Source organism: Pempheris klunzingeri, chromosome 15 (assembly GCF_042242105.1).
Source record: "Pempheris klunzingeri isolate RE-2024b chromosome 15, fPemKlu1.hap1, whole genome shotgun sequence".
NCBI classification, from domain to species: Eukaryota; Metazoa; Chordata; class Actinopteri; order Acropomatiformes; family Pempheridae; genus Pempheris; species Pempheris klunzingeri.
In genome coordinates, this window is record NC_092026.1 from 12,996,467 (window position 1) to 13,068,555 (window position 72,089).

The following is a 72,089-nucleotide window of genomic DNA, read 5'->3' on the forward strand; positions in this document are numbered from 1 at the left end:
TAGTTATGCACTATAACAGGCGCACGCAGCAACCATCGTACATACATGTGACTAGAACGTCACTCTGTGCTGATTACTGCTTGTTTTTTTTCCTGAGCTTGCTCTCTTATCAGGGAAAAAACATTGCATAGCTGCTCACAGGAATATGCTATCCCTTATCAGCCGCACACCGCCACCTTAAAGAGGCCGTCCCATTGGCTGAACCTTTTGTGTCCTGTCAGCTGACTGGATGAGCACATCACACATCCTGCAAAGAACAGCCCCAGAAGAAAGATGGCAAAGTTTATGACAGTGTTGCACAATCGCCAGGGGCGTAAGATAGTGGTGTACTGGTATTTACCCCTGGGAGCATTACTCCAACGTGATGAGGAGGGATATATTTGAGATTGGATATGGAATGGCAGGAAGGCATTATCATCATTATCTGAGGGAGGAAAAAACTGGTAACAGTGGGGTATCCTGTGGTGGGTGAAGTAAGAGCTGGTGCTCCACTACCAGTGATGAAAAGACAGAGGTCCTGGGGGGACGGGGAGTACCTTGGAAGCAACACAGAGGACAACACAGACAACAGTGAACAGGATGAGTCCTCGTCTCTGAGGTCATCTTGGTCCCTGGTGAGTCAACGCTGATGGGTCTCTTAGTCGGTCACAGCTTGGGCCTGATGCTAGAGGGCCTACTACACCGTTAGTCATCCTGTATTGTTTGGTTTGGCAAGTTGCTTGGTTTATTGTATTATTATAGTAGCCAAGCCCAGTGGTTTCCTACCTGACCACAGTGAATCAGATGAATGATGCCAGTTTGCATTCAAGAACTGTAAAGGAAGACTGTGAAGGAAGAGGGCAGGACACTGGTCATAGTATTTGTGTTTGAGATGGTCAGAAATACTCAGGCTGGGTCATGAGGCCTCCGTCACCCATCTAATCTGGTAGTCATTTCTTATCCAAAATAACAAACCTGTCTTGGCAATATAGCTACTTGTTGTGTGTACTTCTACTTCAGAATTGACAGAAAGAAGGAATATGTGATGGGTAGCAGCAGGTGAAGCATGTTTGTCACACATATATATATATATATATAAAGATAACTGAATAATGGCACCTTTCCAGACAGCTCCTGTGTAAGGGCAATCTTTGTTTTTAATGTAGATTATTATAAATTCTATAACACGATTAATACATAATGACCTTTATAGATGTTTGGGGTTTTGTTTTTATGACAGACGTCTGCACTTTGTCAGTCCAGTAGAGGGGAACTGTCAAAATTAAAGTGAAAGTTTATTTCATAATGCTTATGAAATGACAGTATTTAGTTTCTTTTGATACAGAAAATCTAGCTAAAGACACAAACACTGAATTGTCCACACGCCATGTGGACATTTTACAGTTTACAATGGCACAGGGAAATTATTTATGCTACTTTTTATGCTTTGGGGTTTACTGGCACCTCTGAAATGAAAAACTGAATCTCTGTATTAGAGTTTTCATGTACTAGGTTGATGCCTGTTGAGCCACTTAGTGAAAAATGTTCCTCTATTGAAAGTCTTTGACGGTTCAGGCAGCACCTTTTCTCTTGGAGCACACTTGTATGCATAACTGATAATTTTAAGAAAAGGTTTTGATCAAAATATTGATGCAGTATAGGTTTGGTTTAACCTTGCATTAGAATACAACCATCAAGACAGTCAAGGGAATCGCTTTGTTACATAAATGAAATAGTCCAACTTTTCAATACATTTCTATACACAAGTTTAGGACTTATTTCCACCATACAAGCAAACCTTAAAATATTTTAAAGAACAATTTTCCAGTGTTGCAGTAACTTTTTTTCATTATACATTATTCTACTGGCTACTTGCTCATAGATTTCAGATTGTCACTGTAGTGACTGTCAACAAAGGGCCTTTGCTCAGGCTTAAGTCTGGGTATTTTTCCATCCACCTTGTTTACAAATGTTGGGTAAAGTTCTTGGAAAGAATTGAGGGCGTCCTGTTGTTGACAGAAGGTCCCACATCAAGTAAGCTAAATCTACAACCCTTTGTACGGTCAACTTGCTGTGATGGTTATTTGATTTAATGACAGTTGCCTGTCTGTGTTTGCTTAGAATCATGTAAATTATTTAGAGTAGTCCGCATGTATTTATATTTTGTTGCTATTTATTCACTTACTCTCGTACTCAGTTTCCCATGTTCCATGATGCCACCCTTTCACAATTGCCCCTATTCTCTGCCCTACCCCACCCTATCCCCTTACCCCCAGCCCCCTCTGCTGTCATGGCTAGAATCTGAACAGAAGGTCAGTGTGAGATAGGAGCATTTCAGGTTACATAAACCCAATGAAGTCAGCAGGCGAATGTGTTTACAAGCCCCACTGAACAAGATCCTGACCCGAGCAAACAAAAATCATGGTTAATAGTTATATGCCCTCTGTCACAGTGACTGCAAACAATCCAGTTCAGTGATTAAACCACATTATGACTGGAAGATAGGTTCAACCAGCCTAGGCATGTGTGTAATTTTCCCTCTGATTTAGTAGCTTCAACAGATCGCTTGTAAAACAATTTACAGTCTTACAAACTGCCTCCCCCAAGTGACGGAAAAAGCGCTTTGGGAAAATGCGAGCGTGAGTCAATCCAAGCCCATACTGTTATAGCATTATTGCAGAACTATGGCTTTTAGTACCGTATTTAATGTACTTTGCAAAGAGTTATGAATGTAAACAGGAAGTCAGCTGCTTCCATAGCAGCAAGGCAGTGGGAACTCTGTGTGAGGTTGTCTTTTCTCATTGTTTGAGCCCAGCCGCCAGCCCCCGTCTCTGATGCTGCTCATGTGGGACAGCGGCCAGTGACGGGCTAACAGTGGCAGTCTGTATGCAGGTCAGGAGATAACAGATACCACAGGGCAGGCAGGCAGAGAGGCAGCCGAGAGATGAAAGCAAAAGTCAAATCGGAAGAGGGTAGTTTAAAAGAAGAGACAACAGCGGGAACTCAAGTGGGAAAACTATTAGATATCACGACTGGTGCGGGCCAGTCACCTCCTCTGGACTCCTGCTGAACAATACACCCTCATCCTGTCTCTCCCTTGACTCAGCTGATATTTTATTCTTTTGTCCCCTGCAGGCGGACACCATGAACTACGTGGGCCAGCTGGCAGGTCAGGTGCTGGTCACCGTCAAAGAACTGTATAAGGGTATTAATCAGGCCACGTTGTCGGGCTGCATTGATGTTGTGGTTGTCCGCCAGAGAGATGGTACCTACCAGTGCTCACCATTCCACGTGCGCTTTGGGAAGCTGGGTGTACTGCGCTCCAAAGAGAAAGTGGTAAGTTGTTTTTCCATTATAATTTTTTTCTCTTAATGACCCGTTGAAGTCATATTGAGCTCAAAATCAAGAAAGCCTTTGAATGTACATGTACATTCATGCATCTTTCTAAATGCACATTTGAGAGAATAAGAATGTTTTGTTTCCCTCCGAAGAAGTTGGCATTATTCCTCAGTGTATACTTCAGTTAATACTTTGAATTGCCTTACAGTTTAATCGTCAGACAACTTAAACATTAGTACATACAGTAGTTGTTGCCTCTATGGCATGAGGATGTATCCAAACAAAGTCAGATTACTTTCAAGTTTTCAAAAAGAACCATATTTTCTGATTACAAGCTCCTAATTTAAAGGCTATACACTTCAACTGCACAAGTGTTTTTACTTATTTACCTGACTAAGTCAACTGTCAAGACCGTGTAGGTATCTGCAAAGTGTGCTTGATTGACATCTCCCAAAAACATACAGCCATATTAGCCGTCATTTCAACAAAAATATAAAATTTAGATATTGAAGAAAATGAAGTGAGACTGTTGCTGCAGTTTTTCATCCAATAGTGTAAAATTGTACTAAATGGGGTGGTGGCACATTTTCATTTCATTTTCATTTTATCATCATCTGTGTGCCTCACTGAATATAAGTTGCCCGATATAGCAGTCGGCCACATTTGAATGTCTAGTGTTTCAGCCAGAGTTAATAGCTACAATGGAGCGTCTTTGAATCATTTGGGGAATTGTTTTGTTTGTTGAACAGAGATGGGATGTTCTGGGCTTTTCTCCCTCATTGATACCAGTTGTTACTATAGCCTATATTCTTGCCTGGAGGTGAGATCCAATTAAACATGGTTCAGGAACAATGGTGCTATTTGTAGCTCTCACCTCTCTCCTAAGAAAACAGCATTTTTGTAGCACCTTTGCGCTGGCCTGATTGATGGGAAGTGAGAGCAAGTTAAGCCTGTTTCTGTAGCAGTTTTGATGTGGTAACTAAACGTAGAGCTAAATGTCATGGATTGTAAAAATAGCCATTCTGCTTGAAGGATTATATTAGAGAACTGCTTTAACAGAATTAACATGACCTTTCTTGTGTGTGAATTTAAGGTTACTTGAGTTCATCAGCTTATGTAAGATTCAGAGTGTTCCTTGGGATTCAGTTAGTAATTAGTAATGGCTAAAATTAGATGGAGATTATAATTTAATGTGTTTTCCCACCACACCACTCTCAATGGTGAACTTCTCTTAAACTTCTATTCTTATGACAGGAACAGTGTGCTCTGACTTAGATAAAGCTTATTTTCTTGCTTGTGGACCAGAGCGGGTGATGATTTGTGGGGGACTGACACTGTCTCACCACCTACCCAGAATGCTGATGGGCTTGGAGGGAGCACTGAATGAGTGGTTCCTATGGCAACAGCTCTACAACTTGAATATGTGGGAGGGAGGAAATGTGAAGAAGAAGAAGGCCTCAACAAAAAGGGCTGTTGTGTAACAAACAGTTCTGCATGTATCCCTGAGATCACTTCTCAGATCCTTGAGGGCTGCTACTAAAAATATATAATTTTTGGAAGTTACTGGACCAAATAAGTGAGGTGATATTTGCGCCTTACATGCAGATATTAATATAATTTGAGAGTGGGGATTAAACCCATGTTGCCAGCCAAATACTTATGAAATTTTGGCTGCAGATGGACCGTCTGTCCCCATACATTAGTCACTTTGGTTGGAAACCAAATAGTTTTTAAAGTACTGTTTGATTTTAAAAAAATGATGATTTTGGGATAATGACTAAACTCAGCTATGCATAAATAGTTCTTTTCCTTTGTTTTCTGATGAGATGTAAGAAGGAGCCTCAAAAGGCGTACTTGCTAATGCTGTCAGAGAAAGACAACCCAATACTCTGACTTAATTTTGAGCGTTGGCAGGCAGGCATTTTGTCCAGTAATTCCAGTAATCCGGCATGGTGTTGGCAAATCCACAATTCATCCACTCAAGTGACCCGTCACCGACTGTGAAAGAGGACCCTCATTTATTCTGGCTCATTATTAATTGGGCATTGAAATTCCCAGCCATCACTCACCGTACATAAATTCCCCTTAGCAACCCTGAGGGGATGAAATTAAATCTTGAGGCTGCTGAGAAACCACACCGGCAGTAAAGAATATCAGCCGAAGGAAAGATACAACATGACAGATCACAAGAGCAAAAACAACAAAGCAGATGATGTTGGGAGCCACTGGTTGAGAATTAATATTGATGATTTGGTTTCAGGTTGTAAGACTGGGCAGAGCACTTGTGAGTCAGATTCTGCCTCTCTCCCGTCTCTGCCAGACGTGACCTGATTTTTGCTTTTGTGGTGTCAAGTTTCTGAATGGCTCATGGTCCACTGGGGCTTTCCTGGCAAACATGAATGGCCCTGTTCTATTGGCAGACTTGACAGAATGAAAGCCCGGAGGACTCGTACAATTATTAGGTTTTTTTTTTATAAATCCTAGGAAGAAAGATGGGGCTGTAAGTAGCTACAGGCTGTCTTATGTGGCCTTACAAAATGTTGGAAGTATAATAAAACATGACCCAATTTGTTTTTAAATCAATTAAAAAGGCATCAGGTATACACTGTTTTCAGTGTCCTAATAAAAAGCACTTCGCAATTACTGTACCATTAAATTACTCTAATTTTCTTTCAAATTCTTGCAGATTGACATCGAAGTGAATGGAGAGCCGGTAGACCTGCACATGAAGCTTGGTGACAATGGAGAGGCGTTTTTTGTCCAGGAAGCTGAGCAGCAGAATGTAAGCATCCAGTTAACTACGCAGATTAAGGACACTCACTATTTAGAAAAATAAAATGAACTAACAATGCTGTTGTATGATAATAACACCAACTTTAATTTACATTTCTTTACTTTGTAATGCAAAGCAGATTGAGTTAAGTGAGATATTTAATGGACTGTAAATGTTTGTTATCCAACAACAGGATTTTTCCAAGCTTACAATTTGAAGCAGAGACTCAACTCTTTCAGAATGAGATTTGTTTGTGTTTCAGTCTTGCTGCCACTGTCATCATGCTTTGGTAGACTTGTTATTCAGTTAAATTTGAAGATGCCTTAAGAACTAATTTGAAAACAAAATCCACACTCATAAGGACAATCACACCAGATTCAGCATTGTTACACCTACTGTAATATTTTCATCCTGTAGCAGATTGTCCCCGCCCACCTGGCCACGTCCCCAATCCCCACTGAGAGTCACCTATTCTGGATCTCAGAAGTCGAGCACAGGGCACCAAAGGTTCTAGAGGATGACCCCGCTGACCCAGAGGACCCACCCGAGCCTCCTGCTCCGAGCACCGTGGCCACAAAAAAGAAGAAGAGACGGAGGAAGAAGCACAAAGGAGACCCTCGAAGAGAGGAGCTCACCCCGCCCATGTCAGTCACTACTGGTAATGCTACTGCTGCTAACACACCCGCTGCTATGACTGCTGCTATGTCCAGCACTGGGCAAAATGAAGAAATCTTTGAGATGGAGCTGAGCTCCGATGAGGAAGCTGCAGCACGTGTCTCAAGGTACGGTCAGAGTCGATGCTCACTGCTGTAACCGTTATCTGTTTAAATAGAAATTAGTTAATTTATCTGATTAATGTATCTGTTTCACCTTGGATTTAGGTCACCATCAGTGACCACAATGCGAGACATTGACCCCAAATTACCCGCAGCGAGACACAACCTTGATGGTTATCCACTGTCTGATGGGGACTGGCCGGCAGATGACAGGCATGTATCGACATCAACACAGAGCCATCAGCAAGAGTGTAGCAGAGACATTTAAATAGACTCTTATTGCCTCTTTGTATTTGTTTATCTATCCCTTTAGTCACGGCTTGTCTCAGGCCTTTTCCCCAAAGAGTGATTCTGAGCTGGTGGTCAGGCCCTCAGAGAGTTTGCTCAGAGCTGAGTCCCATATGCAGTGGACTTGGGGAGAGTTTCCAGAAACAACCAGGGTGAGCGCTTCTCTCCACTACCATTCTGAGGTACATCATTTTCAGTACACTCTCATCTCAGTATTTTTTCCTCAATATCTAGGTCACCAAAAAAGAGAAACCAGAACTCCTAAAAACAGTGACCATCACCCCATCAGAGAGCACCCACTTCCGTGTCATCCTCAGCTCTGAGGCCATGGAGAATGAGACTGAGAATGAGAAGGAAGAGTTTGCCTCCTCCTCAGTGTGCACTATTGTCAAGCCCGAGCCACGCACCCCTATCACAACTGTAACACCTGTGAGTCCTCTCGCATCTGTCAGCACGGTAACCTCTGTGAGTCCCGTAACCCTGACAGAGCCCCTGGATGTCCTGGCAACCTCCACCCCTTCAACCAGCCCACAGAGCGATTCACCCTCTAAAAAGAAAGGTACATTTTGTGGCTATCGATTGCCACTTTTTCAACCATCTGCTGGTATGCATTTATTATGACTGTACATTCACTGACAAATAATTCTGTTGTTGATTGAAGGTGTCCCAAAGAGGAGCCAGCATCAGGGGCCTGAGGATATCTACCTGGATGACCTGAATGTACTTGAACCTGATGTTGCTGCACGATATTTTCCTAAGAGGTTAGATTATGAAAGAGGCACCTAATTAATGTTGCTGATTAAAAATTGAAAGCTAAGTGTGGTCTATTTTAAAACTAAGCATAGCGGAAATAACACTAAAATCCTTGAAGACCAGTATCACGAAGTATTGTACTTTTTTGTTGCTCCAGTGAGTCTGAGGCGGCGACTAAGCACTGGATGGACTCAGAAATGCGCTCCGGCTCGCAGTCTCCACAGTCGGTGGGCAGTGCAGCAGCTGACAGCGGGACAGAGTGTCTTTCTGACTCAGCGAGTGACCTCCCTGACGTGACTCTGTCTCTTTGTGGAGGCCTCACAGAAAATGCTGAAATATCCAAAGGTACAACAGTATGTCACTCATAAAAAATGCAGCTGAAAGTGCACTTAGCACTTTTATGCAGGATAGAAAGTTGAGACATGCTGAATTCATTGTGTAACTTCAAAGTTTCCTTCCTGTGTCAACCACAATAGAGGGCATCCAGACGAGCTATATTATTATACAAAATTGAGCTTGGTATGTTTAATGGTAATGCTGCTTGTGCTCACATTTCCCTTTAAGGCCACTCTTGTCTTTTATTAGGCTTGAATCCCAACAGCACCATATAAGTAGTACCCCCTCAGCTGACATGGCTGATGGAAGAAAAAGTTCCTTGACCTTTCTGTGTGGCTTTAAGTAAAATGTTATGGCTCACCACCACTGACCTTTTCATCTGCCATCTTTAATTAATGTTCCTCTCCCATCTCTGTTTGCAGAAAGATTCATGGAGCATATCATCACCTATCATGAATTTGCTGAAAACCCAGCAATTATAGATAACCCCAACCTGGTAGTGAAGATAGGAAATAGGTAAGTAAGCTTTTTTATTTGACACTTGAAGAGATATATTTTAAGTACATGGTCAATATTAGTTCAGAGATAACTCATGTCTTTGTTCTCAGATATTATAATTGGACACTAGCTGCACCCTTGATTCTAAGTCTTCAAGCATTTCAGAAGAATTTACCAAAGGTTAGTGGGATTTATCTTCTAAAAATGTCTTATCTTCTATAAAAATCTTATGTTCTATGTACTGTTAGTACTTGTGTTCTACGTACTGTTAGTACTTATGGATTAGTTTGAGTTGGCAATTTAAACTTCCTTTTTCTTCTTGTTGAATCTAGGCTACAGAGGAGGCCTGGGTGAAGGAGAAAATGCCAAAGAAGTCAGGCCGCTGGTGGTTCTGGCGAAAAAGAGCGGATAGTACAATCAAGCAGGTAAGCACATGTTACCTAAAAAACAACTGAACTACTAACTACTAAAAATAACACTTGTGCTAAACTATCACTTTTGTTTTTAGTAAGGTCTTTTGTTTTGCCATCCTTATATCTTGGGGTATGTTCCCTTTATTCTTTCAGTCGGAGACCAAGCTCGAAACAAAGGAAGAGTCTCATCTGGAGGAGGAAGGATCCTCCGTATCTCAGGAGAAACTGCCCTTGCCGTAAGTGATACTAAGGGTTTAATAACCCAAATCCAGTGAGTTCTGTAACACGTTGAACTCTGCATAATCACATTATATTGTGAGAAAACAAAGTCCGCAAACAAAGTCTCCTTTTGGGTCTCCTTTATTAAGTGAAATTGAATTTCATGTGTTTAATCAGCATAAGGACTTGAACAGTTAAGAAGGTGCACAAAATAATTAAATGGGAACTGACTCCATTCCCTCTTATTAAGTCCCAAAACGTGTACAGCCAGTTTTGTTTTTCCATACGCATACATAGGTAGGTAATTAAACCCAAAGCCAATTTATTTTCAAGTAATTTATCAGTATAGAATATAAAGTCGATCATCTTTTTGTTTCCCTGTAGGCCTAAAGCAGGAGACTCATCCAGTGATGAAGAGGCCAAGGAGGTGAGCGCAGTATCCTGTCAGGAGAGACTACAGCCAGTGGACATTCAGCACCACTCCAGCCCACACACTTACCGGAAGTCACTACGCCTCTCCTCTGATCAGATAGTAAGTACATTTTCACACGTTTTCCCTCTCAAAACGGTAGAGGCCTGCTTCTTTAAAAGTATATCATCCTACCGACCAACAACTTGTACCTTGTTATTAAGTTGTGCTTTTATTTTTATTTTCAAATAAAAATGTGGCAGGTTTTCATAATAGATGATTGTTCAGGTTACAGGTTGGAGTGTTGAGTTAAATTATGTTTTTAAAGGGTTTATTTTGTAGATGCAGAGCTCCCTCTGCTGGCTTGGTATGAACTGCATGCTGTACGCCAGTCTGTAGGGGGCTCTAAAGACCTGCACATATTCACTGAACTGTGGCAAAACGAACCATACTGGAGACTGTTGGAACACATGTTGTAGTGAATGAAATTGCCTGTGCCTCAAGATGTTCTTCTGTTTTTCTTTTGTTACCAGGGAAGTCTGAAACTGAAGGAGGGACCAAACGATGTGACGTTCAGCATCACCACCCAATACCAGGGCACATGCCGCTGCGAGGGCACCATCTACCTGTGGAACTGGGACGACAAAGTCATTATCTCTGACATTGATGGCACCATCACCAAGTACGTGCCTCCAAGTCACTCATGTCAAGTTTCCCCTTTAAGCAGAGTAACTTCTGCTGAACTTCTTAGAGGCATTATTCTTTTTTTATGCTTTTGCATAGAACATGAATGTACTCATACATACTAAACAATATTTAGATTTGGCAAACTAGCTTTTATTGAAAGTGGGGGGAAATTGTTCTAATGTCTAACTATACTGAATGTGTACTATGTTTTTCATTTTGCTCATTCCCTTATATTCCATATATTATCACTTCCATAGATTATCAGCTGCTTGTGTATAGCTCATAATATATTCATAATACATACCAAATATTGATTAAGTGTGTATATGCAGGATAAAAAATACAGTTTCCCTTTTTATAAAATGTTTTTGTATAATGTCAATTCATGCAAATGAGCTTGTTTAGCATATGACACATGCCAGTCTTGGATCACAATCTGTAGGCATACATATTACAAGAAAGGAAGTAATTCATGCATTAGGAAGACAGCATTTATAGAGATGCGATATTACTTTAAATCTGTCATGTCTACAGTTTGTGCACATTCTGTAGGATAAGGCTCTTGATTTGATGACTAGTGTGATCACCACAGATGGTTACAGAACATTGTATAGGTTAGATTACATAGTGGCAGTTAAATGAAAAAAATAAAGGTAATAAATGAGTTTTATAATTCTTAATATTATATATTATTATTATTATTATTATTATTATATTCTTTTATAATTCTTTAAAAATGAATTAATTAAATAATTAAAAGTTATCTCACTAACTTTATTGCTATGGAAAATGGTTTTATGTATTTTAAGCTTTTAAATGAACTTAAAGCGAGCTCCATCTCTGTTGACACAAACCTGATGTCTGCTGCCTTCCTGACACCCACTCTGAGGTTCATAAGTGGTCAACATCAAACAGGCCCAGATTGACTGGAGCTTATTATCTCTGTGACCCCGTAGGCCAACCTGTGACATGTGGCTTTCTTTGAGTAACAGGGTGAAGAGCACAGGGTCTATAATGAGCCCATTTACATTTCAGTCTATAAGCACACACAGCCATAAACTGGGGTTGAGATACTGCCTCCCCTATGGGCTGGTAATCCTCATTAGAGGAGAACCATAATATTCTCATTTTATGATTAAATGGTAAAGTAGTTATGGTTAGTTATGATGACCTTCTTTGAGCAGTTTGTACTACAGATCTGCTTTGTTTTTTTTCTCGGACTTCCTCATGCTACTCTTTTTCAAGCCTGTTTCTCACTGACATCCTTGGTCGATATGTCTTTATGTCACTCATGTTTGTAAGTGTGTGTGTTTTAATGCTTTAGGTCAGATGTGTTTGGACAAATCCTGCCACAGTTGGGGAAGGACTGGACCCACCAGGGCATTGCCAAGCTCTACCACTCGGTAGCTGAGTAAGTGCACAACAACACTGATTAATCACAGAGGACGGATGAATGGTTGGTCAGTGGTTAGAACTGTCTGGGTTTGATTCCCTGTGGTCTCTTTGTGGAGTTGATATTTTCTCCCAGTGTTTGCGTGGGGTGCTTTTGAAGTGGATGACTCAGTAAGTTTAACTGTAATCAAGGCAGAATTTTTGTAGAAATTAAAAACACCATGAAACTCCATGTCACTATTCAACCGCTTTTGTCATGGTGGTTCCTTATGTGAATTTGAACACTTTAATCTTGATCTGGCTCTGTTGTTTTAGTCTTGCAAAGAATAGAAAATTGAATAATGTTGGAGGAAATGGGCTAAAGTGACCATTAGTAAGAGTAACAAATAGAATCCTCAGTAAACTTTTCTTTGAATTGGTGTAACATGGTGTACATGCTATGAAAGCAACCAGTGCCCTAATTATAGTGCTATTCTTAGTAGTTACTAATGATGGTCATGATGTTAAACTGTACTGGAACAACTGTTAATGAGCACTGCTCTCCCCATTGGTAGGAACGGCTACAAGTTCTTGTACTGCTCCGCGCGTGCTATTGGCATGGCGGACATGACAAGAGGCTACCTGCAGTGGGTCAACGATGGAGGCACCATTTTACCCCGAGGACCTCTCATGCTGTCTCCCAGCAGCCTCTTCTCTGCCTTCCACAGGTACAAAAATATACAATATACTGTATATGGCTATCAGTTTCACTGTCATAAAGCCAAATATTCCAAAATAATCACATACATTAAATCCTTCTTTTAACTAAATCCCAATTCTTGTTTCCCTTCAAACTAAAATTCTTTTAGTCTGCAAACTTAATTACACATTAAATACCCCCAGGTTTCTCTGACTCAAAATCCTCTACAAATCCTCTTACATTATAATTAGCGTTTAATATGCGAAGGTTGTTAAGGCTACAGAAAAACTCATGAATGTATAACTGAATAGGTGTTAACTTGCTTGTATTTTCTTGCTGTCTGTTTGTTTCATTTTCTTTTTCATCTTTATTTCTATCGGCTCTGAAAAGTTGTGAATGGTTTCTTTACAGGCAGGGAAAGCCTTTGTAGCTTGTCATTTGTCACCATAAAGAGTTCAAGCAAATGATTGAGTGATGCTTAAAACTTCCAATGCTTTTACATATTTGATAGATTTTATGCTCATTGCAGAATTTAGCTGTGAATTGATGCAAAAGTTGTTGTTAAACAATATTTAGTAGAAGATGCAATAGATTCATGGTTTGTATTTTATGGAGCTCAGCAACAGTTAATGTCCGCATATGCTAATGCTAAGTTAATTAAGGAACTGAAACACCACACATATTGTTAAAGCTGTAGCTTTGCATGGACATAAATGTCAGTGGCTCGTTTGTATCGCTATTGTTCCCATCTCCTATCCGTTGATTTACGTAGTGCATACAACACACACAACCACTAAAATGCAGGCCTTGTTATTCAGTATAGGCCCATCAGTTTCTATACATATCAATGTCATACACGTACTGTGGCAAAAGCCTTTGTCTTTTCTCCGCCAGCTCTGTCAAATTAGTTAAGTTGAACATTGAGACGCTGCTCTGCAGTATTTTAATCTTATTCATAACTGTTTTCATCAACTGTTTTTTAATTACTTTTAGGTCTTGTATGTCATGGTTAATCTATTACCATAGCAACCTACAGCAAATTAATTTTGTGTGACGCCATTAAGTTGTACATATTAGCATTATTTCTCCCTCTTGATTTCATTTGCATGTAACAGAAACATCCCGTCCAAATTGATTATTTCAAATTGATATTCATGTTTTTTTTAGGTGTTTTGCACACTGTATCTCATGCGCACATACTGAGTATAGTATAAACCAAAATCTTATCTTAAGAGGTTGGACAAAAGCAGACTAAGAGAAACTAAGCGTGTATTTTGCCAAGTTAACTCTAACTCAGACTTGAACCATTGTAAGGTCACGTATATGTGTGTCGCTCTAATCAAGCTGTCTGTCTGCTTCAGAGAGGTCATTGAGAAGAAACCGGAGATCTTCAAGATTGAATGCCTTACAGATATCAAGAACCTGTTCCAGCATAACAAGCAGCCATTCTACGCCGCCTTTGGGAATAGAACTAATGTGAGTTAATGGCTGTTTGAAGATGTCAGGCTCCCAGACATTAAAGCACTTGATTTACATGTCAGAGAGCCGTGTTTTCCAGAAGTCGATGCAGTCATGATCAACACGACACTTTGGCTATCAATTAGCAGACTATGAAATCAGTACTGGGCTGAACCTGAGCTGAGGTCACTGGTGGAGTTTGGTCCCATGTGACACCGTCTGTTGAAGGCAGCTCAAGCTGGGCACAGCGTCCCATCTTCAGCTGCATAAACACCAACACCCAGATGAGGCATTGGGTCAGCCATCAAATTTCTGTCTGTCGCTAATGCTCGCCAAAGAAAAGAAAAGGAAAAACTAACACACAAACACACACGGTCTTATACTTGCCCACCAAAACATTCAGTCTAGAAATATTGCCATTACGTGCGTTAGGTGGAACACAAACAGGAAATCTGTGATTAATGTTATTAATGTGATTATGTCAGTTTGTACCAGTGTGTATTATGTATGAGAGCTACTTTCTGAAAATTACATAATCAAGAGTGGTCTCAGATGACTTTTAAAGGCCCAGTGCCATTTTTAACCATATAAATTACAGTTTTATTCACATACTTTTATCTAAGAGGAAATATTAGAATTTTGTGTGTTTTTTTTAATTAATCATAATTCAAAGCCCTAAGTTGTATTATGCTATCAATTCTTAACTTCAGTTTGGTGGAACAAGTCCTCTGTTTTGATTTTCAGTTGCTGCTTTTTTCTTTACTTTTGGATCACAGATTGAGTCTTTATTCATTTTGTCTTCACACAGGATGTGTTTGCCTATAAGGAGGTAGGAGTTCCAGTATGTAGGATCTTCACAGTCAACCCCAAGGGAGAGCTGATCCAGGAGCAGACCAAGGGAAACAAGTCCTCGTAAGTACCTTAACTGACTGGTTCTGTTTGTTTCACTGTATTACAAGTGCAAAAAAATATGTGCACTCATTGTACTGTATAATATCTGATAAAATACCCACCAAGTGGAATATTTTAAGAGGTAAAATATGTGCTTGAAGCTGCACTACTCAATATTTTGGTGCGAACAATGGTTCAGTGGTTCAAAAATATGAAAGTTGTCGGTTGTAATGAGGAAGCCATTTATGGAGGTTTTTTTAGCGTCCTTCTGCTTATTGTTTTCGTTTTGAAGCCCCCATTGTTTGTTTTGGTTTACTCTCGCTGCAGCACCATGCCCAACACCAAACAGCAGACAACGTTAGCAACCAGCTCTTGCATATAGTGTGGCTGAAGAGCTGGATATCTCCTTCAGGAGTTGGTAGTGAACAAAATAGAGCTAAAAGGAGATTGAATAGTGGGCGGAAATTTGTCAGCTAGCCAGGAATACACAATTTCATCTTAATGCTAATGTTGCTCAGTATCTGGACTTTGGGAGGAGGCTGGTATTTGTACATCCACCAAAGACATGCAGGTTAGGTTAATTGGTGACTCGAAATTGACCGTGAGTGTGAGTATGAATGATTGTCTGTCTCTATGCGTCAGCCCTGGGATTGGCTGGTGACCAGTCCAGCGTGTACCCCGCCACTTGCCCAAATGCAGCTGGGATTGGCTCCAGCCCCCCTGTGCCCCTTAAGGATAAGCGATATGGAGGATGGATGGATGTGTACAGCTTGTTGTGCTGCCCTCAAGTGGCAAACTTGGCAAACAAGTGGCACACTTGAGGGCAGTGTAACAAACTTTAATTCCTGTACTTCCTGTATTTCGATGTCTCTGCATTTCATTTAGTTTTTCCTTGTGACCTTGTGATCTTTTTTTCCTCAGTTACGGCAGGCTTAGCGAGCTGGTGGAGCACGTGTTCCCTCTGTTGAGTAAAGAGCAGAACGAGGCCTTCGTCATGCCAGAGTACAGCTCTTTCTGCTACTGGAGGCAGCCTATACCTGTCATCAACCCTGACGAACTGCTCTGATCCACCACATGTGGATACCCAGGTATTCATATACATGCAATTGGACTGCGCATTTAAATGCATCTACAGGAGCCACATGGACTGAAATGCAAACTTTCCAGTAAAGTTCTCAGACATGCACACACACGAGTGTGACATAACAACAGGGTTATGACAATAAACACAAAAAAGCTAGTAAACTATAATTACCCAGTACAGATGAATGGAAGTTGTCTCCAGAACAGTAAATCCCCATGAATAGTCCCTGAAAATGCTCATCCCTTGGAGAGAAGAGATGAATCACCAATTAAATCATCATCTTTCCTCGTGCCTGTGAAGGCATCCTTACCCAGTGAGCACTTTTTAAGTCTCCATCACTATACAGGGAGAAAAATCTGAGACCCATCTTTTCTATCTCTGTAACGTCTAGCAAACACGATGGTCTGCACTTGCCTGGAAGCGACCGAGGCCCCACACGAGGCATTAGCCTTTAGCACTACGCTCTGAGCTGTGCAGAAGGAAAAGACATTGTTTTCTTGAATCAAATTTTTCTAATTTTCTGACACCCCTGAAGAAGCAAAAAGAAATCTTCAAAACGAAAAGGACCCACTGTTAATTAGAACAGGACAGGCAATTAACTCCGGCCACTAGTCATATGCTCATGATATTTTGCTGTGGCCTTTGTGCTGGAGGCTTTTTTCTGTTCTAAAACATAAACTAAAACAGTCATGGTGTCTGGCAGATAACCACTCCACCACTAATGAACCACACACAGTTGTAAGTTTCCAGAAGTCTGTGGTTATTTCAGATCACCTCTTTCTCCCCCGGACAGCTTATGACGTTCGTACCGAATGAGTCACGTTTGGTATTGTAAACATTCAAGGTCATAGTTAGATGTGACTTAAAAACAAAATGAAGCAGCTTCATGGTATATTGTCTCGCTGTTATTTTAATGTTTATTCTGTCATACAAGCTCTGGCGGATCAAGTGTGTTTTGTTAACAATTGAGTCATTATTTATGATAATTGATATGTTTAAGTTATTGATTTCTATCGTGATGCCTTTGCTTGTCTGAAAAAAAAATTAGCACCAATGCATTGTGGAAATACTTCAAATTGGTATTTTGTATGGTTGCTCACAGGTTAACATGCACTTAACAGTAACTGCTAGGCCTTGTGTGATCTTTTTTTTGTTTTTTTTTTGTGTTGTATCCCATTTTATCAACGACCTGTATTCTTTGTTTTACAGTGAAACTTTCAAGGTACATACACATTCCCTAGCAAACCTCAGAATCCGCAGCTTTAGTATTAAAATATTTGTGTAAATGTAAAAGATGACGCTTGAGTTGCAACAGTGGAAATAAGCAGATCTGGAGGGAGCTTAAAATGAAGGATTTCGGCTTGCGAGGTCCTCTGTAGGATGACTATGGGCCGATGTAAGAGTGTGTGTGTATGTGTGTGTGTATGTATACCTAATCACTGAGAGCTGCTGCTGTTGGGGTTCACCCTTTGCTTATGTTCCCTCAGTGGCTTTAGCAAGACTTATCCAGCGCACTTTGTCTAAGCTGCACCCAGAGACACAACTCAGAGCACCTCTCACCCACACGCACTTCACCGAAGGTCTTCACAGACAATAGACCAGAGTATGCAATTAATGCAGGTTGAGTTTTACCTCTTTGCTCTGTGAGTGACCCTCTGACACCACAGATAAATTAGCTTTTCTCAAACAACACAAGTAATTTTGTGAAAGAGGATTTGTATTTGTAATTTGCAGGGCAAAATGTGCTGATTGAAAACAAAATAATGTTTATTCTGGGTGCTGAACAGAGCCACCCTTTAGCGTGTGTGTGTGTGTGTGTGTGTGTGTGTGTGTGTGTGTGTGTGTGTGTGTGTGTGTGTGTGTGTGTGTGTGTGTGTGTGTGTGTGTGTGTGTGTGTGTGTGTGTGTGTGTGTGTGTGTGTGTGTGTGTGTGTGTGTGTGTGTGTGTGTGTGTGTGTGTGTGTGTGTGAGAGAAAAGACTGATACCATGCCTCTAATGAGCAGAGGAAGAGCCGTTGGGTCTTGTTTGGAGGTAAACAGGAAATACTCGGTTGTGTACAGGAAGCTTTTTGAAGCGCTAACTGGCATTATGTGTGTATATTTTAGGAAAACACAGATGTGCCACTCAACTGACATGGATCGATGCCTCCAGCACAAGTGTAACAGTAAAAAGCTAATATGTGCCAGTTAAGTTTAAAATCAGAACAGTTAACATATGATGGAGGAAAAAAAGCACAATTTAGGATGATGGCTTCATTCAGATTTGTCACTAGTACTCGTCATTATTTCGCTGAAGTGTTTCTGGATTCACTCTGTAGCTCAGACGTTTTTGTGATGAGTGCTTTGATTCGTTTGCTCGTTCTCTAAGGCGTTTGGTGAAGTCGAATAGATATATCTTATGATTAACAAAGGAATTCCATTCTTTCTATGAAAGTAAAGCATCTTGTGTGGAAGAATCACACTTCATCCTCTATGATCCTGGGATACGTGGTGTATAATATTTGTTCTCACTCAACTGCTGTGGAAAATGATCCAGTATATACGCTGATCATCACGTTCTTCTGTCTTCGATGCCTTTTGTTTTATTATTTCTTAAAAGTGTATGATCTTTGTGGGACTGTTTGTTTCATTCTGTTCGGAGGTTAATGCTTGCTATTTGATAATGTCTGACCAACAGAAGTACCTTAAGTGTATGCTGTGTTTGATTTGTATAGAAATGTATGTTTAAAGAACAAAATATGTCATAAGAAGAAAAATACAGGCCTAATGAAACTAACAAAGTGTGGCTTGTGGTCATATTTGTATGAAATAAAGTTTCTAACTGAATACATGTGAGTGTGCTACACTTTCCTTGTCTCCAGTCCGAGCCAAGAAGTTCACCAGTAACCACAGGCTGGTGGAGTAGTGTTTGCTTATTTTTTAAGTAACAATACATGAATGAGGTTATTGCAGTTTAAATCGCTTTGGTAAGTATGTTTCAGTTTGTTTTATTAAACAACACAAACATGAAAGATGTATAAAAACAGTAATTCAGTGGATCGATTAACTGTTAACAGAGATCAGTATTTCTCTTCTCTCTCTTTTTTTTTTTAAAGGTTAACAGGCTGAACCGGAGGCTAAATGCACCCTGCTTCTTACAGTTTGCTGGTGGAATATTTTCTTCGTCTCAGGAGTGAAGAGAGGGGAAATTTATTTTTCATCCACACCCTCTTTACGTAATGACCCAAATGAGGTTTTTGCCCTCTAACCCAGTCTTTCTCAGTGCAGTTTCCTCCGAAGCCAGCCAAGTCTGTAACATTAATAAAAGCTTGTAGTGTTGCAATCTCTTGTATGTTTATTAACCGTTCTCTCCTGCTACAGTGGAGATTGCACAGGAAGATGAAGAGAGCTCTTCCTCAAACAGGTGATTTATGTTGGTTTACGGCCTGATCAACAATATCATATTCTGCTCATATGTTAATCATACTGTATGTCGAGTCTCTGACATGGTTTTGTTAAAATAATTACATTTGATTGTTTTTAATTTATAAACACTTATATACACAAGGCATTCACAATAGGTACAAAAAGGCAGCTTGATAATCAAATATATTAGAAACAAATTCTGTTTCTTGTATTTAGGTATATTTGGCAAATGGCTTACAAATTGTAATGTAATGACTTTTTAACTGAATTTATAACTGAGGACCTTCACACAGTGGCACTATGTGGTAAATCAGCTGCATCACAGCAAATCAGTGATTTGGCTATGGCTTCTTCAACATTTCCTCTAGTCCAACTGGGAACAAACTAGTCCTTGTTACCACCCAGCTGAGCTCTGAGCTATCTTTTGGCCTTTGGTGTGTACAGGAAGATGGCGCTGAAGGTGGAGAGGATCTCCCTGGCCTCTGTGGTGGCCAGCTGGCCTCCGGTCTTCACCAGCCCCACGCGGTCTCCTTTCCTCAGGGGCAGGATGAGGCTGAAGGACACTGAGCCCCCGCAGCCGCAGTTACCGTCGGCTGAGCCCCCGTGTTGACCGGCCACAGGCCCCGCTGAGCTCTGCAGCCTCTGGACGCTGCGATTAGACACGGACAGGACGGCCTGAACACGGTCACCCTGCTTTGCAGTCAGCAGTCCAGAAACGAGGTATCGGCCATCGTGGGGCACAGTGAAGACCCCTGTAGAGATGAGAAAAGGAGAAATGTGGGTAAGCTGTGTATTGTGAAGTAGTTTGGTGGATAGAGTCATATGTTTACTAATGCTAATTAATCCTCTGTCCTGCTCTTCATAGCCTACATGAATAACTATCAGGTTAAATAGGATAGATTCGCAATTTTTCAAGTCTTCCTTAAATCAATGGTCCCATATGAACACTGAAACAGGTTTTTTCTTTATGTAATCATTCCTCCTGTTCATATCGGCCATTCAGAGATCACTTGCCAATGCCCCTCCAGTGTAAGAGATGGGGTACAAGATCCAAAGCCCTAATTCCCTAAAAAACATTCATTCAAAAGTTTATCTAAAGCTTTTATGAGGCTTCACATTAGAGAAGTGGATATCTTCCAGAGTTTCAGCACAGCCTGAACTAAAATCCATCTGAAGCTGCTGTCTGGGTGACATGTCCCTTAGCTCAAATCTCCAAAAATCCAGGCTCATTCACATTCACATCATGTTGATGACAAAACTTATGGCCTTTTCCATACATGAACTAATTTTCAGATATGAATGACACATTTCATGACAGGCACCAGTTAAGTGATGTGTAATTTTGTAATGTATAATAATAATTTTAGCTTAGAAGGTCATTGTGAAATGATCACAATCTGTTTTGTTTTTTTTACCATGTGGGGGCAGCACAACAAACTGTAAACACCACACTGAAACCCAATTGATTCATTTTAAGTCTCTGGCCACCTGGCAACTCAAATATTCACCCTCCTTTTAGTTCTAAGGAACATTTTAGTTGTTAAATGCTCCATTATGTTCACCAGTTGCTTGCTAACTTTGTCTGTGTGACAGTGAAACCTGTAGGCCGTAAAACCAAAATAGTGAGCTGAAAGATGCTAAGCGCCCCATAGAGCTGAGAGGAACTGCGAAGATGGGTGATAATTCTGTTACTATGAGCGACCCCTTTCACAGTAAACATTTGACCCATTGTTTGCATAAAAATATTGTCTTGAGCAGCTTTAAATTCTCTTTACATGATATGATAGAATCGGCTGTACAGTAAATGAAACCATTCCACAAAAGAACTGATCCAAGTTGAGCTTGGGGAACTACTAGAGGCAAAGAAATGAATTGAATTCAAGCTGGGTGAAAGTTAACAGGCTCATTGCCGCTGACTAACTAACTAATGTCTGCATTAGCGAAGACACATTTGTGGAACAAGAAACTGAAAGCAATAGAATTACATACTGGATACATAGTGCTAACTTCGATGTTTTGTATGACTGACATGAAATAAATCGTACCTAAGAGTACATGTACAGTAACATAGTGACACTGGAACAAATATCAAATCTTTGTTGTTGTTGTACCTGTGTGAGGGTTGTAGTGTCCACCATCATTGACTAGAACTCTGTTGAAGCGAATGGCGCCAAAGTCTCCAAAGAAGAGCTGCTGTGTGAGGCCAGCAGAGAAGGAGAAGGACTCTACAAAGGCACTGTTGTCGACTGACACTGGAACGAAAAGCATGCATATGTATTCTGTACATTTCTCGCTTTTTTATGTGACCAAAAAAATTTATAATTTCTACACAAATCCGCATATTTGAGCTGATGATTTGATGATACTAAGAGATGAGAAATGGTTTCATAATGGATTTTACCTGGTGATTCAACTGGAGTTTGATGAAACAGGTTCCAGGGCACCTTTGCTGCTAAGGGAGCTACAAGATGCAAAAAAATACAGTGTTAATTGTGTATTGATTGTGTATGCCTACAGTCACAGCTGGAAGCTGAAGAGTTGACACAGATGAAAACAGAATGAAGCAGATGTTTCATTCATGAGTTTCTAGTTGTATGTTTAAAATGAACACACACAGAATTAATTTGTTAAGCATTTGTGTACTTTAGTGTCACTAATTAGCTAAAAAGAAAAACCAGATCTTTGTTTCAGTGAATGTAGCCGATATCTACTTAGGTAATACCATTTTCGTAATCATCACCAAATGTTTTACAGGGTAAAACTTTGTGATAAGTGCCTGCAGACGAGCTAAAATCCTTCCACAGTCCGCCCACACCTCCTTAAACTAAACACATCCAGTTCCCACTCCCTCACGCTCTTGGGCTACAAATTATTCACAGCTTTTCCAAATTTCTACACTTATGTAGCAGAATGACAGAGCCTGCAGATGCATGCCATGTAACTTGATAATGAACTGCTACAATACCTCGGTGGCTGGTTGATTGAGGCTTGAAAGAAGCAGGCTGCAGAGGAGGATAGCCTGCAAAAGAACCAGATGACAAACACATCATGTTTTACCATCATCTGAGGACAAGGGTTAGCGAATGCTCTTGCCAGGCACAGTCTGTTTGGTTTCCCATCTGAACATTATGGCAAAACACTGTGGGGCAGTTTCCCAGAGAAGGTATAAATAAAACAGGTTATAATCTACACTGCATAATTTTGGTTTTACAAGTGCTTTTTAAAATTATTTGATTTGGATTTAGCTGTTTTTTGTTGGTTTTTTTAGGACAATAAGATCTATACGCATATTCAGTTATTTGAAGTTTCCTCAGGGCTTTAAAATTCATTTAAACCTGGAGGCATTTGTGCAGATGGAGTTCAAAATAAAACAAACAACCATAAAGCAGAAATAAAACAAACCAATCGCAAGAACTCACAGCCCTGTAAGGAAAAGATGATGTGAAAAACGTAACCTTCAGGGATGATGAGTAATTAAAAACCTGAAGGAAACTTTGCCACTGTATGCCAAAGCCTGCAGATTTGCTTGAATGTTCATTTTGATTCACACGTGGAAGGTACCGAATGGATTTAAAGGACATGTTTCTAAACAATTTTCTCTTCCTTTGCTCCCAAGAACTTGCCATGTGGAGGTGAAAACAAAGCCTTTGTTTTGTTTGATATTTCCCCTAAACATCCTATGTGTGGTAAAGTTGATTCAGTCCAGATCTGCCTCTGTGTTGGCCTCCATGTAAAGCCTTTTTAAGTACAACATTCCTATGCATGGGTGAGAAAAAACACAAAATACACGGAGAATCAAACCTTATGGGTTTTCCATGTATCAACAGAATAGGCTCAGTTCCAGATGTTGTCACTGCTGGATAGTTTAAATGACTATAACCAATGTGACTATGAACTGACCGCACTGTTGACAGGGAGGACATACGTACTGCATATTATGTCACACATGTGGTAATGCTGGCTCGGCCAAGCGCTCCATAATGCCAGACTTATGATACCGTGTCATAAAATTTCCTCCTCATCATGGAGGTGATGACAAATTTCAGTTTCATTCATACACATTAGAAGTAAACTGTGCATTAGCATCTGGGGTAGCGCTTTAGATTACAGCCGGCAAATTGAATTTATTTGGTTTTCATTCATTATCTACACCACACAAGCACAGGGAGAACTGAAACGACCAACGGGTTCAAACCTGGAGCCTTATTTAGCATATTTGGGATATCAATAAAATAGTTACTGGACACACTGAGGCAAATACTCAGAATACTCAGAAAACTAAGATTCTTTTCTTTTTTAATGAGTTATTGAGTACCCACTTGATATTTACATGGTGCAATAATGTTATTACTGGGTAACAAGTCATGAAAAATAAGTAAACAGGTATTGATGCTGCAATGAAATTAGTTATGGTATCATTTGTTTAATAACTGATACACATACAAAAATTACTTTGGGAAATGACATTGTTTTCAAATACAGAGTATGCTTTACTATGACTATAATGTACATTAATGCTGTTGCTGTTGAACACAACATTAGGCTAAGCATAGGAAGATGTGTATGTGTCTCTGTGGCTGTGACTTTAAAAATAGTTATGCTTATGTTTTTTAAATGATCATGAATAAATGCTGGGGAGCAGTTGAACTGCTTTGGGACCCAATGAAGGATTTATCTGACAATTAAAACAGATGTTTGAGAACAAGCAAGAACAGCTGTTTTTTTGCTGTCATTTTGGTCAGATTGCAGACAGAGATGACTGACTTTGACTCACAAACAAACTTCACTGTGGTTTCTATAAAGAATAGTACTATTTATTTACTGAGTGAATATTTTACTCAGTACTTTTGGCTCCTTTTCACGTGTTATGCAAACTAAGCCTGTTGGTCTCTGGTCAGTGTCCTGTAACTATGTATTTGGTCATTTAAAAAGTACTTACATTGCATTTTATGTCTACGTCCACAAATGTGTTACTCCATTATTCCGTGTACATCTCCCCTTGAACGCACCATTAGGTACCAAAACTATGTATTTCACTTGTGTTTTCTCTATAACTTAAAGCATTGTCAAATCAGATTTTCCTCCCTAAATCTGTGTGGTCTTGAGGGAAACTAAAATGAGACTTGATGATTGAGGTTTTTGGTGTTGGAAAAGATTTATATATATGTAATTATCTATGTTTTATCTCTGTATAGATAACACAGCACTTCTCACCTGGTGCTCCAGCAAATCCTTTGACGGGCATGCTGGACGAGTCCTCAGACCCTCTCCGGACAGTCACCCTGCGGATGTACCCCGGGGGTCCTGCCTCACCCGTCTCCACCACTGGCCTTATGGGGACCAGGGGGGGAGAGGGGTGGCCTGGTTGCCGTGGGCTGATCGGCTGGCTTGGTGAGCTTATCTTGATCGTGTGCGTGTTGGGATGCACTGGTTGGCTGGGATTGTACGGCTGCCTGGGGCTGGACGGCGGTGGTGGGATGATCAGAGGGATGTGGATTTGTTTGATTCTGGCTGTGGTCTGAGGCGAATCTGGCGAAAGAGCAGGCTTCTCTGGTCTTAAGGTCATTCCTTAGAAAGAAAAAGAAAAAGACAGTGGTAAATATATCAGTTTATTTTCTAACCCAATGATACGTGTTATCATCAAGTATAAAAACCTTCTGGTCACAACAAATTAATTTGAAAGTTATAGAAAATGCTTTTCCATAAGCCTTCAATTTACTTTTTTATTTATAAATCCCACTTCCTCTCTCACACGCAGACCATGTCCCTGCCTTCTCTAGTGAATTCTCCTTTAACGACATATATTCTGATGACAGGCCAAATTAGACCTGGCTTTCACAGCACCTCTGAGCTTTTTTTTTTTGACTGGTACCATTATTACCCTTCATAAAAACAAAGCAGGTGGTTGGTGTGAGTTTTAGTCAACGAGAACCACCTGAATGGAGACCAGCTGGCTGCTTGCCAGAGCCCCTGAGGGCACAGACATCAGCTGGGCCTCTGAGCTGAGCGTAGAAATGCTGTGAGCGTTCTGGGGACGAATAACAAAAATAATTACAGTACCTGCTTTGTGTCAGCCCCTTCCCTAAACCAGTCAGACAGATCATGTCATGTTGCATTTAAGATTTGCGGAAGGGGTGTCTATGTACGTTAAATGGCATGTTTGATGCTTCGTGTATCTGTGCCTGTTGTCTCATCTAAGCCTTGTGGGCGTAAATGGAATAAATGTAACAAGCCATTCAGCCAAAGACACTTACTGTACATCAAGGAAATTACCCCTTATTTCAAATGATTATACACATGGGCAAAAAAGGTCAAATCTAAGTGAGGAAGCTCTCAAAGAATACAAACAACAATGATTCCGCAGGGAGAATAAACACATGATGTATGATCTATATATGATCTAGTACAGTGTTTCCCATTCCCATGTTTTAGATGTTTCCCCGCTTCAGCACACCCATTGATTCAAATGAATGAGTCAATATCAGGCTTCTGCAGAGCTTGACAGCAAATTGATTGTTTGAATCAGGTCTCTTGGAGCATGGAGACATCTAAAACAGGCAGAGCAGTGGTCCTGTAGGACCAGGATTGATTGGGAAACACTCATCTGTTATATACAGAATTTTGAGATAACTGCGAACTCACATGGATGTTAATTCTTAACAAAGCCATCAATATCAAAAGCTTCAGTACATTAAGAGGTTGCGGTGGTGAAAAGTGCTGCAGCAGCAAACAGCGCTGATATGAAGGTATAGGCAGTGTGAAATTAAGAGGTGTCATGTTATAAAGGCCACTGTGTACATCTCTATGGCTCTGATTGGATGTTCCTGGTCTGCTGGTAGATACTCAGCTGTGGCAACAATAGGCCATACATGCTGAAGCATGAACAAAACAGCTGATAGCCGACCAGCTGATGCCTCGTCAGTGTTTTGCCTAAACCAGCAAAATACTCTATTTACAACAAGACTAATTCTACAGCCTTGCTAGTAGCTTTGTGAGGCTGGACACAGCAGTAATCTGAGCTAAATGCTAACGTGGCACCGTGCTCACAATGGCAATGTCAACATGACCAACAGCGTGGTTTAGTATGTAAGTTTGTGTCGGCAAAAGGTAAAGATGAAGAATACTGCTGACTGTAAATAACGCAGATTTCATTATGGCCAAAATTTGGCTATGCTTAGTTGACCCCAGGCACAATGTTACATACATTTTAGTGAGAAACACTCAACGTAAACATAACTGTGTTTTATTACAAGCAACTCCGCAGGAAACTTTGGCAAAATGATCTAAAATCAGGGTCCAAAATCTAGCTTTTTCTGGAGCTTTTAACCGTGAGTTTGCCTTGCAACTAATGTTGTTTCCTCTACCTTCATCTGCTGATGATGACCACAAAATTCAGCTGAAAGCTCTGGAACAAAGATAGTCAGTGGAGCTTAATTTGAGATCATTTTGTCAAGTTACTTTTTCCAAGGCCAATTATGACCATTCACGCTCAAATCCACAGTGCACCACTAAATTACTTTTTAGCACCCTGAAACTAAAATAATAATTATAATGGCTCTAATTTCTGCCACAGCAAATAATATTACAATGAATTAAAAGTTAATTCAGCCGTACATTCAGTCTTGCACTGAGGGAAGGGTGATCAATCTACCTGAAAGCCTTTGTATTACATTAGAGTCTGCCTGTTACTCTAGGTTATGAAAGTGATCAGCCACTCTGTTCTTATCAAATAAAACATTATCAACCATCAACAAAATTCCTCCTTCTTACTGCCAATGATGCCACAAGCCACTCAGAAACCACATGTATAATTAAAAACAAATTAAACCCAGCAATCATGTTGCACTGAGATAATCAGAAATCTCTCCTTCATTTCCTCCCTATGCCTCCTTCAGGACGCCGGTTGCCTGAGTGCATATTTCCCATGAGCTCTCAGCCTGTGTCTCACTAAGGGGGCAACCGCAAAGTCGACAAACAGAAAGGCGCACACCATGAGCATCACCAAAACCAGATGTTACTGCTTACATGCAGATTGAGACATTGCAGGGGGAGGGATGCTTTAGTCACTTCCACATATTCGGGTGACAGTGTGTGAGTGTTCACAAGTGTCTGTAAGCGTCAAGGAGTATTGGAGCAGACAAGCTGATCGCGCGATGGAAAATGGTGTCAAGGTTCACAGAGCAGGGTGTGGTGGTCACACGCACATACAATAATACATCACTCACACTCTGACGTCCGTTTTTCTTTATGCTTTTCTGGCTATGCACATGGACAACATTTCATCCTCCGCCCCATTTTCCTCCAGTGATATAACTGATGAGGTTCAAGTTCTGCACTGCATGGCATACCTCAGGGACTCCAATTGTATATCTGGGTCCATTCTCCTCTGAAGACTTCCAGATGGGCTCCCAGTTCAGGGATGGAAACACCTCACCTCGCAGCTTCAGAAATCTCTCTGGGGAAGCTGCTGCAGTCAAAGCACCCCTTCAAAGTTCTGGTGCTGACTAACTATATACAGTGTGTGTCTGTGGTGGTGTCGAATACAATTTTCCATTCTTTCGCAACAGCCAACCTTTGACTTCAAAAAGCCTTTGATATCTTGTTTTTTTTTTTTTTGTTTTCCTTCATCATGGCAGACAGTTAATCTTATGGCCTGTCTCTCCAATATAAAGTCAGAATGATCAATTGCAAAGCATTGATCCATAAAATCAAAGCCTTCATTTTATCCTTAATGCAACTGCTTTTCTTTTTTTCTCTGAAGGCCTCGCGTGTCGATAGATACTTACAGGACAGGGTGGAGGGAGAGGAGAAAAAGAAGTCCTCTGGCATTCTTGGAAGGACAAATTGGAAGAAAAAAACTGGGACAGAAGGAGAGAGCAATTCAGAGATAAGAGAGAGGGAAAGTAACGACAGGGAAGTGATTTGAGCTGGACTGGGATCACCTCCAAAATAAGGAGGAGTAGAAAGAAAAAACAGCTTGAGAATCGAATGAGAAAATTCAGAACAAGAAGGTTGATTAGTCACCATATGAATGAGGAACAGCATGCTCAAGCTCTTTGAAAACAAGCATTTTCCATATCTCTTCATTTCCCAATAACACTTTGCACCCCTTAAGACATAAAGCCTCTCGCTTAATTTTAAAATAACTTTCATACGTGGGTGCTCTAATTTTAAATGACGCAACAGAGTTATTGCTGCACAGCCTCAACTCCCTATCGGAAAGAAAACAGCCAGAAACAAACACACAATCTGTAGAGGCAGATCTCTGCTGCTGCAGCTGCTGTGGGCAAAGCACTGCCAACATTTTGCAACTGAAGTCACACAATTCTATTCAGGAGTCACACTGGGTGAGGGCAACGCTATTCCAGTTAATCTTTCAGTTATGTTATTACAACACCTCATCTGTTCGCAGCCTCCTTAGGGTTTTCATATGACCGAGTGGAGAATATGAGCTCAAACAGAGAGGAAATTTTTCAGTAGGCTCTCAACCACCAACATCACCACACCCACAGAGCTGGGATTTTACATGGAAACGTTTATCTCTATTAAGAGTATTTCTCTCGTTCCTGAGCTTGAGGAAAGCACTAAATCTTTGTGCTACCCCGGCCACACAGTCCGACTCCCTCTCTCGTGGGATTCACTATAAGCCTATGAGCACAAAGTGGGAGAATATCATCATAGTTGTCCTTAAAGGAAAAGATCAACATTTTGGAAAACAGGTTCATTCAGTTAGATGGTCAGACTGAAACCCATCTCATATTTGTACAGTAAATATGAAGCTACCACCAGCAGCCCGCTAACTTAGCTTAGCACAAAGACTGTAAGCAGGAGGACACGGCTGCCGTGGCTCGCTCCAAAGGTAACCAGATCCACCTGCAAACACCTCTTAACCTCACTAGTTAAAAAGGTGTAGCTCATACATCTATGCATCCATACATACATCCCATAAATATATGACAAACTAAAGGTAGTCTCTGTGTCTCATAACCCCCACCCCATCTTGACATTTTTTCTCACGTCATTCTTATACAGATTAGACAAGCATCAAAATAAAACCAGCTATTTTCTTGATTAGAGGTGCTGGAAGGCATATTTTGTGAGCCAATTAGTCAGGCTAGCTGTCTACGTCTGTTTCCATCCTTCATGCTAAGATAAGTTAGCTGCCACTGGCATCACACATAGAATAAAGAAATGTAAATGGTATCAATCTTCTCAGCTAAGTCTCAGTAAGAAAGCAAATAATCAAATTTCCCAAAATGTCAAACTTTCCCTTTAATTGTGCTCACTCAGATCAATAAATGCTTGAACCAGTAAACAGCTAATAGTCATTAAGTAGGAGCCCTGACAAACATGTTTCACAATCCTGCAGCACTTTTGTCTGATATAATGCTGGGCAGAGGTACAGTGTAATGTCATGTGTTCAGTAATGAAATCACATATCAAAGTTTGGAAATAACAGGCCATATTTGGCAAAGAGTGAAACGGAATCCAAAATGCTTTCACACTCTTCATCTAGCTACACCACAAGCGTTAATCTCCCAGATCCCTATCATACCATTGTTTTGGATCATGGTTTAAGAAAGGGAGGCACCAGTGATGGGGCCCCAGTCATGACATCACAGCTGAGGGTAGTCGAAGCATCTGGTCCTGGGTGTGGAGTCCTGCTTCTCCCTGCTCCATCAAGACTGGCTCCAGCAGTGAGTCAGGGCCCTTAATGAAGACCAGACTCCACACATTAGGCTGAGGTCACTCTACGGGAATCTCTGGAGGTTGGTATGTGTACATGTGTAGGGAGAAATAGAGGGAGGGAGGTGTATTGTCTATGAGCAGTGTGTGTGTGTGTGCATACTGAGAGACCGGGAACAGATACCGAGGTCTGCAGTTTTGTGGTATGGGTAAAAAAGCTATGTCATGGTGTGATGAGGAGGACCTCAACATGCTCATAAAGGGAGTGGGAAAAATGGAAAAGTCTGCTTGGGTGTTCTTACATTTACATAAAGGAGCACTGAGACACAAAACAGTGAGAGTAAATCATCAGAGTAGTTGGAGGGGCAGAGATTGGCATGTAATAACCTTTAAAGATTCTATTAACCTATCCTATTCCTTGTATAAAATCTGGGGAATTCTTAGGACAACATGAATCTAAGTCACAGGAAGTTTCCAATGTGGGCCTCTGCCTCAGTGCTGGGACATATTGAATGACATACTCAAGGCGATCAAGGGAGGCCCAGTGAACTCTTGTCCTCGCACTCCGGGAAATACCCTGTGGCACTTCATGGGATATGATCCTTCTCTCCAAGCCTCCATGTAAACCAAGCAGGCAGAATGCATTATATGGGGGATTATCGTCAGGAAAAGTTTGTGTTTACACAGATGTTAATCACACTTGATAAACTCATATGTTGGAGGTTAGAGAGGAAGCTGCTAAGGAGTGTGTTTAGTCAGTATTTTTGGCTGACTGCAGTAATGTGGGAATCCGTGGATTTTTAGGCAGTGAAATTGTGCCATGACCTCTGTCTCATTACTGTTGTACAATATATCTTTGAAAGGTTTGACGTTTCAGAAAAATTTGCTTATTTGCCTTTTTGCTGAGAGTTAAATGGGATTCAATATGAAGCTACATCCAGCACTCGGTTAGAAACCACCATCAACACCCCATTGAAAGCCATAAGGAGGCCCTTAATAATTCCTGTCATTTCCTTCTTAGGACATATCCACACATGGGCAATGATGCCATCAGACCATCACCAAACCAACCAACTCACCTGGCTCTTTGGCAGCGACGTCTCTCAAAACATGTTTGGCCATCGCAGACAGCTGTGTCTGGAACTTCTGCAGGGAATTCTGCAGTGCAAAGATATCTGTGCCGTGTTTTCCGCTGGTGACGTTCATCCTGTGCACGCAGTCCCGCAGACCACCAACATGTCTCTCCAGTCCATCCTTCAGCTCTTTGATATTGGCAGAAACCCCATCTAACCTTCCACACACCTTTTCAAGTCTGGTTACACGTCCATCCACAACAGAAAATCCATCAGAAACACCCTGTGTGTTCTGTTTACACTGACTCAATTCAGATGACACCTGTTTACTGAGAGTATCAAGCCTGTTCTTCAGCTCCTCCACCTGCTGCCTGGTGTTGTCGGCCCTGCCACTGGGCACTGCAACCACTGATGCCCAGTTGTCCCGTGCTTGACTCCCAGTGCCACTCTGCCCTGCATGGCAGCAAGTTGAGTTTATTCTGTGCATATCCTGGTTGTGTTTGCTTAAGGAGTCACTAAAACCAGTAACGGCGCCAGCCAGACCAAGCACATTATCTTGGAGATTGATCAGTCCCTTCTGGAAGTCCTCCATTGTCTGAGCCCGTCTCTCATTTCCGACTGACAATCCTTTAACAAAGTCTTCCAGTTGCCTAAGCTTGTCTGTGTGGACGCTGACATCTGTGTGAATGGCGTCCAAGTCATTCCTATACCGACTCAGGTCCTTCAAAATGCTTTCTAGACCTTTAGGAATGGATGATGAACTCGCTGCACCTACAGTCACTCCTGAGCCTGAACATCCTGCAGAGCACAACTCTCCGACAGCATTGACCTTGTCATCCAAACCTTGGAGGAGGTACTTATTGTTGTTGACTTGTGCCTGGATGGCATCCATGGAGTTGCTAAACATCCCAGGGAAGGAGCTGTTGCTCATTTCCACCAGCATGTTTGTAAATTGGTCCTCCATGGTGTTTAAACGCTCATCCAGAAGCTGCCTAAGTGCTGTGACTTCGTCAGCAATTGTACGGGTCAGCTTCTCTTCTATGTAGAAACAGTGAGTCTCTGCATTTTGCTCTGTGATATTAATACGTGCCTCCAGCTCTTCAATCAGTAGGCCAAAATCATTGTCTTCTGGAGGTGCAGATAGGAGAGCAAGCTCGTTGTCAATGCGGACATTCAGGATGCGGTGAGCCTCTGCAACACGATCAATCTCACGCCACAGGTCTTTGTGGTCGCCATGATCTTCTTCCCCTTTGGATGGATCTGTCTGCCTTTGTGTTCGTATGGGTCCATCTGCAGCAGCCATGTCCAGCCGTAGTGCACGCATCTCCTTTCTCAAATCAGCCTCCTTGGTATCCACCAGCTTGGTCAGGCTGACCAAACCTTGGTCACTCTTGTCTTCGCAGGTCTTCTGCATGGTTTGGATCTTGTCATTGCAGGAGCCTTGTAGCTTGGTCATCTGTTCCTCCACACTTTGGTCCAGCTCCTTCTTCAGCTTTTCAAATTTTCCATCAATGTAGGTCTGTATAACGTCAAACTCTGCTATGGCAGGAGCCTGAGATTGAGAGGCATCCATCAGGACACGGATCTGTCCCTCATGATTTGTCACGGTTCCTCTTAAATCTTCCAAAGCTTCATCCTTGCTTTTCAGTGCATTGTTGATATCATCCAACCGGCCCACTATTTTTTCTATAGCCTTGTCTCCACCACTCCCACCTCTGGTAGCCTGGTGACCATCCAGGACTGCTGGGCTTTCCTCTGTGCCTGCAGCTGTAGCACTGTCCGGCGGACGCATGTTGTTGAGAAGTGTCACCAGCATCTTCTTTGTGTCCTCCTGCAGATCTGTGCGAAGGTTGGCAGTTAACCCTGTCAAAGCGGACTGGAGATCCAAGACTGTCTGAGACAGGCGCTTCACTTCATCTTCCAGAAGATGCACCTTATCTGTCCCTGCGTGCCTCGTCTCATGATGCCCTGTCTCTCTCCGCTCTGGCCCTGTGATCAGAGAATACGGTAACTGGTTTTAATGACAACTACAAACAAATCATTATCTCCTCTTTAAGCAGAAAGCTACTAAGAAAGCTTGATTTACTGGTATTTAGTACTATTTACATACATGAACAGATATTTAGCATAAATCAGCAAAAACAACTAAAGTAGAACAGAAAATGATGTCTTACTTTGTGTGTGTCTGGTTGTATATCCAGGATTTGGTGGGAGGTAAGGCTGTATTCCCTGAACCGTCTGTCGGTCTGGAGGTGGTTTTAAATCTTTACAGTCCGGACCTTGGTGACCAGGACAGCATCTCCACTCCAACTCTGTGACTGTCTTGTAAGCAATCTTGTATGTGGGTCGAAAACGATTTTGGTATCTGTAAAAAAAAGAGCAGCGTAATCGAGATGTTTTTTAAAAACCTCAAGCGAACATGAACAGCAAATTTGGAACAACTCAGCTCTATTACACCATGTGCAAGTTTGTGTTGTGTTGTTTGTGTCTTTTGTGAAAACATATTTTGTTGACTCCTGCAATCACTAAAATCACTTTCGGACATCTTTGAGCTTCTCTACTGTTCACCATTACATGAGAATTTCAGCTTTGTGTCCAAGGGAAACAGTTTCAGAAACAATAGATGACATCACATCCCTGAAGGCAGAGGTCACGTCACGCAGAACATCTGGAAAGTTGATGACTGAAACAATCATCTTTGCACATTTCCTAACTGCCACCCTCATTGATAACACTGCTCTAACTTGACAAATAGAAGAATGGAAACTGAGAACCTGTGGGACAACAATGCTCAACATTATGGCTTTAATCAACTATGTAAACTCTCTCATTTCCAAATCTCATTTTAACACCAGATTATGTGAAGCCAACGCACCATGTCATATCTTAGAAATGGAAAAACCCAAGGTGTCTATTCTCAATGCCAGATCTTGCTTTACACAGAAATGTGGAAATGTGCTGCTGTGACTGAAAAATGATCCGTTTCCAGGGAACTTTTCCACAACACAGTGGCTCTTGCGCTTGTGTTTGTGTAAGTGGATCACAAAGCAAAACCACAGATAGCATGACCATGATTCAGACAGCAATATATTCAATTGCAAACAAACATCTTCCAGTACAGAATTAATGACAACTGTTACTCAACATTTACTGTTGTAGATCCTCCCGTTTACAACAACCAGTCACTCACAAGGGGATCAGATTGCTTTGTTTGTCTTAAAAGTTTTGTGTACTCACACAACCTTAAACCAAATTATGTATTTCATGCACATTATTGATTACCAAATAGAAATTAGATTAGGATATAGTGTGTTCTACAGCAGGCACATCTTAAAATATACACAAATTTGTACTGCATCTTTAAAGATTTGGATATCACATTTTTAAAGCATTTTTAACTGATGATCAAAAATCTTATGCGCTGCTCACAACTGTTTATCTGCCTGAACATTGATTCAGCCAGAAAGTGAAAGCAGCATCTGAATTCAACTTGGATGAGGTTCCTTTTCAGTACAGTTTCCAAATGAAGTGATAACAAGCGTCATCATAACATAATTATGATGACTCAACAATACATCAAGTTATGTTATATTGAGGACCATATATGTACCAATGACAAATCAACAGCTGTGGACCATCTGTAAATGCTTCTGTATGATAACACATATGTGAGCACTAGGTGAAACTGTTGTGCAGTGTTATAAAAAAGATATGTCGAGCTGTTCTGGGGGTGTAAATAATTTGACTTAATGAAAAATGAATGCATGGAGCCAAAGAAACACAAAGTTAGCAAAGTGGTAAAAAGCAAAAGTGAACTCTGGCCTGAATATAAATAAATACTGAAAATAAAGGCCAATATCTAACTAAATTCTGGCTGTTACATTAATCATCTTGGAAGGTCAGCAGTCTCCTATTGCCCACTTAGATACCTATGTACCCAAATCTGTTATACAAAGGTTATTTATCCGTGGTGTATGATGATTTTCATCTGTTGCTAGGTCTAATAACCTCAAGGTTGACCCCGAACACCACAAGCATGTTAAGAGAGTCACTAAATTTTAGACATTGTTCACAGTCTATTAGTATAATTTGGCTGTTTTTTTTTTTAGGATGGTATAATATGAGGCAAGTGTCATCATATGTATCTGGGAAGCTAATTAGATTAAATGATTATGCACTTTCCCAAAGTGAGGTGTGTCCACAGGTGATCACTGGATCACTGGCTGTTAATACCAATTCACAATTTGGAGGGCCAATCCAGGTAACCATTTTATTGCCCTCAAGCATTAAGGAGTTAGTTCTTGTCCTCATTAGTCTGTTCAGTGGGCTTTTTAAATTGCTAGACATGCTTTTGGTTCTGCCGAATGGTGTGAATATTTTCTGCCTGGAGGTCTCTCTTGGAGAAGTATTTTCTATCAGGGCTCCAGTCCATCTCATACATCTAATCATGCACCCTTAACCCCTTCCCCTCGCTCCCCGGATGCTCACGTCACTTGCGGCTGGCAGTCGGGCTGGTAGGCTGGGCAGGGGCCCACTATGGGCTCCTGGAAGCTCTCCACACTCCCCTGCACGGCGCAGCTCACGTTCTTGCGCACCACATAGGCACACCAGTTCCTGGGGATAGAGACGGGAATAAACAAGAGCTTCGGGATATACATGTATGCACCAAGAACAGTAAGAAATATTGCAAGAGAATACTGTTCAGAAGCAATGGGGTTAGTCTTTAGAGATTTGGATAATGAAAACATCACAATTAGACGATTATGCTTAACTGGGCTTTCACAGAAAGTTTCGTTTCAGTGGGATTTCCTCTGCTAGTCTATTTTAGTTTATCAGGCACGAGTTGCCTAATGGTCTCTGGCAGATGAGAGATTGGAGTAATCACTCACATTCCAGCGTTTATCAGGATCTTATCACCTTTGACGACACTGGCAAAGCTGAGCCAAATTTAGTCACAAGCTGATAAAAAGTGCGGAGAATATTAACAGGCTGCATATGACCATAAGAGGCTAAATCGCCGATCTGAGGTCATTCCGATCAATGAGAAGTTTGGGCGTCATCGCATTTTTATTGGCAAGCGCTCAAGAAAAGCGCACAGCTTCCACCTTTTGGAAAAGTGGGTTTAAGGAAATGCCGCTGTTCAACTGGTTGTTAAGCTTTCAGTAAAAGCAGAAAGGTCATATAGGTTCGCCACACATATATAAAACCCCGTTACTTACCTATTTCTGTGTCTGTGCACCACTCCATTGTATGCAGACCCATGGAACAAGTCGTAAGAGGAGGGAGACCCGTAAGTGAGCTGAAAGTTCAACAACAGTGTGAAAACTGTCCACCGCCAGTCCATCTCCCCATTCCTGCAGTTCATACTTAGCAGATGCCTTAAAATAAATATTCCTAAAACAGAAAAAGAGGGCTAGTCTGTTATTATCATGCGTGCTGTTCCTAGACACCACAGTCACATTGCCCCAGCGACTGATCCAACTCCAATAAGTCAAGTTTGGGGAAGTCCACACTCACTGCAGCTCCCTTGGAGTGACGTTTAGGGCCAATACACTCCTCCCAAATAGTCAGATGAGAGAGAGAAAAACTTCCCCCAACATTTACAGGCCAAGAGGTGTTTCTGTTTGTGGTCATGTTTTCCTTTAATTAAGTTATGCACGTTTTAGAAAACTTTAAACCATCAATTAAAATGTAGAGCCCTGGATTGGGATGAAGTTGATTGCTTCTTTGTCTGCCAACAGTCAATAATTCACACCTCACTGATGAACATAACAGGATGATGTCTTTTGAAGGTGTTGAAAGAGGTGTGTGTAGTGGTGGTATTGATGATATTCATGGCCTGGGATAACAGTAGTAATTTGCATTCTGTCTTCCCTGTTGGTGAACGGGGATATGGGGGGGGGGTGCAGTCTCTTCTTTCCTGCAGCAACTTACTGTGCAAATTCTATTTTTCAAGCCAAACTGTGCAATTTAAGAGTTCTATCTTAACGTGGAGGGAAGACAAAAAGTAGCACATTAGTTACACAAGAGCTTCAATTCACAGCACTTGAGGCAGGAATTCATTGTCAGTGCTTTAGCGCCATGTGACTGTGTGAGAAGGAGAGTTTCCAAGCACACAGTGGTACTGTGAAACTTATTTTTGCGAGATGGCCTAGAGCAGCTTCCCCTGTTTCCCAGGTTGCTGTTGGGAGTAACACTGTGTGAGTTTTTTCCTGATCTGCTGCTGATGCCGATCTGATGCTGTCAGGGAACACAAAACTGGGGGGGAAGAAAAACAGAGGCGGTGATAAAAGGAGAGGAATAACCGAGGGAGACTGAGAGCTAAATAAAGATGGGGTGAGAATTCAAGTCCTGGATATGGTGTAATGATTCAGACGGATGCTGTAAGGAATTATGTGAGGAAGCTGAACACACGTGTGAACACATACATGTATATAAATGACACTCTGTCCCTCTCACAAAATAACCTTTTACCACTGAACAAACTCTTTTTCTGAAATTCTGTTAGACCAGAGATAGCCCTTCCCAAAATAAGACTGCACTATTTCATCAGGCAGCATCCACCGGGTCAGCCATGTGAAAGCTGCTGGAGAAGGTTATGTAAGTGAATGATGTCTGCATGGGTTTGATTTTCAAGTTCTTTTTTGAACCAACACAAGCATCATGCAAACTTTTAATGTCATTAATCCACTCCATGCCTTAATCCTTTAATGAGATTATTGACAAATTGATTGATTTCCTTTTGTTCATTTACTCTCACTTTCTTATATTTACACATAATGCTAACCTATTTTAACCCACATTACACATTCAGCAAACCTCAACATTTACTGAAGGCTTTTCATTGATAATTGGGTATTATGAGTGTGTTTGTGACAGATTCTGACTGTTTGTTTAGTCACCAGAAGAGGGCAGCACAGCAGCAGCAAAAAACAAAAGCAAAACTCCTTCTTGTAGTCATGGCAATTCCTTTTCAAAAGTGGTCTAGAGAGAAAAGGACATTTCATTACTGAGCGCCCAAATTTCTCCAGTCACATTTCTGCATCACCTTGCCGTGTTGTGCTCATGTCAATTATCTGTGTTATGCCCTCAGAATTCAGCACCCCTTGTTTATTGCTCTAAATGTTATTGGAATCGTGTTGTCTCTCAGACGAAATCAGCAACCGCACTCAACCGTGTTTCTGTCTTCGGTTATACACATTCTGTTTTCACTGCTCCAATTGCAGCTGGATTAAAGCCCTCGCTCTTTACTCACTGTACTTATTTACCGTGATTAGGTTGTCAAGGCTCACACCTCACGCATGTATTGGATAAAAATCATCACTAACTTCATATATGCCCTGATATTCGTGCGGAACAACAAGTAAGATGAGTCATGGCGGAAGGAAAATACCCAGCCATATCTTTCTGTTAAAAAACACACACACACACACCATGATTTCAGCCATAAATCCAAGGGACATTTCCTCGTTTCACCTCTCTCAGATCGATTTCTTATTTTTCGACTTTGCAGAAGTTGGAGGACTGATTGGAATTGGAATAGCCTGCATTGAAACTGGGTGGATCCTTTGCAGCATACAATGTATTTGTCATTGAGACATGCATTTTGCAAGGCCACCCATCACCATGACTGCTTTTGAATTCCTTTAAATTCCCACTGAAGCAGTGACCTTGATCTCTAGGTTAAGTAATAAATGTGCAGGTGCACATTGGGGAGCATTCAAGGCTGCTTCCGAGGCAACACAAAGCAGGTTTTTCTTTGAAAGGACCAGTTTTGTGCTGTGCTGCAGAGCCATTACGCTGCTTCATGTCATGTGGATAAAATAAAATTCAGCCAGATCTTCCTTTCCATTTAGGTGCACTGTTGGTTTTATGGGTACCGTGGCTTGAGCATGCCCTTTTAAACTTATTTTAAAAAAAAAAAAAAAACTACGCTGGGCTTTTGTGTCACTCAGGGAGAGTGAGAAGTGCTGCAGCGATCGCTTTCATTTGGCAAGGTACAGCTATGCACCGCATGCATTACACTGTGATAGTGCTGCACTTACACTGGGTGCCTCAGTGGGAGAGCCAAGGCCTGCACACGCTCCCTACACAAGTATTTTTCAAAGTGGGGTCAAGGGTCTGCCTAAAGGCGCTGCAGTGGGGTTGTAACTTCAATTTCACCTTTCTCTCCTTTAGCTCCACACAGTGAAACAGAGAGAACGAGACATGGTGTTTTGATCACATATCCTACTTTATTCAGTCATTGTGAGACCTTTTAGAGCTGAGATGAATTCAAAAATGTTCTGATTTTGATACGCTGGGCTGAATTGATAATCTACAGATTTATGATTGATGATTATTTAGCCTAACAGGAGCTTCTAAAGGTCACGCTCGGGTCAAGGGGTCCCATTAAGGCCAACCGTGAAACCTAAAGTTGGGGATGCAGAGTCTCTGTCTTTAGAGCACAGTTTAGGTGTCTGATTGTTCAAGATGGCTTTCGCCCTCCAGATAAGGAGTGATGCCCCGTTGTCATGGTTACCAAGGTCGCAAGTGTTAGCTTTGCTGTGCTTCAGACATCATCAGATAGACTGTATCCTGTTGGAGAAACGTGCTGATGGTTACTTGGAGATCCATACAACATGATCTGGGGTAACATGAATGGTCCTTGTGTAGATTTCAGAGAACCAATGTCACGATCACATATATTTGTAGTACATTTAGAATGACCACATTTGGGGATGGAGTCATTTTGGCACGCCTAGCAGAGGTTTAGAAGACTGATCATGGGAAGCAACCATCAGAATTGAGGTGGCATCAGGCAGTGTTCACACTGTGTTGAGAATTCCTCTGTTCTCCTCTTTTTCTCCATATTAACAAGTTAACCAGCTTCAGTGATTTTCATCTCACTGATTTGAAGATGCTTTATTATTTGTCCCTTTTCGATACAAACTACACTAAATGAACACACGCATGCTCACATTTTATAGCGTGATGAAGCCTCCTCGGTTTCACTGCACGCTGTTGCACTCTCAAAGGGTTTCTGAATGTCGTGTTACAGTAGGTCTAAGAGAAGTAGATATGATGATACCTCAGAGAATTGACTCTACCAGGTTGTCTTCCTCTATTATTTCAGATGTATCCTCCGTGTCTCTGAGTCTCTCCTCTCCCTTCTCGTTCATTTTGCTTCCTGCAGAAAAAGTCTTGGCAGAGACCGACTTGTATTACTGTCTCTTCGTAATAGCCGACTGATCGAAAATAGCTCCCTAATTAGTCGACCTTACCATTTTTGGTGACACTTGCCTTTGTGGGCGCTTTGTCAGATTTATCTTTTTAGGTTATTAATTTGAATAACAGTGTGAATGAGCTCCTCTGGATAAGGTTTTCTTCTCTTGCAGAGGAAAAAAAGAATAGTGGGTATGATTCCCTTCACTGTCATAACCAGAGCATAAGATTTAACAGAAAGTTCAAACGAATGTCATGGCCAGAGACAGATGACATGGAGACAAAGAGATACAGTTGCCTGTTGTGGATGTACACAAATAACGCACCCACCCACACAGGCACACACACACACAAAATCTTCCCCAAGTCTTTCACACGTGCAGACACACATGGGCCTGTACGTGCAGATACACACAGCAGATTGGAAAAGCTGATTTATTGGTTGTAAAATGTTAATATAGCTATAAGCCGCGCTCATGAATTGTTAATTAAGGCTGTGACAGACTCGTCACCTAAAATGTTAATGAGGTGAGATTGCGTCGGGGCCGAGAGGTCTCTGTGAGCTACTGAGCAAATACAACAGATGAGCTGAATCCACAAGACCCCCCACACGCTATAATAAGAAACGCTGAGGGCACCTGAGATGGGTCGTGCCCATTCGGCCATGGAGTAATTAAATTAATGAATGGCGGCATTTAAATTAACCATTGTGATAGTGAGAGAGAATGATAGATATGATCCATTTTTACCCTCACCCAGCCTATATCTGTACTGTCTTATTCAACCGACTTATCAATGGTTAAAAAAGTATTCAACTATTCTCATCTTTATATCGAAGATAAGACAAGATATAATAAGATAAGATTGATACTAATTCTTATATAATCCCACTCTTGTAGCACTGAAGTACTGAAGAATCAAGTTCCACTCCCTTTATCCACTTTCATTATAATGGGATTTTATTTTGATGACTTTAATGACAAAAGAAAAAAAATCACTGCCGTGGCTGAAAATCCTCAGGTATGTCTAATAACATTAACACTGCCTGGTCTCCATGTGGACGTGGCAGTGAGCCAGACAGGTGCATGAGCCAGTTAATTAAATATGTCTGTGTTAAGTCAAATTGTTTGTCCTGAGAGAGGTCTGATTATTTAAGAATAATAATTGTTGTAGCTGGAAAAGTTGGCACTAATTTTAACTACTTTATATACTGTTGGGTGATTCATAAAAACGCTCAATTGTATGTGCTTATGATATGTTCTGTATATAAAATCTGTGGAGTGCAACAGTTTGTGCATTTTCCCTCTGAAATGCGGTGGCATGCATGAAATTGCACAAAAGTGGAGCCTCAATTAAGCACAATACTGAAAATGTAAATTTGCTTCATCATTTTACAGAGAAAAGTGAGTTGGCACAGAAAAGGAAGTTCCATAAATATTAATTACACACAATATACTGCATTTATTCTTATAGGATTCTTATAGGCCCGCTCAACAAATAACAGAAACATAGTTCTCCAGACATCTAGTCTAATATTTGACTTGTTTTCTGAGCCGTCTCTTCAGTGGTTTCTCCACCATCTAAAATCTGATTTAATCACTTGCAGCTGCGAGTACAGCCTCCATGTTGAGTGTTGCGTCGCTGGACAATGGTGTCCATCAACAGCACACTTCAAAATCCAGCATCTTCAAATATGCATGCTGACTTTTGTGGACACTCTTACTTTTGTCACAGTTTCATTGTGAACGTGTCACAAACTTAAAATGCGCTTAGAATTAGTATGTTAGACAGAATTGGCTCAGGGGCACTGCTGCTGTAACAGAATCAGCTTTATTGGCCAAGTATGTGTGCGAGTACAAGGAACCTGACTGGATTTAAGTCTCTCTCTCATAGACTACGGTTGCTCTTAATGTTACACGCAATTCCAAGAACAACTTCCAGGAATATATATTCACAGAAACAGACATACAAAAACTAAAACTAAAACACATGCAAAAAACAAAAAAGGATGGAGGAACCAATGATTGGTACATACGGAGGCTTTAGACGAGCCAAGTGTGCAAATAAGCAAATATTGAAAGGGCAATGTATTTTATATATAGAATATCACCATATGGCATTTAAACACATATATTGTATACTGAACATTAGGTGGTTGGATACGTCTATATGCAGCATGCACAGTGTGCAGGATTTATATGGACCAGAATGAATAATATGTAGGGCTACATATTGAAGCACGGTGCGTATTCAAAACTGTAAATATATAATTCAAATTCAAATTCAAAAAAACTTTATTTCAGATGGACAATTAAAAATATGATAATATACCATTTGTAGCTAAGCGGATGTCTTAGTGTTACAGGGTTACTGACTATACTACTACTACTGCTATGCTACTATAAGGCTGACTACTTAAACCTTCAAGGCCAACTGTGTGACAGTGTTGCTTCTACTGAGCTGCTGCTCCAAACACCTGATGACACCACAGGTGTGGCTAATGCAGCTTTCCTTAGGAGAGCCAAGTCTGCCTGAAGTTTAGCCACGTCGCTTCAGTGCGGCTTTGAGGAGGAGTCATCACGTGAAAAAATGGCCAAACTTTCCTGTCCTGCAGTCTTCGGCCTTAGCTTTTGCAGCTCTTCCCAGAAGGTCCAGGATCACTGCTCCTCTTGGCCCCACGTCAGCTCAGGTAGGAGCTGTTTATGATAACACACATGCTGTCAGTGATGTCTTGGCTCTGCTCTGTCAGTGTTTGTTTGTCAGCTTTGCTTTATCTTATTGCTTTATGTGGTTTATGTTTTGGTGTTTGCTTGCTGTTAATTTCTGTTGTGCTTTGCTGTACAGCATTTGCATTAGTGTTAGCTAATGAAGTTAGATAATTGTGAATCCCTGTTTGGGACTGGCTGAGCATATTTCTCCTTTGGTTGTGGTTGCCACTTGCATTTTATGCTTTCATACTGTTTGTTTACATGGTGGTGAAATATACTGCTAATGCTCATGTTTGTATTGGGCATCATTTACACCCACTTGTTGCTTTTTATTCCTGCCAGTGTCTAAATTAGCTTCCGGGATGTTAACATGACTCACATCATGATTTCGATGTCATATTGGCTCCACTGACAGCTCTGCATGGCTTTTGTCACTCTCAAGATAAGTTATCACATTCTCCTTCACATTCAGAAAGGCAATGCAGAAACATTTCCACTCAATTTTATGGGGTTATGTGAGTCCTTGCTGCTTCGTATCACAATTACATCTAAACTGCAGAGCGCTTTTTCAATCAGGTTCACTCAGTGGCGACATTAAGCCTGTATCATACACTGATGGTCAACTACTGCTTATCAGCTCCACACAACATTTCATAATGAGGGACTGGCTGCTCCGGGACATGACATTCTGATTGTGTTATGTGTAAGTGAATAATCTGCTGCATAGCTGATGTGTCTTTGCCTGCTGCTACGTATCAGGTGGATTGCTGGGTTTTCGATTTATACAATTCAGTTCACAGTTCGCTGTATTTTCCCCCACAGCAGTTCAAGGTGCTTTGTCGGGGACGATCAGCAGTCTGTACTGGTAGCTCCCAATAAACTTAGTTCTAACAGAGCATTATGTAGATCTAAAAACAAATCTTCGTTAGGCATTGTCAGGTAAACACCATATAGCTGAACAAACAGTGTATTAGACATAAACACACATCACTATGTATGATCTGCTTGATTTGGAGTCTCAGACTGGACAACGGACAAAGGATGTCAATATTTACAATGGAAAAACTGAGTGGATGCAATTATAGAAACCTATTACTAAAATTCAGTAAAATACATGGACCACATAAATAAGCCAAGATGGAAACAATTAATGTGACAATTAACATAGAAAAAATATTAAGCAGAATTTAATAAAAAATATTATACATCATGGGGCTGCAAATATGTTTATTATAAATCTAATGTGCTGATTATTTTCTTGATTAATTTCTGACTTGTTAAAATGCAAATATTTGTGAAAGAATACCTTGTAATTATGTTTCACGAGACAAAGAAAAGCAGAAAATCCAGTCATCTGAGAAGCTACACCCGGCTGAATATTTAATTGTGAGAATAGTTGCAGATACATTGTTTTTTCCCCAATCAATTGTCTGATTAGTCTACTAAGACATCAACAAAAACCTTACAAACACCGGGCAAGAATTGATGATAATCCCAACAACATGGAAACATGAGGATACATGAGCAGGTGTTCACCCCTGAGAGAGGTGTGAATTATCCAAAAAGTGGTATCATAGTTTGTTTTTTGATCCAGCAGAGGTAAAAGTTTTTTTTTGTGTGTGTGTTTATGCTTTGTTTGTCACAGTGGCTCCTGCCCACACATGGAAGATGCTCACTAGATAATAGTCACATTTTGGTCGGTGATGTCTCGTCCTGGCCACAGAAGCTGGTGCTCAGCCACCACTCAGGACATTTGACATAATGGTTGCCATTAGGCTTTGAATATAATGTGGTTTGGGGTCTGTTATCATCAATCTGTGCTGTGCTGAGTTTGTTGTTCACTGGTGGGGGGTGACGAGGTCAGAGCCTAGAGGTGAAATACCAGCTCGGAGCACACTCTGTATTCACATAAAAAGCCTGTTGCATGAGGTTGTCTCACAAAACTCTTTTTGGAGATCTGTTGGTCTCATACAGTATTGTGTGAAGCCTAAATGTTTATATGGAAATTCTGAGGCATTTTGTCATCATTTATTAAAGGATGGTTTTAGATTTATTTAAGATTATCTTAAAGTCCAATTGAAAACACATTTAATCATCTTTTGTTGTAGTAAAACATAATGTCAATGTTTTGTCAAATGTATTCTTAATAGCTTTTTATCATTAAAAGGGAGAAAAAAGTTCTCTGCAGCCGGTGGAGGAGTGTGTTTGTGTCTGTGTCTGATTGAGTGCCGGTGTTACTCCACCAGGAACAAGCAAGCAAACAACAAGCAAAGTGTAATGTGCTGCAGCAGATAGCAGCTAACTAGCTTTCCAGCCTGCAAATAGATGTTAGCATGCACATTTCCCAGGTGAAAAGTTTACTTACACGTTCAACAGGCTGAGGTGCAGGACAACATATGTGTTATATAAGAAGGAGACTTCAGCAGGAAAGCTAATGTGGGTTGTTGTTCAAAGTCTGTGGCTCCTGTGCAGCAGGCTGCTGTCTGGCTCAGTGTGACTGTCTGCACTGCCTATGATACAACGCTGACATTACTGCTATATGCAAGATTTGATTGGCTGTATCTAAATAAAGCCTCCATCTACGTGGACGGATACTAGAACAGTATTCAGTCAAGTTGATGCAAAACTAGTGGGCACCATCATGAAACCAAAAAATTTATATATTTCTTAAGATTTTTTTTCCTCCAAGGAGAACACTGAAGAGAGATTTACAGAGCAGATATATAAGCTGTGGTATAAACAAAAAATGCAATTTAATGTCAGCTGAAATAGCACTCTGTACATATTGGTTGCTGTACTTATTTCTCCACATGGATCTGCTCTATATGCAAAGTGTCTTGAGATAACATTCATTATGAATTGGTGCTATATAAATAGAGATTGGTTGATTGATTGTTATGGGCCTCAAATGGGGAACAAGGTCCTTGATCCATGTAAAAATATATTCTGCAGTTTAGTTAAAGCTAATATAACACTTCAGCAGCCTGAGTCAGTTAAATACAGTGGATATTTTTAAGTCAGGTTTAAGCTAGTTTAGCATAGTACAAAATTCCCTGTGGTTGTAACTGTCCCTTGGAGCTGAAATGATTGGTCCACAGAAAGAATTGACAATTATTTTTATGATCAGTCAATGACAAGTTATTTTTTCAAGCAAGCATTTAAAAAATGTCCTAATTCCAGCTTTTAAATTGTGAGCGTTTGTTAGCTTTGTCTTCTGTGGCAGTGTATCTCCAAGTTTTGGGCCTGCTGGTTGGATGTAATTAAGTTAAGTCGACTTCGGCTTTACAGAATTCAGATGGACATTTTCCACTATTTTAAAACACCAAAAGACTGCTTCGTTAATCAAAAAGAATTGACAGACTAATCAATAATTTAAAAAAATCATTTGTTGCTGCCCTAATCTGTCTGTATTGCATAACCCTCAATTTTTGTAAGAAACAACCTAACTGCAAATAGGCAAAAGTTAAAAACCCAGTGCTTACTCTACCACTCCATGTGGAGTCATTATGATGTTTGCTTTAGCTGAGTTTATCAAGTTCATCTTTTCATGCACACACACTTTCCCAGAAAGGAGAGGGGATGCTGTCAATGAGGCACTTCATTAGCCAACCTCAACCTTCCATGTTTTATCCAGTATAGCCAGAAATTCTTCTCCTTTCATTTAATTTAATTTTCGAATTGCTTTATCTTTTCACTCTTGTTTTGAGCCGCATGCCTCCCTTCGAATACAGTTTAGTCAAGGACTACTCTGAATCAGATGTAAGTGATGTAACCCTCCTTTCAGATTTTGTCCCTTTGTTGTTCAGAGTGAAATAACACTTCTGTGTCATGTCTGTGCTTTGTATAACGGTGTGAAAAACGATGTAACCCTGAGCTTTGGCTTGAATGCCGGAGCACTTAATGGAAAAGGGTACAGGTTTCCAAAAAATCTGACGCACTTTCTCAAGTTCCATTTCACCTCAAACTTAAGCAAAGTGTGAAGTCATCTCAGGATGCTATTCAGACAAGAAGCTTGATGTAAAAAAAGTAGAAATATTGATATGATAAATAGTGGTTGATGTGATTTACAGACACAAGTTTTATCTTTTTTTTCTAGTGACATGAGATGAGCATGGATCTGCAACTTCATGGTGCAGTGTGACTCAGAGTGATGTAATTGTTTTTTGTGTAGAGTGCATGGCGGATGGGGTTGGGGGTGATGATGACAGCATGACATCAGAAGGGACCTGTAATGCTATAAGTTAATTGACCCACTTTGTAAAGCCCCACTCCCTTTTACTGTACATATTCCCTCGGTGTCCCTGCTCTTCCTCCCACATGCAGCACACCCCGTCGTGTTTCACTCTGTGCCAAAGCACCCAGCAGAGATTCACACAAAAGTAGTCATCTCTTTCAAAAAACTAAGAATTCTCTGTTCTTCAGCAAGGCACAGAGTGAAGAGAAGAAGAGAGAAAAAATGCAGATCACCAGTGGTCTCTGAGCCATAGTGGTGTGAATGTAATTGATTTCCCGCTGTGTGGAATCTGTCTCTGTGAATCACAGAACAAACGCTGACTGAATAGTTGAAAGGGCAGAGAAAATCTGGGCTTTATCTTACAACTCTGTCTACATCCATTTTATCCCTGTCAAACGCACAGGCAAAGTATAGCACACACGGCCTTCACATGGCTATCATAGCTTCATTAGAGCTCTTTGGTCAAACTTTACTGCATGTAAATAATTCATGTTCATAGGGACAAGCACATGGACCAATGCCACATGCCACAGCATTTATAGCCTAAGCTAGTTTGCTGTGCCCACTCGGAAAACACATTCAGAACAATATAGCAGGCTTGAGCCGATGTAAAAATGATCAAACTGCTTTGAAGCTCAAGACTAGACTGGACTGGTAATACCAGATGGTACTACAAGTTGCTGCAAAAGACTCAGCCACTCCCAAATGGAACATAATAAGAGTCCACGATGAAAGTGTAGCGGCACCACAATCAGGACAACTGAGCAACTACTCAAATTTTCGAAGTTTACCATCCAAATTAAAAAAAATTATGTTAAACTTAAGAAGGAACTAGGAATCAGGCCTGCGGGAGGCAATAAGCAGGGTCATAGAGAAAGTGAAAGTTAACAGCCGGTGTCTTTCTGAGGCTAACAGTGTTAACGTTACTGTCTAAACTCTGGACAGGTAACACTAGAGGTTTTTACCAGATCCTCATACAGAGAGAACACAGAGAGTTGTCTATCCAAAAGAAGGCTACTATCAGGGTCTCAACTGTACAGCTACATCCCTGCAGACCATGTTAATCTGATCATTGGACGGCAATAGAGTGTTTGTCAGTCTCATTATAAAAGTCATTATTTCTATAGTCATTATTTCTATTTGGAGAAAACAGCAGAAAGACAACTCAGTTTTTCATCACACAACAATCTCTGGCTTCATGGTAGCTTACCAAAAATGTATTCCAGTGAGTGCCACGCAGTGTTGTTTACATTCACCCAGTGGCCACTTTACTAGGAACACCTGTAAAGACTAACGGAATCCAATTATAAATTCTGCAAATAATTATACTGTTCAGTTTTTATTGACACCATCAGAGGTATTAAATTTACTAGTCTTTGTAATTGGTTTGGTGTTGAACTGAAGTGCATTATATTGTTTTCGATGTTCTCTCCCCAATAACAGCTATTGAAGTAACCGTAGCTAGCAGCAGACCGGGCCAGTGATAGTTTAGCGGAGTAGCTGATGTCCTGTACGATAATCTAGCAGCAGGAGTTTCACGGCACTGTTTAGATGGGTCAAACTCTGACACAGACAGCATAGGACGGAAGCGGCACGTGCGTAAATGACGATGATAAAAATGTAACAGAAACTCTTAGCGATAGTTGCTGCAACCCCTTTTTTTATTACATGACTATTCTGGTACAAACATCTACCCGCCAGTGTGAAGGACAGCATTCTGAGATTTACTGGCCGAACAAGTCAGAGTCAGATTTGTGCATGAGCCAAGACTTTGGCTGCCAGAAACTCCTCGAAGTGCAAGCAGTGCTGGCAGTAAAGGCTCATCTGTAACACTGGAGACAGTGATTAGGGAGAGGGAATCAATAATACATGGTAAGGGACGGCTAATGTACCACAGGGACTGTCGGACAGACAGCGATGTCTCCGATACCCAGCTTGCCATCTCATATCCGCTGTTTTCAACACAAAGCCAGACTGAGCAAGCACATGAGGTATGAAAAGCAACAGGGGAAATAAAAGCTGGGGAAGAGAAAGGTCAGACAAATAGGGATAAAAGAATTTGAAAGCACTGAAATATTACTGCAAAAAGAAGAAAACCTAAAGCAAAAAGAACACACAGTGAAGAGACTCAAATTTGAAATCATGTGCCTGATTTGATTAATAATATCTTTAATCCCCAAATCACATAATCACAAATGAATTTCTCTGATTGACTACAGAGGAAGAAAAGCAAACAGCGGCAGACAAAGACAATAAGCTTATTACACAACCCTGTGTTGAAAAGAGGGCCCTTCATCCTCACACCGTCATGATATTTCAAAAATCAATATGGGGCTGTGAAACAGGCTAAAATGAAATAAGTGTGCAAGCTATCCGGGAAATAAGATTGGCAGGGAGACAGAAGCATGCCACCAGTCTCCGGGGACGGATGCTCGCCAAGCGGTCTCGCATCCAGGGAGATTGGGGTTAATGCCTCCTCTACATTAGCACACTAGCACCACACCAGCCAGCTGACCTCAGCTCCAGAAATACTAGATGAATCTGCAAGCGCGCACACACACACACACACACACACACACACACACACACATGAAGATGAGAAGTAAGAGAGAATGATAATCTAATTAATCAGTGATTGGAACAACTGCATACTTCCCCTTTTAAATGCCACCCACCCCCGCACACACACACACACAGTATACCCCTTCCCCCCACTTCGCTCCCTCTTCATTACACCCTCACCTCTCCGTCTCATTTCCAGGACTGCTCATGATTAGGCAACAAAGACAAATACGAAAGCATAGTTTACAGATTCAGACAGAAAGATATTTGTCCACACGGAGGGGCTGATGTCCTGACACCGCTTCAAGTCTGAACAAAAACCTCATTACTGAATCGACTCTCCACAAGCAGACTCATGCACCACGACGCCACAGGTTGCTCGTTACTGCTTGACTTCCACGTTACAGCTTGAACCTCTGCAGCGGCAGACCACGCTCTGTTAGCTCTCCCATTCAACATCACCACCCGTGACCTCCTGCTCTCTTTATGACAGAAATACGGCAAAGCAATGACTCATCAAACAATTGTACAAAGTGTACAAATTGTCTGAAGACCAAGGCTGCAGCTAACAATTATTTTCATTTATCAATTCATTGTCTCTTCTATAAAATATCACAAAATAGTTAAAGGTGTCCGTTACAGTTTCCCAAAGCCCAGTGTGGTGTCTTCAAATTACTTGTTTTTTCTGACCAACTGTCCAAACCCTGCAGATATTCAGTTTACCAAGATATAAAACAGGAAAGGAGCAAATCTTCACACTTTAGAAGTTGTAACCAGCAGATGTCATGGCATTTTTGCATGATACATGATATATGTTTTAACCCCTTTAACCTGCAGTTTCAGTGATATTCAATTTACAGCTAAAGCTAACCTTAACCTTTTGACCTAGATTGGTGGTGAAAAAAGATTCAAATTGAGCATCTAAGACACCAACCTTTCTGTTTTTGTGAAGCGTCACGCTTTGTATATATTTTAGTCCAGTTTTGTTATGCCAGCTGATACATCATTGGATCTTTTTGAATTTTCATGTATCTAGCATCATTGGTCTCAAAAAGGATTAATTGATTAACTTTCCGTTGCTGTCAGTCCACCAATTAGTTCATTACTAATCATTTTACCACTACGTGTCATTTCAGTTTGCTCTTTATTGGTTGGCTGCAACCTGTACAGAACCAAGTGTGACAATCCTGACTGTAACTCTCTGACTTAAAGTGATTATGGCTTGTGAGTAACACCGTTACAGAAGCGTGTATGGTTGTCACAAATGGGCTGACTGGCACCTCGTCAAACTCCCATTCACCCTCCCGACACCACGCGCCCTCTCCACTGGGTCCTATGATTCATCATCTCTCAGCAAAGGAGGTTAAACTGTAAAGAGACGTTTGTCTGTGTCAGAAAGGACTCTCTCTCCCCCCGAACAGCCTCTGCTGAGCCTGTGATGAGATTTCCATTTGACCCATAGCCAACATCCCAGTAATGAGAAGCCATCAAAAAGCAATCTCCTAAAATAGAAAAGGATTTCAATTTGAGGAAGCCTTTATTGATATGCAAAATATATTCAAAAAAAAAAAAAGCCTGGATCAGTTGGAGCCACTGGAAGTCATGTGATGATGCTTTGGATTGGTGTGATATCTGTATGGCAGAGTAAAGTTATGCTAATGAATATGGACTAAGAAGGGAAATTTTCAAAAGGAGGAAAAATATTAATCTGATCTTCAATTTTATTGACGATGTGCATGAAATTGATGTCTCCTCTATGGTTCTTCATATAGAGCCTCGAAGTGGCCATAGAGAGAAGGAAAATATATATTGTGGCCACATTTTACTACATTGAGCGCACAATAGTATTGCCCGAGCATGGGATGTAATTCTTTCACAATTTTTAATAATTTCTGCCACATTTTAATTTTTTGTGCATGTTTTAATTAATACATTTTTCTACACATGTTTAATCTGTGCACACGAGTTAAGTGTACAAACCCCTCATGGGTTGCCCAGAGAGTGCTCTGACACCGGCAACTCTGGCTTGTCTGCATGATAACCACAGCACATTAAACTGCCGGGTCATGTTGAGACATACATGGTCTCATGTAGACCCCGAATGACTTCACTGGCCCTCACAGTGAGGGCCAGTGAAGAGACACACAGGGCTGGATGACCAGTAAAACCTCATGGCCTTTTGATGGTGAACCATGGCCCACCAGTGTGGCTGCCCATCAGCATTTGTCCTCCTTACAGTGCAATACTCCTTAGATACTGCTGGTCTGACTCACACTGCAGCAGGTGCCACTCAGACATCCTGCAGACTGAGGACAGGCTGTATTTCGGGGAAAACTGGTCTGTTGTGCTGACTCTCACTGCATGCATTGATATTGTACGCATCAATTAATTAAACATGGCCATGAATTGTATTTCGTGCACTCGATGTAGTAAAGTGTGTCCCACATGTATACATTTTTTCTCTCTATGGCCACTTCAGGGCTCCACAGTCTCAAACCTAAATTAATTATATAATCTCCATAATTGGTGCGTATGGAATCATTGTGCTGCTTCAAGTCAATGAATCTGTTCAGCAGTAAAGAAGTTTTAGAAATACATAATCAATTGAGATAAGTGCTACACAACTACTTGTCAATAAAGAATAAGAATGAATGTAAAAAAAATGTTTTTCCTGAGCAGAGTGTCACCTTCATGTTTTATTTTGTCAAGGGATGCAGTGAGACCAGTATTGGGTATCAAGTCCGATACTGTGCTCACGTGCTCAGGCTCATAAAACTACTTTGATACAACCACATTGATATTACATTAAGTGGCAGGCAATCAGCACTCTCGTAGCTGAAGAGCTGAAAGGTGCTCTCCAGGAAAGAAGTGTACATGGTTAGTTGTCACAACTGTCCGCAGCGTTAAATCGGTTTCAAAGTGGTGGGTCGTGATGCGCTCAGCAAATCAAAAACTGTAAAAAGAAGCCTTCAGAGTTTAAAAATGTACAGAAACATTGCATGCAATAGCCCACCTTCAAACAGAATTGTGTCTTGCTCTGATCATAGAAACTCTCAAAGTCCAATTTTTAACTTTTGGAGACTTCACTGTGAAAAAAAATGAATGTGTTCAAAACGGAGGAGCACAGGGTTTTGAAGTTTATTATTAGTATTACTACTAAATCATTGATGCTGAGTAGTCAATTTAATCGGTGAGTTGATTGACAGAAAACGTGGTTGATGAGGTTAATACTGATTTTGATATTTGAGAGTTAGCATAATTTTTTTTTAATGTAGGCTAATAACAATGACAATATACAATCAGCTAATTTTAACAAAGCAAAATACATGACAAACATTTTATCCCTTCTTATTAAAGAATTGTAGACAAAACGTACTGAGAGCGACATGAACTTTACAATGCTCTCCGGTGGACAAAGTTTGTAATGGAGACATTTTTTTCTTCCTGACCTCACACACATTAAGAACAACTAAGATGCTGAATTCATGATGATATCAATTAGAGAAAAGTAGCGAATCCTCACAGTTTAGAAACTGATTAATCGTTAATCAAAATGTGTCCATTTGCTTTCAGTCATCTTAATTTGAATTGACAAATTGTTTCAGCTCTCTTCTGTATAGACGTCAGATTTTATATTAAAAAAAGGAGGATAATGAGAATAATCATTAGCTGCAGCCCAACAAATCATACTGAGTCATTAGTCAGCTCATAGTCTTTAGATTCATTTTAACCGTCACAAGTTCATAAATCTCTCTTTTTTTGATATTAGTTCTTGAGCTCATCCTTTTAAAAAAATTTTACGTTTTACCTACATTAGCTACTCAGCTAGTTTTGTTGTGTGAAGCTCATACCTGACAGTGACTGCAGCAATGATGGGGACAAACTGAGACCATTCTCACAAAGGCAGAAGTTCAGATAGTTCAAAGCACAACAGGTAGTCGCGCAAGGCGTATTACAATATTAGATCAACACAGAATATCACCACAGTGAGTGAAAAAGAGCGAATGTGTAAAAGAAGAAAAGCAGCAGTAATTTTCATTTAATTTTCCTCCATGGGTGGAACCAGATGAAAACATTACATGCTCTACTGTCATCTGAAGGTTTCATTTTCGCCTGAGCCTCGAATGAAATCTACCTTATTGCTGCTTCCCTCCTCCCCCACACCCGACGTAATGAGAGAATATTTCCCCAGAGTGTCAAAAGCAGATCCAAGCTGTACTTTAAGAAACTTTATTAAACCAATCTAACCAATTATTTTTGTGTTTGCCTTCCCTCTGATGAATGACGATCCATTCCATAAGACCGGTAAATGTTAATGTAAAATGAATTTTCTGTCTGTCTTTTCGGGTTGCCGACAGTGCTGCCAACAATAGTTTGATATCTTCCAGCAGGGCTGGTTTAGCTGTATGGGCTGTAAAGATGTGAAAAGAGGGGAGCGTGGTCTTGGAGCAACAACGACAGCAATACCTCTGACATTTTAATACAAAAGTCTGGCAAGACTCCAGCTGGGGCAAAATCTTTTATTGAATTGCCCAGTTAGCCTGTGATCAAATATTTGGGTGGGAGATTGTGTTCCTCAGCTGACATTTATCTATTTATCTTTTTGGAGAAAAAGAAAAAAAAAACAGTAGAAAAAATCAATCAGGCTTTAGAAATGAGACAACGTTAGCTGCAGGCTGATGGATGTTTTGTCACAAGCTGTATGTAAGAGCTTCAGCGTTCAGCCTGAGGGGATGCCCTCACAAGTCAATTAGCTGCTGTGCAACACTTGGAGTTGAGCTACAGGTGATGGTAAGACTGTCGAAATCAGAAGATTGCCACGGATTTATGTGTGAGAAGCTGCTATTACTTACCAAAAATATCTTGATGTCACAGGTTCATGTGTGAAGGAAAATTCCTGTTCAGCTCTGCCGCACAAGAAGTTTAGTTTGTTAGTTGGCTTTGATGCTTTGATTCGTTATTTGGTGCCATTATTTAAGTGTTGCATCACTTGTTAATTCTGCTGGTTAAGAAATGTGAGTTTATTTTTAAGCACAGAGCACATCTCTCACTCTGTTGTATGTGTCACGCGTTCCTTTTGAACTCCTGCTGTGAGCAAATAAGTGGACACACAATAATTGAATGTGTCTGGAAGTTCAAAGAAGCCCTGTAATATCAAACCGTCTGATACAGTAAAGCAGTACATATGTCAAAGCAGCCATTTCTCATGTAAAAGGTAGCTTTCCAACTGTCGTGACTCAATAAGTCCTGTATAAAAGGGTCATAAAAGTTTCCAGAATTGGCAGTGGGATGCAAGGAGTTATCTGATGTCCCTTCATTTATGTAAAAGTTTGCTTTTTATGCATTTATGTGGACAGCGTGTCCTCCTGAGCTCTGATCCATATGAGAGGTGAGTGTACAGGCAGTAAAACTACCTTTTGAAAATTGTACAAAGAAAAGTTTGTTAAAAATTCTCATGGAAGGCATCCCTCTCAGACGACCCAGCGATGAACCTACGTTTAACGTTGATGTAAACTGAGTGACATGTTAAGATGACCCAGCTCTGAAACTGTATTATATACAGATCCTCTGCTTGGTTTGGTAGGAAAGGCTGATACAGACTCTGCAGATTTACTTTGGCCATGATCTTTCCCTAACCTTAAAGATGTACTTTAGTAACTTTAACAACATTACTGAAGGTAATCAGGACTTTTGCAGAATCATCCAGTATTGACGTTGTTGTTTGGTGATAGAGTTCACAAGTTAAACTTGTCATGACATGACACTGACAATCATGTTAAATCATGTCTCACAGACCGTATGGATGTAGTCTTAATGGTGTCACCCACTTTTTGCCCTTTTTACTGACTAAACATTACTCCTGCAACCACCTTTTCAAAGTCATTTGTGTCACTGGTCCTTTAAAGATCCCTGAAGAGGAAATTTATTATGAGAAATCCCTCACAGCCAATAAGTCTTGGTCATACCTGATTATACTTATTAAACTTGATCATCATGCTTTTGTGTCTGTAAGTGGCATCTAATACCAGAGTTTTTCAGGAACAAAGTCACACAAATGTGACAGCAACAGAGAAACGTTAGAAATAAGTTGATTGTCCTTTTTTTTGTTCAAAGCAGGATCTGGGTGACAGTGTTCTGTGTTTGAATCACAACTTTACTTCTTGGTCCAGCACACAGAGACTGTAAAGTGAATCCCATTCAGCTGTAAAACAGCATCCATCAAACTCAAGCTCCACTGGATTCACAACATGTTAAACCACCACAACAGAATAAAGCTACATTACATAAACAGCACTGCGGTTGTTGTTACCTGGCATTACAGAGTAGAGTTTTTTTAGGTTGTTACATAAATTGAAATCAAGATTTTAGTGTCAGCTTTTGTTACTGTTGTTCATTAAGTGTCAAAACTTCCACGTCCACATAAAGTTCAAAAATAGATTACTATTGCAACAGTTGAATGTAGCTTGAAATAAGGAGATATCTTTATGCTGTTTGATGTATGGTCTTCAAGATGAGGGGAAAAACACAAAGAATTGTCTCTCAGCAAGCTAGTGTCTCACAGCCAAACCTGAATCTTTTCAAGCCCACAGTGATCTAAAAAAATCACCCACAAAGGTCAGTTACATGAAGACAGAAACACAGATGATTTTCATCATACATTATTTAATAATGAGATTTGATTTCAATACATTTATAAATTGGACGTCATTCTCAACTGTCTAAAAATGAATTATGTTTTTTTTTGATGTGTGAAAGATTTTAAAGTAAGAATAATTTTTGCAAAACTCTGCGGGGGTTAGTGTTAAGGGATTAAGGTGTGCATGATTAACTGGATTGTGAATTTTAAGGGGCATTTAATGGGCTTGGTGCAGAAAGTCATGGTTAACAGTGGCACAGTTCAACGTCTTTGAAATGCAAATTTGACGGATGCATGAGTCTTTCTTTCTAACCACAGGGGAAGGCAAAAGAGAGATTTCCTCAGTAAATCTGGCAATGAAAATACTTCGTACATGTACCACACACATTCTGGATTCTATTTAATGAAGCTGAATGAATTAATTAAATGGAAAATTCATCATAAAATAACCGTATGGAATATGATGCTCTGGACGCCATGATGGCTTGTCAAAGCTCCAGAGATCTGACGAGGGAAAACCATCCACCCATACATCTTTTCTCATTAATAACTGTTGCAACAAACTCAATTCGCACCTTCTCTGAACTCCTCAGTGTAACTTGCTGTTACCAAGGTAACTGTGTGAAGGACTCATCAGAGTAAAATGCACCATCAAAGGAATCCAAACCAAACAGTGTGCCGCAAGTCCTTGAAGTCGATCACACGACTGACTCAGAGTTTTAGCCTTGTAGCGACAAAAGCTGCATGTGTGAAAAGTTGAGGAGGGGTGAATTTTTCCTTGAATGTGGGTGAATTTCACTTACACAAGATTGCTCGCTGTAGAGGGGCTACACAGCTGATGAGATCTTGGGAAATGGTGGCTGGGAACATCAGTAATGCATTCCCCAAGGGAAATGAGGGACTGAAATGTATGGAGATAATTATTTCCTCCAATCTTCCGGCCTGCCCCCTGTCCTGGTCCTCTGTGTCCCATCTGTGACTGACCTCTCTCGCTCCCCAGAGAATGTGTGTGTGTTTATGTGTGTGTGTGTGTGTGTGTGTGTGTTGTCTTTGTATGTACTCTGTATGTGTGTGTTAACATGTGTATAAAAAGCAAGTAATTTATCACTACTGATTAACAGGATATATAAAGCAAAATAAAAAGTGGTAAATTTAATTTACATGCAAAATTGTGTGAAATTTGTGTGTAAATGTTCATTTAACTTGTTGGTAAATTATTTAATGTGTCTATTTTCATTTATGACAAAGTTAAAGTACTAAATGTATAAACTAATTAGTACAATTACATTTTAAAAGGCGTTTTCAGTAAATTGAGCAATGTTTTTTTTTTTTTTTATTAATGGAGATTAAGTTTCCTTCAGTTGTTTTCAGTCACCACTCATAAGCTTTATCCTCTTCACAACAAAATCCCTCAAAACTTCTGGGGAGGGGTAAAACCTGTCTACTAGTGTAGTAATTTAGGCTCTATTTAACGGTTGTACTGAACACACTGCAAACAGGTTAGAGTAGCCTGCATGAGCAGTGCAGCTCAGATGTGGCGGCGGCACATCTAGAGACTTGGTGTCTTGCCTATTTTTTCAGCCACACATGCGATTTAGCAAAGATAGACAGTGAAAATGATGTGTTGATAGTCATATTTACGTCATACAGACAACATTTAGTTGTACAACACAGTTTTGATCTGTTGATCATGTGATTTTGTTCAGCATTAGTGTTTTGCTCAGTTAATGTGTTTCCCTTCTGTTGCCCGCGCAGGGAGCTGACCAATCAGAGCAGACTGGACTACTAGTCTAGAAGGACCCCAAAATATGAGAATGAACCAGAAAATGAGCAGCAGTTATCTTCTCTATTGCTGATGTTGCTTTGTGTCAACTACATGTGTAAATAGGCCGTTTGTCATATGAACTTCAGAAGGTGATAATGTTTCAGTGTTGTGTTCATAGTATGGTCCTTTGTCCCCTTTTACCTGAATGCAGGTTTAAAGAAAGACATCTGGCAACCTCACCAATGGCATCGTTGCCTTCCAGAGAATGAGGGAGAACCCACAGACCTCCAGAGCTGACCAGTGTGGGCTAGACTTAGTTTTAATTATGGTATAAATAGTATAAAGTATAAAGAGGATTCACAGGGAAACTGTAGGGTCAACAAATTAATTATGAGAATTAAAAATCATTAGAAAATACATTATAGGAAAAAATAAATATGAAAATAATTTTCAGAAAATGAATAGAAATATGCTTACAAATATAGATGTAAACACAAATATTCAAATGTAATGATTTTGTTCAATTGTTTTCAATCTATTAATCATTCAGTAATTATCACAAGTCTTCACTATGTTTAGATTTGCCCACAGTATCTCCATACCAACATTGCGAATTTCTATTTATTGAATACCAGCAGCTCACAGACTGGTTAAAACCACAGCCAATGTCAAAACCAGTCTGAACAAGCAGTGAAGTCTTGAAGGGTGACCGGCATGAGGGTGAGGGATGATGATGGGCTTCTTGTGACACGACAGAACTGTGAATATTTCCACCGGCACGGGGTTGAAGGGTCATCCATCTTTTTGTGGAGACAGAAAGACAAATAGGCTGACACTCTCCTGTGAGTGGCTGTCATACATCTATCTCATCATTACTGAGCTGCTGGGGACCGGCACCACATCAGCCCGTGTCACACTGCCAGCATTTTCACTCAACCATCACACGCAGGATCAGACACAATGACAATAGATGAGAGCCCCTTCACAATGTGTTTGGAATCCTAACTGGAAGTTTGTCTCCCAGGTTTAGACTTTTGTCTGCTAAGTTTGTGTAGGTTGTACACGTGTAGATTTTCTTGAAACCATTGAAATTTAGTTATTGAGATTTTAAAGGAAATGTCATAATTTTTGCCACTTATTAGCTCATCAGATATCAGATTAAGCAGTATCCCACGCTAGTTTTGTACTGCTAAAATAATGAGCTAATTGATAAATTATTCAGTCAACAAAAATAAGCAATAATTTTGATAAACTATTCATTGTTTAAGTAATTTATTAAACTGTCAAACATTCACATTGGCCTCTGGGAAACTGAAATGGACATTTATTATCATTTACTGACATTTAATACATCCAACAATCTACTAAGACTGATCAATAAAGAAATGGCAGGGTTAATCAAAAGTGAGAGTAAGTACTGGTACTGGTTTCAGCGTCACTAATAACATGTGTTTGTTTGGGCTTTTGGTCAATATTAGCAATATGAAGACATCAGCTTGAGCTTTCAACATCTGCATTTTTTGACATTGTATTGACCGAATGCTTAATCTGAAAAGTAAAATAGTTTATTCAGTAATGAAAGTAAGGGTCAGTGGAAGCCCTCAATTTTTAGTCTTCCTGGTAATTGTTGATCAGAGTGTGTATAAAACCCCTTCAGGACTTCTGTGATACCTCCTAAAGCCGACCCTGGGGGATATGTGAGGCAGAAACTGGCCAAGAATAGAACAGGGCTGTGAGGGTCGATCTAAGCAACAGGCCCATCAGTGGGCATATCCTGCCGTCCTGATCTGTTTTGTTTCTGGTTGGCTGCTCGGTGTAATCACCAGGTGCAGAGAAATCTCATTACCCCTGGTCCTGATCTCGGCACACTGGCCTGAATAGCAACTATGTTCGGCTAGTGCATTAAAACTTTGACCCCGACATTAATGGGCATGACTTGTTGGGTGCCTGCACTGGGACGGGGCAAGGGATTTTCACTGCGAGGGGTCCACTTCCCTTTTGGCAGCTGGTGGGCAGCATGGGCAGAGTACTGAGCCTGATGGGTGAGGGTTCATCAAGACAAGACATGGGTCAGCAGAATCTATATCTTCTGTCATACTTTGGTTACCAAACCTGCACAAGCAGACACTGAGCCTCCTGTACTGGAGCACTAATACTGATATATATACAGGTATCATTTATTGCTATAAATGAATTGACTATTTATTCCTCAATAAGACTGACTCAGCTGTGAAAGGCTAATAAAATTCATTCACAGAAAGAAGGCAATAACAATGCCTTGCTATTAAGCCGGAGCCTTTGGAGGGAAGATCCAAATACTGAAATGACTGCACTGTGAGCTCCACATGTATGTGTGTGTGTGTTTCTGTGTGTAAGCTTTTATGTATTTTGTGTGTGTGTGTGTGTGTGTGTGTCTACAGCAAAGCCTAAGGAGCAGACATGGTCGCCCCTTGAGATTAGAGTGCAATAAAGGAGGATGAACGCATCCGGAAAGCTCCAGAATGCGCTCCAGACACCGTCTTACTGGAAATCAATCCGCTTGGTCAGGCCCCCTGCGTACTGGGTTTAAGTGGGAATGATGGCAGGAGAGAGGGAGAGAAAGGGAGGGGTGGGATCCATGAGGGGAGGAGAATTAGTAGGAAGGCTGAGTGAAAGGGCTGATTGAAAGCATTATGGGCAGCTGGATTAGTGGGCTACCTCTCAGCACTCAAGACGGAGCTGAGGTCAGTGTGAGCCAAAGGGACAAGAGGACATGAAGGCTGCAGCCTGGTCTTGTTTGTTTTTAGCGCTCATTGGCTGATGCTGAGATTCATTGAACGATCAGGCTCAAAACACCAATACCTCTGCTAGTATCTCTACTAGTTTAATAGCGAATGCTCACAGAGGTGAGTCCGCTCTCTCGACTGGGGCCAAACAAAGAACGAGAAGGAAGAAAAAAGATTTTATTTTTCACTTTTATTCTATCTTCCCGAAACCTTCCTCTGCTTTCTTAAGTGCTTGTCGTGGTGGGGTTAAGAGAGCCGAAGGTGAACAATCATATCTGTTGTGCTGAGATGTAACCTGGCAAGCAATAAAGGTTGACTAGAGTGTAATTTGCTCTCGTTTCAGTTTGGAACAGTGCTTATTGTTCTTTGTTGTGAATGTGTCAGAGGTGTCAAATGTGCAAATTACACACTGATCGTGGCTGCACTGTCACTGTGAGGAGCAAAGTTCCCACACCAAGCACACAGTAAGAGAACACTAAGAAGATGTGGGTGCTCATCCAAAAGAAGAAATCTGCAGTGGAGGTGTCAAACACACACGTACTGTAGAAACACATTAGAGTGCACAGTGTCTTCTTATTTCTTAGCCTTTATTGATGTGCTTTAATCACCAAGAGGAAATAACTGACAGATTTGTCTTGGTGACATTGTTGTATAAACATATTGACTGCTTGAAGTGTTTCACACTGCATACTGATAGACTGAGCAAGGACAAGAGGAAAGGACTGCAGACACATCATCCTGCAACTTTTTTTCCCACACTCATAATCAGTTAATTGTTCAAATAATAAAGCTAGTGTTTTTCTGTATTCATGTATTATTATTATATTATCTATAATAAGCCCATTGGTTTGTACTGAAGATGTAAATGTTTAAAAACAGGTCACAAAACATGCAGTTTCTATAGTAAGTTAAAGTCTTTTCCTAAAACAGCTGGGCACTGTTTGGTTTTTAGCAGATTTCTCTTCATGAGGAGTAAATTGTGCGTTAATTGGACTGTTCTTCAGCTGCTGGTTAATACACTTTTTGCGCTTTTTAGTGAGCATTTACAGCTGCAGGACGGTGTCTATGGGAGCAACTCAAAATAAACCACAACATTATCCTTTAATCTTTAAAATGTCAAAAAATAATGAAAAATTGCCACTTACAAGTTTGCCATAGCCTAAAGTAATGGCTTCAAATTTCTTGTTTTGCCAGACCAACAAGCCAAAATCCAAAGGTATTAGATTTGTAATAATAGAAACTTGAGAAACTCCAACAAATCCCCACATTTAAGAAGCTGGAATCAGTGAATATTTGACAAATATTAGACGTTTTTCATTTTCTGTCCATCAATTAAACATCATTTCATTGTTATTCTGCATCCAAAAATATACATTCAATATTTTATATAGTTAATACCAACTCCCACACATCCAGACAACATTATTTGCGCAATACATCACGACCAAGGTTCTTCTTTTGGTTTCATATGACTGTCAGCAGCAAAACAACGCCCTTTGTGTTGACTCTTTGTCTCCTGCAAACACTTGGTGAGCTTCAGCCAAATATAAAGGATTGTGGTATTTGTTGTTTTTTAATTAAATTCCACAAGGCTGCTTCCCTACAATTTCATGGTCCCTAATGGATGATGAAATGTCAGTCTTGGCATTATGACAAATCACAGTAATCAGATCAATTGCCATACCATAACATTTCCACCAATGAAGACAACTCACCTTTCATACCATTTTGAAGTCTGTTGCCATTTCAGGGCTCTCCAGAGTTATACACCTGCATTAAGTAAATGGCGAGAGTGAGCAAGCTATGTCAATCATGTCATTGTTTCGTGGTGGTCAGTAAATATATGTGGTGGAAATCTTGATACTGAAAAATGAAACCGAGGAAGTGTGGGATAGAGATGAAGATACGGAGAGGAGAAGAGACGAGTTAGTACGTGTGTGTTGTGTGTTAGAAATAAAGTAATCAAAGATTCTCACATACACCATACTGGGGTTTATTCATAAGCCAAGCTGTTGCATGCCATTTGGCCAGGGCCACTTAGAGCTCCGGGGAAAGAAATGATCCATGTCTCCATCTGAATAGAGGACCACATGTTGTCAAGTCAATACTTTGCTATTGAAATCGAGGACAAAGACTTGCCTATAAACCAAGAAAGCTTGACCTTCAAAAAAAAAAATTCACAACTCTTTCAGCACGCTGTAAAGAGCTCCGTCTGTCTGACTGCTCTCTGTCCACCTGAAAGCACAGGAAGTTATATTTTAGACATAGCCAAGGTTTTTGGTGCAGATTCAATTTAAGTATCCAAAAGTATTTCTCTGGGGATACTTAGTCACCTGCTGCACACATTTAATGCAAACACTTGTATTCATTTATTACCCCTTTTTATAAGTACATAGAAAAAAAGCAACAGCTACTGCATTACATAAAGTGTTTTGTTTTATTTCATTAGCTACTACTGCTCATGGACAGATTTGTGTGCAGTAAAAGGGCCTCTCACTCCATGCTCCAGGCAAGAAAGATCACACCCTTTTTGGAAAACAATAAAATGATGCTAACATTTACCTCCACTATGCTCTACTCAAGTGAACGTAGCTCATGCCCATGCTTTGATCCCTTAAGCACATGATTCCGCTGCCCATAGCAGGTTTAATCACATATTCAAGATATTTCTGAAGAAACTCCAGAAGACAATTATCTCTGTAGCCAATGGTTTGTATTGTATCCGGCGGTCCTTTTCTCAGGCTCCCCTTGGTCTGGGTTTAGCCAGCTCAGGCGATGAGATGATTTGCTTAAGGCGAGAGTGTGGGGAAGAGCCTGGGGCAGGGTCGAGCCATCAAACATCAAAGAAACACTGATAGGGAGAGAAGCACAGGGGCCTGCCATCAATCATAACTCCACCAGGATGCACTGCTGGAATCCAGGCTATCCTGACTACTGATTACTACTGTATGAAGAGTCCATGATCAGCGGCCAGACGATGACTACATCTGTCATTTTCTGAAAATTTAAAATATAATCCTAGTTTTTTCAATTTTCAAGATTTTTTCTTACAGATGCCCAGCAAATTCATTCTCAGAAGCAGCAGTGCTCATGCCAAATGCAGATAGTTAAGCACTAACACGGACAGAATTTTAACAACAGCTTAGATTGATTTAAAACTTTTACAGATGAAGCTGAGAACAGTAGACATAAGAGTGTGATTGTGGTTTTGTGTCTCAGTAAAGCTGAGGCTGGCAAAGGAAAACTACCGCGTTCTGATGCCCTGCCATGCCCTCTTGACAGTCCACCCCCGTATAGATAGGTAGCCACAAATGAGCTCATTTAAAATGAGACTGTTGCTGCAGCCTGGCTGAGAGTCAGACAGCCAACTCTGACAGGTGTCAAAGTGCCCGGTTGCACCCATAGTTTGGGCACTGTACTGCACTCCTTTCACCTTCAAGTGCAATGAGGTACATTTCCACTGAGGGCCTTGTTTTTAGTGCAGGAAAGGGAAGACATACGAGTTATATTATTAGTGAGGTATTGGCACTTCTCCTAAAAAGCGGCACTAGGAATTATATCATGCACAAAATAAAGTCATAATCAAAAATCATATTTCACATTTGAAAAGAGCATTTATTGTCATAACAGATGACTGCATTTTCATTCATATTTTTATGTCGGGATGCTCCCAAAACAACCATGTGCAATGGAAGACATTGCACTGGGCTTTATTTAGGTTGTGCATATTGACGAAAATTGATTTTACAGTATCAAACAGATGCTGGAACGCTTGTGGAGGGAGAGTTTGTTTATTTGGCTCAAAACGGACAAAATAATGAAACAAATGAACTGAAAAGAAGAGACTGCACTATTTGTACCAGTATGAAGTAGATCTAGTTGGACCTTTTCACAATGGACAGAGCATAATCAACCTTTAAGGACTTTGAGAATTGATTTGATGAACCCTGGGACTTCATATTATTATCCTAACAAAGAAATAGTGTTTATGAAACATTGTAAGCTTATGCATTTTTTAAGCTAAACTGATTAATTCTTCTTATAATATTCCACTGTAGTTTGCAGTGCTGTTTAATTTTTTATGTTTGTGATTGGTGTTCTTTTCTTTTTGATGTTGTTGTTTGGCCCATAAAACTAATGCAAACAATCCCCTTATGACAATAACTTTTGTTCTCAAAACAGATGGTTGTTTTAGCCCTGGAGGTATTAGGGGGAAAAAAGGATATTTGTGCTCTTACATGAGTGATTAATGCTCTTGATTTAGCTAAATGTATTGCCTTCAAACCTTTAGTCTTTATTCCGTAACACTATCAGTATAAATTAGTTGGATTTAACAGTTTCATTTTCACCTTGGACTGACATGGATATGCTTGGGTCTTGTGTTATCTTTGTGATCCCTAAAACATATTTTACAGGGTAAATGTCTTGCTGAAGAAAAAAAAATTGATACTGCAGATGTCATCCAGTTCATAAAAACCTCCCTTAATGGAGCACTTGATAGATACATTCCTCGTCTACTTTAAATCTCCAGCTAACTGAATATGCCCTCCATAAGATGAGTCGAGGCAAAACAAATAATATGATATTAAATCGAGAGCACAAATTAGTAATTTGTGTAGACAAATGTTTTTTTTTCTCTCCCATGACTCCTCGTTGGCGCAGTTCTCTTCATGAATATGTGCTCAGGTAAACTCCTTAAATATAAACATTATCTTTTATCTGAAGATCTTTTTTGTAAAGATGCATCGTATAGGAGACCATGATAGATGATGAGATGTAAGCACAAGTGAAAAGTATGATTTCCAGTTTGGGAGCAAGTGCTCCCGCTTCAAGTATGATGTTTTTCAGTTTCTTGTATGATGGTCTTATTGCTTGAAGACCTGTTATAGAATGAAGATCCACAGAGGAAGAGTTTATTCCACCAGTAAGATCGTCTACATAATGATGTCTCACAGTTTAGATACAACTGACTGCCTGACAACTCTATCTCAGTGTTGTTCTTGTGCAGTTTAGCATGTTTCATTTCCACATCACCCCTTCCAGACATGCACAGTTATTATAATTAAGCCGTATTTTTTGTATTCGTCAGCTTTACGTTGGCAACAAGCCTGTTGATAAGTCCAAACACAGCATGTCCTGTCACTGAGTGAAAGTGTGAGGAGAATCTTTCATCTTCCCCATATTTTAATGCCTGTCTGCTTCCCAGAAAACAACAGCCACAAAGAATCAGCTCATAAGTCTAATTAGAGCCACAAAGTACTGACAATGGTTGCTCTGTGAGATACTAAAAGATGTTCTGGCAGCCATGACATGATATTTATATTAATTTGTTTACCTATTGATTTATTTATCTATTTCTATTTCCTGAGGACAGCGTTACAAAGTTTTAACGCAGGAAAAAAAACAAACCTCAAAAAATACAGAGATATCCCCTCTAGCAAATTACCAGCCAGTGTGAGCAAAAGGTGACAAGGTGCATCCAATTAAAAGAAGGGAAATCATGATATGGCCGAATGGAAAGTAAACACTCACCGCTAATTATAATAAATACAGGCCTCATTTTTGAGAGTGCTGGTTCAGTATGACAGAAATCATATCGCTCAGTTTCTTTTGCCTTCGTTCCTGACGTCAGAGATCCACAGCTTCACTTGGCTAAATTTCACTTGACTTCTAATTCAGTGCAGGTAATGTGATGGAAAGTGCTGTATTTATTTTGTTATTTATTATTAAAACCTCAGGGCTTTAGATTTAGAAATCAGTGGCTGGTATAAATATATCACAAGAATATCAGGTCTGAGACTGTGAGGAGAAAAATTTCTTGAGATATGATGAGAACTTTTTTCTTCCTAACTGTGTGTATTTTTGTGTGTGTGTATTTGTCTCTAATATGTGCCAAGCTGAAGCACACATTGAGGCTGTCTTTGTGTGTGTGTGTGTGTGTGTGTGTGTTTGTGTACTACATGTGTGTGCATATGTGTGTACTCCTTTGCTTCCCTGCTGACAGTGTGTGGGTGATGGATGGCAGTTGTGTGTACCGCCTGTTATGTCACACAGACGCACACAAACACACACCGTTTGGACATAACCAAGATGACAATGCTCTCTAATGGAGCATGCTAACGCTGTGTCACACTGTCTTCTTCTGCATATTCTCACTAATCTGGACATGTCCGCCTCCAAGCATGTTGATTTGTTGCTAATGAGACAAGCCTATCCTGCTTTGTTTAAACCTCTTAAGACCCGAGCTCTTGTTTGATATGCATTTTTTATTTCTCCTTGCTATTTGGGCTTATTGGACCCTGATAAGTATAAAACCTAAGCATCATCTTTTTACATGGTGTAGTTTTAGAGAAAAATTATGTCCACATATGTGGACAATTGGTCTTAATTTCCAGAAAACACAATAAAGTCACCTAGCTAAGCAGAATTAACTACTATGGTAATATAACCCAAAATGTGATGTCCATGCATGTGTACGCCAGGTCTTTAGAGGTTAAACAAGGAAACATCTCAACAATGTATATTAATGCAATTTCTCCTCTGTCTGCCACAAAATGTAACCTTGTACAATATTTCTAAAGTGTTGCCAACTCAAATCAAACACCACATATTCATCCATTCCATTTGAGAAACCCTATGGAGCCCTTCATTTAATGTTTCCTTCACTACCTTGGAAATGTAGTAAGCAGGTACTTCACCCTTTTGCATGTACACATACAGGCTTTGGCGGATGGAGCCCAAGCAGCAGGGACACGCAGACTGAAGCTAAAAATCTGGGCATCTTATTTTGTTTGCATATCCTGTGGGCGTCTCTGATGTTAGTGTAAGTCAAAGTAGAATAAGCTTCCCCTGCCACCTCCAAGCAAATATTAAGGAGAACCATTGAACAGGTTTGCAGTGTGTATATATAGAGCAGTGCACAGTCAAAAACTACACTAATTAGTTTTAACAAAATTTTTAATGGCAGCAGTTTTCTCATCTACATCTACATCTTTGTTTTTTTTTGTAACTTGTTGGACTGCACTTACTGAAATATCTGCCATAGAAACTTTTGTAGTCCTGCTAATTAGGCGTGGGAAGAAAAAAAAATAGATTCACATAACAACCATGATTTATATCTTTTATTCTGAACTGACACACAAGAATAGATTTTTGTATCAAATAGATTACAACTGGATTGAATAGATATATCATTAATAGCATTATGTTGATGAGACGGATAGACAGAAAAAAAAACCAACTGTGAGAGCAAAGTGCACACACAGAAGAGTTATTATCTACTTCACCTTCAGAGAAGCAAGTTTGTGGGCACATTTTGGATTTAATATCCACTGACGTTTGCGAGATGAAAGTGACTGATCAGCTCCGCTGTTTTGTGGGAGTCCCGGCCATTCAAACACCACCATGAAGTTCTGAGAGTCGTCACATGAATTAAGGTGTGAATGGGTGTGAAATCATCTGAGGAGGGGTGTAAGGAAGGCAGTATGAGTGTCATATCCTGTAATATCTTCAGTTAAATGGTAAATGGTCTGTATTTGTATAACACCTTTCTAGTCATTTCAACTCCTCAAAGCGCTTTTACATTACATCTTCATTCACCCATTCACACATCATTCATCCAGGAGGAATCTAAGTTGGAGGAGACTATTCTTTCACACACATTCACACACTGAAGCTATGCTTCAGGAGCAAGTTGGGGTTCAGTGTCTTGCCCAAGTCACCCATAGGTGCTGGGGATCGAACCTCCGACCTTCTGATTGAGGGACGACCCACTCTACGAGCCACAGCCGCCCACAGTTCTAAAACAATACTCCAGTGGATGATTTAATACCTTTTTTTTTTTTTTTAATCAAAATATCATGTTAATATTCTCTTCTGGTACAGAAATGATGCTCTCGGTTGTGGGAGATGCTAGATTAAATATGTGATGGGAATATTTCCTCATTTACTCGGCATATTTTCAACGTAATTGAAACCAGAGCCTATTGTGAATGTGCACCATTTTATACATCAGCAGCTATGGTTGAATATGTGGCTTTCACACTTTATTTTTATCTGAACATTTTTTCACCTGTGTATGTTCACACTTGACCACACTTACATGCTCCGGTCATGTGTGCCTTCATGGGTTCGTGCATATATGAATGTGCCGGTGTATCTTTTGATGGAGTGACTGAAAATAGAAGCTGACCTTAAAATGTGATGGATGAGTGGGTTGAATGCGGAATACTAAGTTAGGCACTGGCCCCTGTTGGCTTATAGCTTAAGGTCACCACGTAGTGACAGAAATGGGAATGGGGAGGGGGAAAAAAGACAATTTATCTCTCTGTGGCTCGAACCTCTGATCCCTCATCACAACTCTGTCTCTGCCTTCTTGTTTTTGCACAGCCAGACATGTCATGTGGAATTAGGCGAACTCACTTGCCAGTAATTGGTTTCAGGGGAAAGGTTTTTAGGCTGACATTAGGAAAAGGGTGGCTTCCTTCTCTTGTTAATTGAGTCAGTGGTTAGAGTCAAACAACATGGCAGAGATGTTCCTCCAGTGAACAATGGCATTAAGAGGATCTACGTTGAAGAAGTTTCTGTTTAACTTTGTCAGGTCATTGAAAACCTGTCCTGCCTGCCACCGAGTTCTGTGAGGATTTGTATACCATTATAAAGACAGATTAAAGAATAATTAGTTTAATTAAACCTGTTGTACCTCCTGGTCCAATTGCAGCCAATTTGGTCCAAGCAGACAAGCTTGCCAGTGCATTTTATTTACGCCATGACCCTCCAACGGGGGAAGCAAGTTGTTGTCAAGGGTTAGAAACGAGGATGCTTGCACTAATATGTTTGCACATGTATGTCCATCATGAATTCATAATGGGGAGCAAGTTCACAGATATTGACTCACTAAATTGACTTCTCATCATAAAATGATTTACTGAAGTCAGGTCTCAAATGACTTTGACTGTGAGTGTCTGTCCGTGCCTGTAAAGGTGTAGATGTGGGTGTGCTTTAGCACATCGATGCAATGTGTGACTGTCGAATGTAGGATCACAATGTGCCGGTGTGTGCGTGTTTAGACACAAAGACACATAAGCTTTGAACCCACATCTCCGCAGAGGAAATATATACTTCCAAGCACACCAGGGTTTTTATTGATTAGGACTCTTCTGAAAGACAGTAGTGTGGTAGAAACTCTTACAATGAAGAAGGTGGTGCATACAGATCATAATCCCTTCACTTCTTCATGAGATCTCTGTGTGCTTCTGTTTGTGTGTGAACTCAAAGGTAGAGGCATAGCAGAAGTACATTTTGTACAAGAGTAAGTACATTTTACACAGATATACGATGACAGGCACACATTTTTTTCACACACTTTAAATGACAATATATGGTCCAGATTTGTAACATTTCACCCTGATCAAAAAGTACAGTTACTAAAATCTTTTTTAGGTGGGACACAAATTAGTGCACCTGTAAAGATGGGATCCAGTCAATCACCATGACACAGATTACCCCCACTGAAACCAACTGGCCAACAAGGTCTGATACTAAAAGAGCAAAGTATGTGTGGTTTTTGCCTTTCAAAAATGACTTATATGGTGATGATTTATATATCGAGATGAAGTTATATTTAGGAAACACTTTATATCTTTGGTGCGTCAGCGCAAAACCATAAAAGGGAACATGTCTTATTTGTTTTTTAGTATACAATGGGTTTTTTTCACAACGATTTTTGGCTATTTTCAGTTCATCAGGTTGGCTGAATAAGACTTAGACCAGTGATTCTCAACTGGTGGGTCGCAACCCAAAAGTGGGAAAATTGTTAAGAAAAAAAATCTTGTGCTTTTATTCTGAAGGGGATTCTTTATGCAGCGCAGTGCCGTCTATTCACACTCCTGAACAGTAGGTGGCGATAATATCCTGTGATGCTAATTGACACCCGCCATTTTACAGTATAGAAGAAGACCCGTAAAGTTTATTTTCATGCTAATTAACCAAAACACAGGTGCGACACCGACTACATGAGATATGGATTTTCTTACACTGAGGACAACGGAGGACAAAAGCCTCAGTTTTGTGCAGCGAGCTGTTTCACCTGAGGTCGAGGTGAGTGCTGCTTAATTTTCTTCAAAGCACAATGTTTTTCAGTATCTGCTGATAAGGTAGTCACAGGAAAAGTTAATTTTGTGTACTTGAATCTTTTTGAATTGCACTTTTTGTCTAATTTATTTTGAGTTTGTGGATAAAAACTGCTTCTGAAGAAACTGAATTGTTTCCTCAGTGCAGTGTTGGTTGTAATAGATTCAGTGAGTGAGTATTCTCAGCTAAAGCTACATAATTTGAGTCTTTTTCAAAATACTTCTCAGCAGTTGCACTTTTTTATTTCATGTTTGTGCATGAAAGCACTGTTGAGTCTGTTAAAACAGGCTGAAGTTACTGAAATGTTGTGTATGTTGTAACAGCCTCAGGATCAATGGTTTATGAAGTGCTACTGATTGAATATTATTAATACAGGGCTGTTCAGTGTGGACCCACTGATGCAGGGTTATCACAGCTACAGTTACATTAATATTCTTGAAACCTTGTGTCCCTAAGATGCACTTTTTGGTTTAAATTAAAATGAAGCTAATTGAGTGTCTCTCTAGCATCGCCACCTGCTGGTTTATCATTAAACTTGTTTTTTTTTTGGGTTCAAACTGCACCATCTTTTCATTAAATTTGAGAAGTTGAAAATTTTCCTTGATTTGGGTTGTCAAGCTTGTCACTAAGGGGCGATGGTGGGTCCCCAAGCCAGACCAGCTGAGAACCACTGGCTTGGACAACAAACACAGTTTGTTAGAGCTGAAGGAATTTGTTCATTAATTGATTAGTTGATCCACAGAAAATGAAACTAAAAATCTTTGAGAGCTCGACTGTTTGCTCGGACAAAACAAACAATTTGAAAGTAACGAATATATTTTCTCACATTTCATGGCCAAAACTATGGAGAAATTAAGCAAGACAGCATTGACAGATTTATCAATAATGAAAATAAATGTTAGTTGTTAGTACTACTTAGTCCATAGGGAAAAATCAACTTGACAAC

The 72,089-nt window shown here is 40.4% G+C and overlaps 2 protein-coding genes across 2 annotated transcripts; one reads left to right on the top strand and one right to left on the bottom strand.

Moving 5' to 3' along the window:
- Nucleotides 1–385: 385 nt before the first annotated feature.
- Nucleotides 386–18,790, top strand: lpin2 (lipin 2). The gene is made up of 21 exons (XM_070844751.1): nucleotides 386–614; nucleotides 3,115–3,315; nucleotides 6,005–6,100; nucleotides 6,509–6,873; nucleotides 6,973–7,080; nucleotides 7,181–7,307; nucleotides 7,390–7,714; nucleotides 7,817–7,916; nucleotides 8,066–8,253; nucleotides 8,667–8,760; nucleotides 8,853–8,922; nucleotides 9,075–9,167; nucleotides 9,309–9,391; nucleotides 9,759–9,906; nucleotides 10,317–10,465; nucleotides 11,795–11,881; nucleotides 12,417–12,569; nucleotides 13,903–14,017; nucleotides 14,808–14,911; nucleotides 15,812–17,815; nucleotides 17,952–18,790. The coding sequence occupies exons 1-20, from the start codon at nucleotides 501–503 to the stop codon at nucleotides 15,954–15,956; spliced, it is 2,865 nt and encodes a 954-aa protein (XP_070700852.1). The 5' UTR covers nucleotides 386–500; the 3' UTR covers nucleotides 15,957–17,815; nucleotides 17,952–18,790.
- Nucleotides 18,791–18,944: 154 nt separating this feature from the next.
- On the bottom strand, nucleotides 18,945–36,532 carry emilin2a (elastin microfibril interfacer 2a). Its single transcript, XM_070845671.1, has 9 exons — nucleotides 36,357–36,532; nucleotides 35,626–35,751; nucleotides 33,312–33,502; nucleotides 31,144–33,126; nucleotides 24,593–24,946; nucleotides 22,344–22,397; nucleotides 21,780–21,839; nucleotides 21,490–21,630; nucleotides 18,945–20,130 (listed from the first exon to the last, which is right to left on the bottom strand). Exons 1-9 carry the CDS (start codon nucleotides 36,500–36,502, stop codon nucleotides 19,796–19,798), a joined length of 3,390 nt encoding a protein of 1,129 aa, XP_070701772.1. The 5' UTR covers nucleotides 36,503–36,532; the 3' UTR covers nucleotides 18,945–19,795.
- Between the last annotated feature and the right edge of the window lie 35,557 nt (nucleotides 36,533–72,089).

Excerpts from the sequence above, each read along its gene's own strand:
- lpin2 (XM_070844751.1), top strand. The coding sequence starts at position 501 with ATGAAAAGACAGAGGTCCTGGGGGGACGGGGAGTACCTTGGAAGCAAC. Across the intron at positions 10,466-11,794 it reads ATTGATGGCACCATCACCAA|GTCAGATGTGTTTGGACAAA; the intron begins GTACGTGCCTCC and ends TTAATGCTTTAG. Across the intron at positions 12,570-13,902 it reads CTCTTCTCTGCCTTCCACAG|AGAGGTCATTGAGAAGAAAC; the intron begins GTACAAAAATAT and ends TGTCTGCTTCAG.
- emilin2a (XM_070845671.1), bottom strand. The coding sequence starts at position 36,502 with ATGAACTGCAGGAATGGGGAGATGGACTGGCGGTGGACAGTTTTCACA. Across the intron at positions 33,503-35,625 it reads GACTGCCAGCCGCAAGTGAC|ATACCAAAATCGTTTTCGAC; the intron begins GTGAGCATCCGG and ends TTTTTTTTACAG. Across the intron at positions 21,840-22,343 it reads TCAATCAACCAGCCACCGAG|CTCCCTTAGCAGCAAAGGTG; the intron begins GTATTGTAGCAG and ends TGCATCTTGTAG.